Here is a 72,089-nt window from a genome sequence, read left to right as displayed (position 1 = left end):
GTACGTTCCTCTGTACGCTCTGTACGTTCCTCTGTACGTTCCTCTGTACGTTCCTCTGTACGTTCCTCTGTACATTCCTCTGTACGCTCTGTACGTTCCTCTGTACGTTCCTCTGTACGTTCCTCTGTACGTTCCTCTGTACGTTCCTCTGTACGTTCCTCCGTACATTCCTCCGTACTGGCCTCCGTACTTTCCTCTGTACGCTCTGTACGTTCCTCTGTACGCTCTGTACGTTCCTCTGTACGTTTCTCTGTACGCTCTGTACGTTCCTCTGTACGTTCCTCTGTACGTTCCTCTGTACGCTCTGTACGTTCCTCTGTACGCTCTGTACGTTCCTCTGTACGCTCTGTACGTTCCTCTGTACGTTCCTCTGTACGTTCCTCTGTACGCTCTGTACGTTCCTCTGTACGTTCCTCTGTACGTTCCACCGTACATACCTCCGTACTGGCCTCCGTACTTTCCTCTGTACGCTCTGTACGTTCCTCTGTACGCTCTGTACGTTCCTCTGTACGTTCCTCTGTACGCTCTGTACGTTCCTCTGTACGTTCCTCTGTACGTTCCTCTGTACGCTCTGTACGTTCCTCTGTACGCTCTGTACGTTCCTCTGTACGTTCCTCTGTACGTTCCTCTGTACATTCCTCTGTACGCTCTGTACGTTCCTCTGTACGTTCCTCTGTACGTTCCTCTGTACGTTCCTCTGTACGTTCCTCCGTACATTCCTCCGTACTCGCCTCCGTACTTTCCTCTGTACGCTCTGTACGTTCCTCTGTACGCTCTGTACGTTCCTCTGTACGTTCCTCTGTACGCTCTGTACGTTCCTCTGTACGTTCCTCTGTACGTTCCTCTGTACGCTCTGTACGTTCCTCTGTACGCTCTGTACGTTCCTCTGTACGCTCTGTACGTTCCTCTGTACGTTCCTCTGTACGTTCCTCTGTACGCTCTGTACGTTCCTCTGTACGTTCCTCTGTACGTTCCACCGTACATACCTCCGTACTGGCCTCCGTACTTTCCTCTGTACGCTCTGTACGTTCCTCTGTACGCTCTGTACGTTCCTCTGTACGTTCCTCTGTACGTTCCTCTGTACGTTCCTCTGTACGTTCCTCTGTACGTTCCTCTGTACGTTCCTCTGTACGCTCTGTACGTTCCTCTGTACGCTCTGTACGTTCCTCTGTACGTTCCTCTGTACGTTCCTCTGTACGCTCTGTACGTTCCTCTGTACGTTCCTCTGTACGTTCCACCGTACATTCCTCCGTACTGGCCTCCGTACTTTTCTCCGTACTTTCCTCTGTACTCCTTATATCTCTCCGCATGTAACTCCGTATGTCATTCTGTACGTTACTCCATATGTTACTCCGTATGTTACTTTGTACGTCACTCTGTATGTTACTTTTGTGTAATCAAAATGATTGATAACAGAGTAATTTACAGAACAGGAGATTGTTTAGGAGCTTCCAATAATTTGCCAGGTGTTGAATTAGCATCAACGAAAGGTGATACCTAGTGGGAATGAGCGCATGTTGTATCGTTTCTACACAAAAAAGAGACTCTCTCTGTCTCTAGATTTGCATCACTTTACTGGCATCAAAGTGTCATTATCTCAGCAGCGTGGCTGGCATGTTTTAGTAGCTTTTAGTGTTAATGGCTCTCAGTATCTCATGTGCATTCTGTTGTCACTATACCACAGGTTCTAAAACACACAGCGTGTTGAAATACGATGATAACTATATTTATGAGGATCAAAAAAGTGGAGAAAATGCTTCGCAATCAATATTCACAGACTGCACATTATGAGTTGGTCCTCTTCACTTTTACAAAATCATCCTGGAACATTTTTGAAATGCTCTTTGGAATAATCAAGAAACCTGCATGCTGCTGTACTTTACTGCAGACCTCAGTGTTTAAACAAGCTTCTGCTCAAAAGGCTCTTCAAACATGTTTAAACAGACACAGGGGCCATTTGCTTAATCTAAATGGTACTTTTGTTAATGTGCAAAGTCAACCCAGACGACTGGCACAGATTTAAATGCAGCCTGCACATACTGTCGCTCAAAATTAATATGCATTACCAGTCATTTAAAAGTTAAATGTGACATTAGAAATTCAGAGGTGCCCTGAAATACTGTAGGGAGGAGAATTGCAAGCTGTCAAGAACTGGGGTCCAGAGAAACACTTTGACAATCCAGCAGCTAATCCCTGAGATTAGTGAAGGTATTCATATTCATATTCATCCACGCAGAAACCTTCAAGACATCTGAGGGTTTTTAATTCTGAAACCCAAAGTGGGGCTGCAAATCTGGGCCGGGGGCCTTCAGCAGGCAGGAGCGGGCCCCCGTGTCTGAAGGCGCTGGGAGACGAGAACCCTTTGTCTCAGCGTGGTGCATTCAGTCAACATCTAGCTCATGCTTCCAACGCACCAAATGCATGAGGAGAATGTAATTACAGAGTATAGACTCTCGGAGCACACACACACACACACACACAGTAAGCAATGGCATTCCTGCACTCGATGACCTCTCCTCGGCTGACTGAAGTTGGGTGGCGTAAAAGGGGGGAGGCATGGAGGGGTGGTGGGGGGGGGGTGAAAGAGTCCACAGAGCAATGGTAGCCTTCCTGCCCAGTGTCCATACTGTGGACAGACACTGTATTCTTATGTCAGGAAGTCTAATTAGATTGAATAAAAGCAGCATGTGAAACGTCCGCCGTTCCTCCATGACAGAAAGAGGAAGCTCCATTTAGAGGGGGGCTGGACTATGTATTCTGAGACCCTCACCTTAAAGACAAGGTGATGCTGGTGAGTGTGCAGGAGGTGAGGAATGTCCTTGTGTGGTTGGAAGTTGTCAGCAGAAAATGAGTCCAGTCATGCATGCGTTATTGAGAAACAACTGTCACTTAGTTCAGCGTTCAGCATGGTGAAGAGCTGAGAGGAGACACATTGAGGTCGTCTGTCTTCAAATATTCCAAATCTAATGGCTTGATTATGAAGTGACACATCTCATCTCTTACTGTGTGATGATGCCCTCCATACAGTGCATACAGTTGATTTATTTATACTCTATATTGCTTTGAAATAAATGTACCTCTATGAAGGTTTTTCTTTTCTCTCTGTAACTTGAAACATGATTACTGGTACGCTGCGATTTTATCCACATGTCAAATGTTTTCATTGTTTTATGTTTACATAGTTTATTTATTTTATTTTATGCTAATATGTATGTATGATTTATTTCACCTTTATCTAGGCAAATATCAACCCTATACCAGAGAGATATTACCGTAGTGCATAACTACAGTAATATTCAGTCTAAATCTCCATATGGTCATTTTAATATAACAGTATTACATTAGTATATAGTATTACTGTCTTCTTTGTGTATTCAAAATCCACATCTGTTCATCTTTTCATTTCCGTTTGTATTCTCCACTTTTCAAATCAAAGGGTCCAAAGAAGGTTTATCTCCCAAAAGTAAGTACATGAAGGACACATTATTTTCAACATAGGCACTGATTTGATCATTTGAAATAAAGTCTGAGATGTGGACTTTTCAATATGGACGGAATTGGTAGAAAATAGACTAAACCAAAAAAACACTATGTAGGGGAGAGTGGGGTAAGATGAGCCCATTTGTACTTATGTTGTCTTCTAGGGTAGTAAAGTAAAAAGACAAGAACAACCTTGACTTCAGGATGTCTTTTGTCAAAATATGACTTCTAAAAAAGAAGTGGTCTTGTGGCTTAACTGGCCCCATCTAAGGGGGAAGTTGATCCGCGTCTAGGGGTAGATTGAATCATCTTTTTTCAAGTTTAAAACCGAGCAAAAGAAGAAAAAGACTTCACTGATTCAAACAGGCTATCTAGTCATTGATAATATTCAAGTTATCATTCATGGTTATTCTTTTATCCATCTATCACTGTAGTTCTATTGAAAGCTGCAGCCCTTCCTAAAGAGGTTTCTTCAGGCATACGTCTGGAAAGATGGTGGCGTGCCTTAAAACGATTGAACCAATCTAGATCTAAAGTAATATAATGAATTCTATCGAGATACTGTATTTAGCTACAAAAGACCAGGTCATCTTATCTGAGCTACAGGATCATGTGATCTCAGACCCTACCTGCTAAACCCTTCTCTATCCAGCCGTTTGGTACAGGAATGTTGTTGTTTGTACAATGTTTAAAACATAAAAACAAATCAGCTGTGTAAAGCTACATTGAAATACCGTTTTATACTACAGAGACTTAACTGTACTTCAGTGCCAAAAAACTGTCTAGCTTAGTCATTCATAATCATATTTGGCTGAATGATTGACATGGTTTTATAACTTGCTAAATACCATTTGATACATATTTTCAGACCTGTTTTGACATAACAGTAATTGTACCTGACATGTTGAAACGTTACTTTGACAAGCAGAACAGGGTTTATTATAACAAATACACACGTTCTACTTTACCTTGTGCTTCTCTCCATCACAGCCAGATATACATGATGGGTGCTTCCAGAATGTATGGTCACATGACAACAAATGTGCACAGTTAGATAAAGAGGGTGGGTCAACTTACCCACTGGCTCATCTTACCCCTCTCTCCCCTACCCCAGGTGAGAACAACAGCAGATGAATCATTCTAGAGTTGAGATGAAACATGATCTCTATAACATCAGTTTCTGTACTTATTTGTACACAAACAAACACATAAACCGCAGTTGTATTTAGCTTATGCGCAGAGAAGGTTCATGATTGAAGCCATTTGCTACCCATTGTGAAACTACAAAGAATGAAAAGCTTTTTTTCAGCAACTTGGCACTTTTGCAAGGATTTCCATTGAACAACAGCAGCATAGTTTGTATCCAGAGGAGATCAGTTAGTGTGTACTTTGAGAGAAACAGGCACATGTATAGTCCTGCAACTTCTCAGAGCAATGACTCATCGGAAAAGTGTTCAAAGCAAATCCACAAGCATGAAAAAAAAGCTCTGCTCAGAGCGAGAGAAACGTCGGTCAAAAAGTCATCGCTTGGAGAGCGAGGATGAGTCATTTCCAAGGGAGTCGCTGGGATTTGTGGCTACAGATAAACACAGCAGCCAAGAAGAACTTCCACAAATGTGCTGGCTCAGAGGGGGGGGGGGGGCAGCGGTGCTGACGTGGAGCAACGGTGTTGTCAGCATGTGAAAATGCCTTTGATTACATCAATTACTGCGAGCCTCAGGGAGATCCCCCCCCCCCGCTCAGGTTACCTCCATACAACACACACACACACACACACACACACACACACACACACACACACACACACACACACACACACACACACACACACACACACACACACACACACACACACACACACACACACACACACACACACACACACACACACACACACACACACACACACACACACACACACACACACACACAGTTCTGCTCTCCAGATTGATTGGCTTCCCTTTTATTCTGTGTTGTGATTAGATGTTAACGTGGCATTGGAAAAGAGTCAATGAAAAACAATTCAGCTTTTCCAGAGAAAGGGAAATGTGAACATATTTTTATTGCAATGTACTAAACGCAAACATAAATAGCACATACATATACCAACATGTACAGTACATGATTTCACTTAATTTATTTGCTTAGTTGCTTTTTATTGAGGCATTTTAAATCTTCCATACACTTATTCTAACTTGAAATCGACTCAAACACAGAATTCCCTGTATGGCTGCATCTTTCCATTTTCCACACAGTTCTTCCCAACTATTGGTCAAATAACCCTAAATGTAAGTCCTTTTAAATCGGCATAAAGTGTTTGAATGCAATATTTATTGTCTCATGTGTTGGTCAGTGACACTAAAGAAAAGAACCTGCGACCCTTAAGTATTTGAGTTTTCTTTCAGTTGGAATCAGAGATTTCATTACACACTGCAGCTCATATTTGACAAAAACTATTATTCTAATTCCAAAATGTTATGCATTATTCCAGTGTTTTGGTAACTTGACTTTGCAAACTTGAGTGGATTTTGAAATAAAGTTCTGAACAATGCTTGAGTGCACAGCATACTGTACATTGTAATAATGAACTGGGTTGGGTCAGAGAGAGGTTAACAGACAGAACATATTGGAATGCTGCAGACAAACTCAGGTGCATGACCCCCCCCCCCCCCCCCCCAGTGTGTGTTCTCTGATGAACTTCTGTCTGTCAGAGTGAAGGATCCTCCGGGTCACCCTGCCTCCGGCTCACTGCAGCGAGTTTGCAGCTCTTTGCTTTGCTCAGAGATGAAAAAGTAAAAGCCTGAACCTCCACACATGACAGGTCTTCACTGTGTGTATGAGTGTGGTAGTGTGTGTACGAGTGTGCGTGGCATGCATGTGTGTGGGCGTTGAGTTGGAGAGTTGCAAAGTTCAGATGGGCGGAAAGCCAGTTTCCTGGCTCACAAACAAGATCATCATAGTTTGGGTTTACAAACCAGAAGTACAACTGCCCAGAGAGAGGGGATTTACACTTTGAATCTGAGCTCGCAAAATGTAAATGCATACTGAAGAGGTGCAGATTGTGTCATTACGTTCAAGCAAGTTTTCAACATGAGGTTTTACAGTTTGTAAACTGAACATTGACAGCCAGTATCTGTGTTTAGACCACCCTGCACCAAATATCACAAAGTTTTGTATCACAACCAACAAAATAATATATATTCATTCACTTAAGTTACGGAAGTGATATCTGTTGATTAGTCTCCCAAAGGAACGCTGTTTCTGGATGGACATGTTGCTGTGTATATCTTTTTTACACATCATTTGTTTGAATGCTGTGAGCTCCATAAACACAATTATATGTTTCCTTCATTGTATTGGGCTAAAGGCAGACATCTTGCCCCGATAAAAACCTGGTTCTATATTTACAGAGCTAAGTGACAAAATATTTAGTTTTTGTAATTTGGGGAAACTAACCCTTAAGGTCTTTAAACACTACTTTGCATTTTTAATTCTTGATTTTGAAACGTTACATTTGATTGAATTGATTTTTACTTATATTGCTTTGTTTTAATTTAATGTTGATAATTGTTGCCATTCAACATAGATATATTTATTTGCAACTGTAATACTTTGCTTTGCTACCTGACACTATGTCTTTTTCTCCAAATCGTTCAATGTGTTGCTCTGTGTTATGTATAAACAGCATTTTGCAACTTGAAAAGTGCACTGAAAAAGATGCAACAATATTACGTATAAATAAAAAATATTATGTTCAACTTTTGCTTTCAGGTAAACTAATGATCGTTAAAGTCAGTTTTTTTCAGTGTGATTAACATTTTTCTTTTGTTTTCTTTGCAACCACATCATTCTAGCAAGCACATGCAATGTTTGAATAAAACTCACACATTTGGAATGAATACATTCAGTAATGGCATAATGTCTAGCAGTGTAATCCCAACCACTGAAGAGTAAACGTAGCCCTGTCTGCCTCTCTGCAGTAAACAGCAGCTTACAGTCTGCAGATCAGGCTGTTTACATGGAAGTGGATCTGGATCTCACTAAGCCGCTTGTCCTGAAGTCTAAACAGGTGAAATCCTCCAAAAGACGGCCGATCATTGGGTGACAGTTCCCTGTCTGTCACCACTCAGGCTGAGCAGAGTAAACAAACAGGAGTGTGTGTGTGTGTGTGTGTGTGTGTGTGTGTGTGTGTGTGTGAGAGAGATGACTCATCAGTTCTGGGCTCTGTGGCTCTGCGTGCCTCCGTCTGCTGAACATCCGCTCCCCTGAAGGCCCTCAGCACCGCAGGCATACTTCAGCAATTACCTCCTCCCACACACTGTCAGTCACATGGGCCGTAATAACAGGCTGTCGCACTGTCCCACTGCACGCACACACACACACACACACACACACACACACACACACACACACACACACACACACACACACACACACACACACACACACACACACACACACACACACACACACACACACACACACACACACACACACACACACACACACACACCTCCTGAATCTGATTAAAGGGGTTGCACACAGTGATGTTTTTTTATGAAACCCACTATAGAATTACGTATACCCACCCAAAAAGATAAACAATTATCATAACTGCAAAGTAGAAAGGTTGAACTGTTTTGGACTCAAACAAAATTACTTGGTTATGTTTATGTTCTATTTTTATTTTTATTTTGAATTCTGGTGCAATGCCTTGTTAACGTGCAGCTCTAACCAAACAGTATCCCAATTTGGGATCAATCTAAACCAACCCCAATGCAGACTTTGATTAGAAATGTAAGTTGGTGTATACAACTGAGAATTGTTGTATAGGGAAATCATTTTTAGGGGGCCAGGTTGAAATGATTCTGTGGTAGTGACCAACCAACAGAGCAACCCAGTCTCACGGCATTTCGTGTTATAGTCACAACATGTAATCTATTGATTCGTGTTCACCAACACGATTTCCCCCTTTTTGTCGTGTCACACAGAACGATTTTAAAAGCAATGTATTTCTATTGGTAGTATGCTTCGTGCCTGCACCACGTCTTTTTGTCCGGTCGGGTCTTGGAAGACCGGAAGCTGTGTGGTTCATAAAAACATCTTCTTACTCAATATCAAGCCACGATTATTGTTTTTATTTTAAATCGTATAATGTCGGACTTTTTTTGCCGTACGTGAGGAAAAGAAATGGGGCTCAGGGCCTCAGAATACTGAAATCTGTATTTTTTAAATATTTTTTTCCTTCTAATTTGTTATTCTTTTCAAAATAACACACTGTTATTTACTCAACAATAACACACAATTATCCTTGTTTTTATTTATTTGTTGAATTCTATCATCTCTGGCTTTTTTGGCGTCCGTCAGGAACTGAATTTCAAAATAAAATAACTGGAAACAGATACACACCCACTGAACTGATTACCCAAGATCCTCAGCTATGGTTTAAGCTCGGTGATTGGATTGTCTAGCCGCAATGCACGTTGGGATATGGTGTTAATGCAATATGAAATCCGAAAAACATTTAAAAAAAAAGAAGAAAATAATACTTTAATCCGAGTGTACTTGCTTTTCTCTTTGGAGGTTATCACATAACGGCATTGTAATACACGGTTCGGCTGCATTAAATATTACACATCTGCCGTAGTTCTTTATTTATAGAGCCCTGATGAGAAGACTTCTAGACAAACAGGAATAACTGCCACCGAAACTGAATACGTGACGTGGATCATAAATATATCAGCAATTAAACAACATCTTAGATTTCTCTTCACACAATACGTCTCCTTGCAGTATCAACACTAATTCGGCTGACTTTTATATTTGATCCAATTGGTAGATATATTTACACAATAACGGTGCACAGCTGATAGAAAGGGACTTGTAGTTTTAAAAGATATTACTGATTTTCTTTGAATTAAAGAATGTAAATAAAATAATATAGCAATATCCTGTACAATTATGTGAAAACTACACATCTTCAGATGTTATACATAGTGTCCTACACTAATAATACAAAGTTATTATGGAATTCTATGCTGTGTGTGCCTTGTGTGCACCGCCTAGTGGTTAAAGCACGTTATTGAATTATTCTTTTATGTTATATTTGATGAAAAAAATATTAAAGGGCCCATGTCATGGCCATTTCCACTGATCATAATTCCATTGTTGAGGTCTACTAAAATAGATTTATACTGTGCATTTGTCCAAACTCACATTGGTTTCTCATACAGCATCTCTGTAAACTACGTGTATTCACTGAATTTCACTCTCTGCCTTTAACGGCTCGTTGTAGCTCCAATAGCTCCAGCCCCCACCCTCCCTGTGAGCACAGTGTGCTCTGATTGGTCGGGACGTTGTGAATCGCGCTGAGCTCCGTGGAGGTGTTGTTTCCTTGTTTAGGATACATAGCGAAACACAGCCAAACTCATCCTGAGCACACACAAAGTCACAGCCGAAGTAAAAACAATAAGTGTGGCTTGATATTGAGTAAGAAAAAGGTTGATAAACGCTGTGAGAATGGGTCTGCAGAGAGAATCCCAACTGTCTGTTATCAGCCTGCAGCCAGGGAGGAGAAATCAGCTGAGCTGCCTGTGTGTGAGGAAGTCCGTGGATTAGTCAATTTGGACCAATCAGCGGGGGCTTAACGTAACGGCTCCGCAGACGTAACGTAACGGCTCCACGGATTGGTCCATTTCGTTCCGGGTACGGCTTGACATCATGCCGTACCTGGAACGAAATGGAAGAATCAAATGGACAATGACGTATCTCCAACGAGGCGTTTTGGGGAGGTATTTTCTGTGTTAGAGTTTTACTCGCTACAGGGTGTACTTTGAGGGTTTGTGACTCTGCACACGGTTTACATGCATAAAAACCTTCATAACACACAAGGGGACGGGTAATAACCGGAAAAGCATGACATGGGCCCTTTAAGAGTTAATACAAAATAGGGAAAGTAGAAGGTCAATGATAGAAATATAGAATATAAAAAATCAAGAAGATACTGTAAATGGTATCTAGAATAAAACAGTTTAGTGCCGGATGTACAAAGATATTAATATGAGGATGTGCAAAACAGACAAACTAATTAACCTTTATTCAAACATTAAAGAATACTTTAGGTTAAGTTCTTCTTTTAAATAAGAAAAAAGCTTTGGGGGTATCTACAGATAAATATTAAGCCTGACAAAGTACTTAACGTCTAATATATTGCTTTCCCTCAATGTTAACTATGTTGAAGCACTTATTTTAACTGATATTATACATATTAATTATACTCTTATGTATGTAGATAGTATAAGAAATGTACAGAATATGACAGTTTAATGGTGGAGGTACACACATATTGATAGATGTCTTGTAATGCACTGTTGAGGAACCTGTGACCCAAGTTTTTCATTCATTGCATAACTTCAACGTTTGTGTATGATATGTCAATAAACCTTTGAAAATCTTGAAATCTTGAAAGGGATGTGCAAAATAGCCATTATATACAGTTTTTAATTAACTATTAGTAGAGAATAACGAGTAATGAATATACTTTATAGGGATCTGCAGATAAATGTTTAGTCTTCTCAAGCAGCAACTATCAAATATCTCTCCTGATTGTTGGCACTTGACAATCACCTTCCCTGAATTTTACTCAGGTGTAACTAAAGTCTGATTTAAGGGTTGTTTATATTTCACATCATTAATCAGAATCTGCAAAGTAACTAAAATAATGGTCCCGTTCGAGTCCAGTTTTGGATAATCTGCCGTGGTTTCGTTCGATTTCAAATGCTGTTTGACGCTCGGCGTAACCTTGGCGAACTGCCACTCCAACATCCAATCCCAGAGCTTGAAGATTAATCACAGGGTTTTCAAGCAAAGGGACTGTAGTCCCAAACGATAGCTGAGGTTTATGGGTAGTGTAGTGTCTTTGGCCATCCTAAACTCCGAAATGTTTCTCGGATTTCATATCGCATTAACACCATATCCCAACGTGCATTGCGGCTAAAACACCCAATCACCGAGCTTAAAGCTGAGGATCTTGGGTAATCAGTTCAGTGGGGTTGCGGTCGAAAAGTCCAAAAATCAGCTCCTAACGTCTATCCCTATCGTCTATCCCTTGACCTCTGTGTGAAACGTCACAGGGTTAAGGGATAGTGGATAGGAGAATTCAAAAGGACTTGAGAAGAGACTGCGGTACTTTAGAGCAGTGCTTCTCAAACTTTTTTCAGTAATGTACCCCCTTTGAAACATTTTCTCAGCCAAGTACCCCCTGACCGACCCCGAACATTTTTGATAGAAAAAGCCTATATAAATCATTACAATATAGTTGCGTGAAGTGCGCTGCTCGGCTGCGCACCGCGTCTCAGTTGCTCCGTCCGTCTTGTGTTTTGGTTTTTGTTTGTTTTGTGCTAATTCTTGTCTAAACGTTGTTTGTCTGTATGAAACATCCTTTTTGAGAGACCATGCTTTTGATCCTGTGGATTACTTTTGCCTTCTGCGGACCATATCTGGCCATACAACTTTTCAAAACACACCTGAGCCACAACACGAACAGGTATGGCGAGGAGCCCCGGTCTCTACGCTGCTACAGCCGCGAGGCTATGCTGGAGCTACAATGCGATCGGCCTCCTACGAATACACCAAGCCACCTGTGCTCTTCGTTATTGGATGACATCCCTCGGGAGCTGCTTAGAAACATCAGGAAAAAGAGACGAGGAAGGATGGGAGGCGTTCGGAATCGCCTACGGCGGAGATTCAGCCGGCCACCACTTCCATCCATCATTCTGACAAATCTGCGCTCATTGAGCAACAAAGTGCACACACTAAGGATATACACAAGGTACTGTCATGAATTTCGTGAGGCCTCTTTACTATGTTTCACGGAAAGTTGGCTACAATCTACAATGCCTGAATCTCTCTTTGAAGTACCCGGATTCATCCTTGTTCGAGCAGACAGGGATGCAAACTCGGGGAAAACCAGAGGAGGCGGTATTTGTGTGTATATTAATGATCTGTGGTGCCGATCATACTCAGTAAAATGTAAAACCTGTGATCCCAACGTAGAAATTCTCGGCATGACGTTAAGACCCTTCTATCTGCCTAGAGAATTCGGGTGTATTTTACTGTTTGTTGTTTACGTGCCTCCCAGCGGCAGAGCGGCACTGGCGGCCGGCTCCATCGCTGACTGTGTTCACGAGCTGCAACTCAGCCACCCCGATGCACCGGCAATAGTGCTCGGGGACATGAAGCAATGTCGCCTGGAGACTGTGTTACCTGGGTTCCAACAGTATGTTAAGGATCACACCAGAAAACACAATATCCTGGACAAATGCTTCGTAAATGTTAAAGGAGCCTATGTGACTAAATGGAGACCACCAATACTGAACTCTGATCATAATGTTGTGAATATCATACCAGTGTATAAGACCAAACTGAAGAGAAGTAAACCGGAAAAGAAAGTAATAAGGACATGGACAAATGAAAGTAGGGAACAGTTGAAAGCCTGTTTGGATTGGACAGATTGGGACATTTTTCAGGAAGGTTCACTAGATGAAATAACTACTGTTACCAATGACTATATCAACTTCTGTGTAGAACTAGTTGTTCCCACTAAAGAAATACAAATCTATCCAAATAATAAATCATATGTGACTAAGGACATTAAAACCGTTATAAATACCAGGAAAATAGCTTTCAAAAACAAAGACTATGGAGCACTTAAACAGACAGAGAAAGAACTGAAAGTCAAATTGAGGGAATCAAAACTGGCACACAGAGAGCTTTTGGAAAATGCTTTAAAAGCCAAAACCCCCCAAAAGGTATGGGACACCATGAAAACCATGACAGGAATGTCATCCTCAGCTAAACCTATTGTGATGAACAATGAATTTTGTTTTGCTAACGAACTAAACACGTTCTTTACCCGTTTCGAGTCACTGGATAATTCTGCAAGTGCACTGAAATGCTCGAAACCATAATACCTGCTTCCTCTGACAAAATTACCATCAGTGTTGAAGAGGTCAGAAAAACATTTCAGTACACCAACACCAAGAAAGCGGCTGGGCCAGATGGGTCCCAGCGGTTTCTGCTGAAAAACGTTGCTACTGAGCTGGCTCCAGTGTGGCAACCCATCTTTCAGGCTTCTATTGACACGCACACTAGAAAGATTTCTGCTCTGATTTCTTATCAGTACAACACAAGACAAACTTGATCCATACCAATTTGCCTATAAACAAGGGTGTGGTACGGAAGATGCTGTGGCCACTTTGGTTCACATCATCACTAAACATTTAGATAAACGTAACACCTATGCAAGAGCCCTCTTCCTAGACTTCTCATCAGCATTCAACACAATACAAACCGACATCTTGGTGTCAAAAATGGCCAAAATGGAAGTAAATCCATACCTGATTTACTGGTATGCTGCTTTCCTCACTAGTAGAGAGCAACTTGTGAAGGTTAACAAAACCCTGTCATCTGCCATCACAACCAATGTAGGTGCCCCCCAGGGCTGCGTGAGTTCAGCTGTGCTCTTTACTCTCTACACTGATGATTGTCGTACCAACACACCAAATCAAGTCATCATTAAGTACTCTGATGATACTGCAATAATATCTCTGCTCAGTAACACAGACGACCCTGCGCTGCACCAACAGGCTGTAAATCAGGTGGTCGAGCGGACTGATAGCAATGCTCTTGAGATCAACACCAAGAAAACTGAGGAAATCATTTTTGGCTCACCATCTGACTCCCATAAAGTCCCCATTGTCATCCATACAGATGAAATCAAGCAGGGAGTTTCATACAAATACTTGGGTGTAATGATTGACCATCTGCTGTCATGGAAGGATCACATTGAATATCTGTGCAAAAGGACAAAACAAAGAATTTATTAGGTCTTTTGGGGCGAGCAGAGACATTCTTCTGTTGTTCTTTACATCTGTGATCATGTCCATTCTACAGTACTGCACTACTACCTGGTACAAATGTGTGTCAGCAGCTTTCAAATCAAAACTGCTCCATCTGTTAAAAATCTGCTCAAAGATTGTTGGTCAACCCTGTCAGAGACTCTATGACTCAGCCTAGTGAGGCTGTCCAACAACATCATCTCTGACCCAAAGCATGTTCTGAACAGTGAATATGAACTGCTACCATCTAATCGGAGATACAGGGTCCCACGATTCAATAAGGTCAGACTGAAGCACTCCTTTGTGCATCAGTCAATCCTCTCAGTAAATACAGAGCTGATCCCAGATCAAATGCACACTGAAGGGTCTTTGAGCATGTTTTCTCTCACTGATTGTGCTGTTATGTTAAATGTTTGTTGTTTGTGTTTCATGTATTTTTGTCTGGATATTTGTCTGTTGATGTTGGACATGGAGCTGCTGTGTTGTGGAGGCTTTTCGCATCATCTCTTGTGAGGATCTGTACTCAGCAAGTTTTCTCTTGAAAAACTCCGGTGGCTTACCAACATGACACACGTGTTTGGTGTTGAGATGTCTCTGGAGGTGCGCTGGTTTCATTGAGCTGTTGGCTAGTTTCTCCCCACATAAAAAACACAATGCCTGCCTGCGGGTTGCCGTTTGTTGACGTTAATCCCATCAAAGCATACGCCTCCTGATATTGACGGCATTTTGTTGGCTCAATTTTGGCTTTCTTTTTTTCTCCGTTGTCCACGTTCCCTGCTGTAGTGTTGCTACGTTTTAACCATTTCAATGTCTAATTGTTATAATCTAATATTGCAACTGGCTTTCCGCTCAGCGTGGTTCCGGGCTAGAGCCTGATTTAGCTCTGGTTCTTCCTGTTTCCACCGCAGCGGAGCCGGCTCTCAGTACCGAAACCCGGTTCTTAGCTAGCCCCAATCGGCTGACCGGCAAGAACCAATACTTCACGCTTACGTCGGAGGGGGGTGAGATTAACCTGAGCAATAACAGTTAATGGCGAGTACGGCAAGTTGTAACAAGCAGCAGCGCTGAGCAAAGTGACTAGAACGCAACCACACACTTGTAAAAACAGAAAAAACAGTTAAGCACCAGAAAAGCACCAGAACGGATCTTGAACCCTTGGTGGTTCTAGGAATATTTTATATACAATTGTGTTTTCTATTTAACTTATTGTACTATGATTATTTTTGTAATCATGCATGGTATTTTTTTAATTAACCTTTTTTTTTCTCACGTACCCCCTGCAGTACCCCAACGTACCCCCATTTTAGAATCACTGCTTTAGAGAATCCGACTGCACTTTCATTATCCGACGTGTTTATGATGCGCCAGCGGACGTCATAAATGTGCGTACAGTACAGTTTTCTATACAGCGGACAACATGGATGTTAATAAGAACGAGGGACTACTGTAACTCATCTAGAGACTCTGCAGCGTGCTCTGATGCTGTTGTTTTATGCTTTATGAACGGGGACAACAGAGAAACATATTCTTCATGACCAAAGTTGGAATTGAAATAAAAAAGGAAAGGAAACTTATGCTCGTCACCTCGGTCCACATTAATACAAATGATCCCAATACGTATGATTGTATGAAAAGATCTTAAAATCAATACAAATGTATTTATTATAAACGTTAGTCCTTAACATCTATCACTGTGTATATCACCATTCAAACATATTTTAAAAGTTGAACAAACCCCACACAGCTCAGTAAAGACTGTGAAATGTTGACTTTATTTGATCATTTCAGTCAAAACTAACGTTCATATTTCTCTTTTTTGATTATAATACTGATGAACGTTCAAAACAAAGCACTTTGGCAACTTACCACATACGTTTTAAAAAAGCTAATAAGCACCGTAACTTTCATGATATCATTTCTCGGTCATAATCGGTTGTTTCCGTGAACGGCCGAATGTTGTGTGACGGCAAATGCTGCGGCTGCAAGGCATTGTGGGGCAGCATTTTCTCCTCTCCCTTCATAAAGGGAGGTCCAGTGGTTCCTAAGCTAAAGGAGGTTATAAAGGAAGTTTGAAACCTCCTTTCCTATCATCTATTCTAGACTCAGAGAATTCGAACGGCACTTATCATGGCTGCCACTGAGGGACTTCCGGGTCATTTCACTCCGTTAGGAAGGTTCCTAAGCTAAATGGACTATTCGACCGCAACCTGGGTGTGTATCGCAATGATGCTCGAAATGTCCCTTATAGGCCTACGTCTGTTTCCTGTTACTTTATTTTGAAATTCAGTTCCTGACGGATGCCAAAACAGCCTGAGATTATAGAATTAATCAAATACATAAAAACAAGGATAAATGTGTGTTATTGTTGAGTAAATAACAGTGTGTTATTTAGAAAAGAATAACAAATTAGAAGGAAAAAAAGATTTAAAAAATACAGATTTCAGTATTCTGAGGCCCTGAGCCATTTCTTTTCCTCGCGGACGGCAAAAAGTCAGACATTATACGATTTAAAATAAAAACAATAATCGTGGCTTGATATTGAGTAAGAAAATGTTTTTATGAACCACACAGCTTCCGGTCTTCCAAGACCCGACCGGACAAAAAGACGTGGTGCAGGCACGAAACATACTACCAATAGAAATACAATGCTTTAAAATCGTTCTGTGTGACACGAAAAAAAGGGGGAAATCGTGTTGGTGAACACGAATCAATAGATTAAATGTCGTGACTATAACACGAAATGCCGTGATATTTACAACTCTGCAGTTTCCACAGCTCCACGGAGCTTTTAGCTTCTTGAAACTCATTATTGTTGATGTATTTCTGGGCCAGACAACTCTGCTTTCGACAATTTTGTTCCAAGTTTAAAACAGAGTAAATATTAGACATTGATCAGGTGGACACACATGCTAATGCTAATGCTGCTCTGTGTCTGCTGGACGTGTAAATAACAGTAGCGGCCGTGCATTTCACACCTAGGCCTTCAGTAGTTTCCCAACTGAATAAATCCAACTCTTGTCAATGTCAGGTATAATTACTGTTATGTCAAAGCAAAATGTATCCACGTCTGAAATATGTATCATATAGGGCCGTCAGCGGGCCGTTGACGGCCGGCCGGCACCGCCCTTAATTTTTTTAAACGGCATCATGTAAGTTGCGCTGACAGGCGACAGAGGTCCACAGTTGCCCCGCAGCGAGGCTCCCCCCCGCCCTCCCGTAGACAGTTCACGAGCTCAGTCACTTCATAACACCAAAGATGGATCGCGGTAAACGCTCTAAAGTGAGGCTCCACTACACATTACATTATTACATTGCATTTAGCTGACGCTTTTATCCAAAGCGACTTACAATAAGTGCATTCGACCAGGAAGATACAAACTTGAAGAAAACAGAATCATATAAGTACATCAGGTTTCATAGAGCTAAAACATTTCAAGTGCTACTCAACTGGCTTTAGATAAGCCAGTCCTTTATTAGTATATAAGTGCTTTGTTAGTAATTCTTTGTTAGTAATTCTATTGCTCGAAGTGGAGTCGAAAGAGATGTGTTTTCAGTCTGCGCCGGAATATGTGTAAGCTTTCTGCTGTCCTGATGTCAATGGGGAGCTCATTCCACCATTTTGGAGCCAGGATAGCAAACCCACGTGTTTTTGCTGATGGGAACTTGGGTCCCCCTCGCAGTGCTGGTGCAGCGAGCCGTTTGGCTGATGCCGAGCGGAGTGCACGTGCTGGGGTGTACAGTTTAACCATGTCCTGGATGTAGGAAGGGCCAGATCCATTCACAGCATGGTACGCAAGTACCAGTGTCTTGAAGTGGATTCTAGCAGTTACTGGAAGCCAGTGAAGGGAGCGGAGGAGCGGCGTGGTGTGGGAACATTTAGGAAGGACGAGCCGCTGCATTCTGGATGAGCTGCAGAGGTCGGATGGCACATGCAGGTAGACCAGCCAGGAGGGAGTTTGCAGTAGTCTAGGCGTGAGATGACGAGAGCCTGGGCCAGAATTTGCGTCGTTTCTGGGTCAGGAGGGGACGTATCTGTCAGGGTGAGTGAAGCAGGCAGGACCCAAATGCAGATTTCACAGAAAATACCTTTATTTAAAGGTTAAATAGTACAAACAGAACACTTCCCTGTGAACACAGTCAAAGACAAACAAGGATCTAACAATGACAGACAGAAAAACCAGAACTTAAATACACACAAGACTAATCAAAGAAACAAGAGACAGGTGAGGAGGGAGGAGAAAACACAGGGGCACCAGGTGAACACAATCGGGTAATCAGGCAGGAGGGAACACAGAGGGTGTTTCTCAATCGCGAGTAAAGCTGCTGCAGAGCCACTATTTCAAGCATACTACGTCATCGAGTGCCGCCGAAGTACTGTTCCAATCTCCAGCATACTTGGAAATCTACCGAGCCCGGCGTACTCCGTTTGGAGAAATTTCGAGGCTGCACATGAGTAGACTTCGCGGCCTTAAAATCCCCACAATGCTTTGCGCACGGACCAATTTCCCCAAATCTGTGGCGGAAGATGTAAGGCGGGGCCTCTCATATGACGCACACCTGCACACTTGCTAGCCTGTTCCACTCTTTGTTTTCCGAATGCCAGGAAGTATTCTTGACTCGCTTCTGAAGCAAGATGCTCGGCAGACATGTGCTACCAAGCAAGCGTACTCGAGATTGAGAAACACCCACAGGCTGCGTCTCAGGTCGACTATTTTCATTTCCTCGGTCCTCGGTCCTCGGTCCTCGGTATCACCGGAAGTTGATTTGTCTGCGCCATCTTGAGTAGCGTCCCATGGCTCTTATTTCTGCCGGAGGACCGAGGATCGAGGAGCGAGGAGCGATAATGGAGGAGCGATAACCGAGGAACCACCAGACCATCCTCCGATGAAATCCTCAGATACTCGCTCCGCCCCCTTACTGTGTATCGCTCACTGATTGGACGATGCAGCGCATGCACTGATCTGATGCTTCTTTGACATGAGAGCAGAGTTTTCCCAGCGGAGTAGTGAAGAAAACACATGAAACTCACGGGAGCTCACTCCTCAGTTTTATACCGTGTTTTGTTTCAATGAATGCATCATTCAGTTACAAATATGTGATATATCTGAACAACAAAGTGGTCAAAAATTATTTTATTCATTTATTGGAAACATTTTCATAATCGCTTTTTTCGTTTTACATTTTCATTTATTGTCATTTCCATTCAGTCAGTCATTAAGTGCTATTTAAAATGTTAATTTGCTACATATCCACACAAACAAACAAAGTGTGCAATCCAATGAATGTTAATCTAACTGGGTTTTGATAGATAACATATCTCTTTTTCTATTGTGCACTCTAATCAATATTAATCTACCTATTGTTCGTTTATACATTTTAGAAGAAGAAGAAGAAGAATAGGGAGGGATGAAACCCTCTTTAATGGTCACACATGCAGAGCACACAGCACACACACAGTGAAATTTGGCCTCTGCTTTTAACCCATCCTAGTACAAGGAGTCTAGTACTAGGAGCAGTGGGCAGCTATTGTACAGCGCCCGGGGAGCAATGGGAAGTGGGGGGGAAGGGGGGTGTCCGGTGCCTTGCTCAAGGGCACCACGGCAGGGCAGGAGGTGAACTGGGACCTCTCCAAGTAGAAGTCCACACTCCATATTTAGGTCTGGTCGGGGACTTGAACCAGCGACCCTACGGCTCCCAGTCCAAGCCCCTACTGACTGAGCCACTGCCGGAATGTGTATCTATTTTTGAGAATGAGTTCTTATTTTATTTAATGTATTTGGGTCTACAACAGATGATACAATGTTTGTGTCAGTAAAGTGTACTAACAGAGGCGGGGGTGTTTGTGAAAAATAACGGGGACAGAGCTGGCTGCTGTCAGACGAACAGCTGTTGCGGCGTCATCACAAACGGACGTCGCTTCACGTGACGCTCCGGAGGAAAGGACGTCCCATTGCTCTTAAAACTCATTTCCCTGCTTCTCGTGGTTTCCTTGCGTCTCTCCATGCTTCCCTGGTGGGAGGGACTCTAAACGCAGGGAAACGACGCAAGTGAGGGACGCAAGGATTCCATTATCGACCTGAGACGCAGCCAGAGACAGAAAGCACAGGCAAGATGGGGGTGAACACTTTTCAAAATAAAACAGGAAACCAAAGACAGATCAAGACAAAACACAACACAGACAGATCGTGACAGTATCCTTCTGATGTTGTAAAGCGTGTATCTGCAGCAGCGGGTTGTAGCAGCGATGTTGCAGTGAAGGACAGGTTGTTATCTAGGGTCACACCCAGATTCCTTGCAGTCTGAGTCGGGGAAACAACAGAGGTGCCGATGTTGATTGTTAGGTCAAGAGTGGGAGTACACTAAAAGAAAAAGACAAGGCACAGTGTAATGCCTGTTAAAGAGCCTGTGACAGCCTCCCAACAACTGTTGTGAAATGAAATATTGGGCTACTAGTAATCTCAAACCGTCAGCATAAAAATGAAGGTGCGATACCGTTCCGATAAATATCAATAATTTTGAACATCGCGGGGAAATTCCTTCGACTCATTTTGAAGTTTTGGGGGAAGCCGGAAGTGACGTCAATGCGGGAATGCTTCACTGTGCGGCGAGAGCCAAACACGGACAAAGTGTGTTGTCATGCGTATGCTTAGAAATGGTGAATTACTGAGTTTAGGCACGTTAATAACGTTTTAATGAAGTTGACTACAGTATATTCATATTTGTTAGTGCTTTTCATGTCAATTCGGCGAACATAAACATAAATGATCGTGGTGAAGATGATGATTAAATTAGGATTACATTTCCTCCCGTCGGATGTGATATAAAAACAAACCGATTATTTTTGTAGTTGTAAACTCAAGTGGATTAAACTACATTTATTAGTGCTTTCATGTCAATTCGGCGAACATATGATACATTAAATGATCGTGAGGATGATGATTAAAAATCGTTTGTTTGAGCCGGTCTGCATTTCCTGATGAAAAAACAAACCGATGCTTTTTGTAGTTGTAGTACACCAACGTGGATTAAACGTGTGGTTTTTTACCACAATGTTGGGGAAATGAATGGATAAAATGCACGGATTATGATTTATGATCATGATTATTATTATTATTCCCACTCCGATCGGGACACTAGGTCCACCGTTTCCCCGCAGCGAGGGTCCCCCCGTTGACAGTTTACGTGGGCTGGGCTGGGTGCAGTGGCGGACTGGCCATCGGGACGAATCCCGATGGGCCGGTACCGAAGTGGGCCGGTCGGATAAGTCACTAGCACATCCCCACTCCCCCCGTTGACAATTTACTAGCGGTACCGAAGTGGGCCGGTCGAGAGTCCCGGGCTGATTTTAAGTCCCAGTCCGCCACTGGCTACATGACCGTATTATCGCCCATATTGACGGACCTAATTCCTAAACTTCTAACAGATAAAACATAAACTGATTAGTGTCCACTGCCATTATTTTAAAACAGAATCGTTATTTAGTCAAACTCCGTAAATAAAATAGTTTACAAACCATTCCACATTGTTCAAGCGTTGTAGATCGAGAGGTATCTCACAATCGTCGGGCGGGTTGTCGTCTCCACTGTCCGACTCGGAGTTCATTTAATCCGATTCAGACTCAGAGGCATTTGAAGAATCCCCGAGAAGATCCAGAATATGGTCAACATTGAAGGGGAGATTAATGGTTATCAAAGTACAAATATCCCAAATCAGTTCAGTAACGGTTTCAAGGGGGCAATATTTACTAAAATTGATGGGTTTGGATGATGGGGGAAACCCGTGTCACAGGCTCTTTAATAGCTTGCCACAGGCATAGCTCAGTCAAATAAAGCACAGCTATTGTGCAATACATTTGTATTGCATGTATATTTTTTATTTGTAAAAATGTCAGTTAAAGCTTAAAAGAATAAAGATATTTTTGTTATCTAAACGTTTGACCTCTTTATGTTACAATTTTGGAATCGAAACGGGGAATCGATAAGAACCGGAATCGATAAGCAGAACCGGAATCGGAATCGATACATTTCAAAACAATACCCATAGTATCATACCACTAGCAGCACCCCCCCGGGGCCCAGAGCCGGCCAGGGGCACATGCAAAAAAAAAGATGACTTTGCTCCATTTCATGTCATGTGATACCTTGCGTGACGAGCGAACCGTTTAATCAACCTCAAAAGTTATAGGTACTGTAGCTAGCAGCAGCAATTTCGGCAGGATTATAAAAAATGGAATAGCTTGCATTTATAATGTACAGCAAACCAAAGCACAAGAGTGGCGCTCAAAAGAGAAAGGACAAGAGAGAACAAGGAGATGTAACGGCTAAACTGACGAAATTAGAAAAAAACAATATTTGCACTGGGGCCAATCACAACCTTGTTACGCCACTGAGAGGGCCTCATCATATAACTTTGCGTGGGGCCTCAAGTTGGCCAGGTACGGCCCTGTACATGTTGGTCATTTAGCAAGGTGTAATGTGAATCAGCTCAATTTAGCTAGCTAAAGAGTAGCATGAAGGACTAAGCTAGAGAGTTTTTTTTTCAAAAAGTGGCTGTGGGACAAAGTGAGCCAGAGGTTCAACTTAACTTAATGAGGCACTGAAGTTAGGTTAAGCCTTTACACTACATGTAAATAAAATGGTCTTTCAATGTTGTTACACAACTGATTAGTTTTGATGTTTTAAACATTGTAGAAAAACCATGATGCCAAGAAAATAGGTACGGAGGAACAGCAGAGGGTCTTCACACAGGAGAGAGAAGGGGCTTCAGACCAGATCAATGGCCTTACTCCAAATAAATGCTGTGAACTGGCCTTTGAATTACAGACAGGAACAACATTCCTGTACCAAACAACTCAGGTCTAAACTTGAAAAAATCAATTGGTTAATTCACCCCCAGATGGCTAAATGTACCCCTTAACTTGGATAAATGTACCCCTTAGATGGGGCAAGTTGAGCCACAAGACAATTGTCTCTAGAAGTCATATTTTCATGGCCCTTTGTTATAGATGAATTATTTTCATTTTGATTGACAGAAAACATCCTGAAGTAAAGGTTGTTGTTGTCATTTGAAGACAACATAAGTAAACATTTGCTCATCTTACCCCACTCTCCTACTATTAATATATTCATCACAGAGAGAAGCATTAGATTCTCTGAAAAATAAATGATTCGATGGATTGAATCCTCAGACTTTTCTGTGCATCTGGAGCAGAGAAGAATCATCCTGCTGCACAATGACAACGTGTTACCTGTTCCCAAATGACACATCCTGCCCTGTCAAATCAGATAGGGAAGTTGGTATTTGTCTCCATGTTACTTTAGGTTCTTTAACCGGTTCATACACATGAATGCTTTTGTATGTAACATGACTGTGTGTGAAGTGAAATACATGCACAGTCATGGGTTCACGTTCTCACTGCAGGGGAGTCTTAGCAATTCACTTGTTATCTTAATCGCAAAAAAAAGAGAAACAAAGTCACACTGACAAACATGTTCAGCTCTAATTTGGGCCACTTTGTTTTTATTATACTGAATTGTTTGTATTCATCGTTAACACTGTTTGTTAGCATCTGCTTTTTCAGTTAATTCAATCCTGCAGTTTGAACGGCTGTTTTCTACAAATATAATGCACAAATGACGCCTTCAGACCTGCAAACCTCAAGCTGACATGTATTTGTGTTCTCCCAGAGCTTTGCTTGTGGAAACTGTGCGGGTTGAAGACGTTGTGTTGAAACGGCAAGAGAGCGTCTTGTTGTTGGTTTGAACTGCACAGCCTCCCACTGTTCCTGCTGCTGACAGATCTGAACCATACAATGTTATAATGTTAATACAGCATCATACGGAGGCCATTCTGGACCAACATGTATATGACACCACTGTTGTGCAACAACAATGTGCAATATGTTCTGCAAACATTATTATTACAACTGGCTGCTATTTTTTAGGTTATCCAATCCAACAAGAATCGGTTTGTTATTATGTATAATATAATTGTATTATTATAATTGTATTTGTATTTACCAATCAACTCGCTACCACACAGTATTCTACAACTTTACACTTATTTTATAAATACTGCTTACTTACTAATTTTCCCTGAATGTGTACTTTTGTACATTTATTTATTTATTTGTATTTTATTTTAAATAATATGTGCATGCCTTTTTATCTAATAGTGTGTTATTTTTATTTTTCATATATCTATACTGATGTTACAATGTCAATTTCCCCTCTTTGGGACGACTAAAGGAATTCTGATTTGACGCGCATGATGCAGACATAACTGCACTGAAAAAACTTTAATTAAATGTAACACATTTCACACAACTGTATTAGGTTTAATAATATCAAGTTTAAATAAAGAAATATATATGAGATTCAACTTAAAGGTGGGGTATGTAAGTTTGAGATACACTGGCTCGAGATACACTTTTTGTTATATTCCATGGAATGCTCTTAACATCCCGATAGCAATGAATATCTGAAGTGCTTTGACAAAAAATCCATTAAAAAATATCATCTGTGGAAGCCGTAGTACTGTAAAAAGTACGACCAATCATTTTAGCCGGCCCGGCTAAAATAACTGGATGGCCTACCTGCCTGTCAGCCTTCCCATCTGTGCACAAACTTATCTCGTGCCCTCATTGGTCATGTGCGCGTTCGTGTGTGTTGGAGGAGGGGCTCTGTAAGGAAGTGGCAGATTTTTTCCGGTTGTGTATTTTCAAATTCTAGCGCACGCGAGCCGGTTTCTCAAAAATTACCTACCCACCTTTAATATTATTGCTTTCAATTAACATAATACTTGAAAATACTTTTTATTCAAGTCAGTGTTTCAGAGTGTGCTGCTGGTGTAGTGGTATCATGCAAGGTTCCCATTCTTGAAACCCTGGTTCGATTCCCGGGCAGTGCAGGGTTTTTGGGGCAACAGTACCTCGGTCTGTGAGACTTGGGAACCAAAGGGTCGTCGGTTCGAGTCCTGATTGGAACATGAGCGGAGCGTGAATTAGCTGGAGAGCGTCAGAATTTCCAGGCCGATGTGTGGGATGTAATGTTTATAACAGAGTGAACATTGAATTTGCCCCGGGTTAATAAAGTGTGTCTGTATCTCAGTCGGACGTGCCTGCAGGAGGTGTGAGGAACTTGCTGATGCAGCTACAATGGCCATTTTATTTTCATTTATAGCGGCTCTCATCAATTCCCACTCATTCAATCCTGAACCTGAGGGCATCTGGGAGGAGAAGATCATCTCACCGTGACTCAGAGAGAAGTCTCACCTCCGAGCCACGGCTCTGCAGCATCAGATCCACATAAACAAATATACAATAATACTCATCTGTTGTGATAATCAAGCTGTCTTTATTCAACTCTTAGACTCTTAATTAGATTCTTTTTTTAATGTATTCTTCCTCTAGATGTTTTTTTGCAGTTCAACTAGTTCAGAAGATAAAGGTTTATTTATTTATTGTCCAGCTACCATGAGATGCGTTTCCTTTAATGTTTTTTTTCATTCAAAGTCCATTATCCAAGTCTGGAAAGCCATACATGTCATACTTTGCATGGGGCACCAAAAAAAGGAATGGATTTCCATTAAGTAATATGTTTTTGCCATTTATTTTTTGGAAATGTTTCAAATATATAATAGGTATGTATTGTCCCGATCAGTCTTGATATTGTAACGTTCGACAAAGGGAGTCGGAAACAGGCTTCATGTTATTGGGGTTTAATAACTCCTTTGTTCGCATACGGTCACAGGTTACAGGTTACAGGTTACAACCGTTACAGGGTGCAGGTTCATCCTCACTCTCAACTCCACTCCCTAACTCCCACACACAAGCAGGCTCCACGTCACAACTTCCCAGCCCTCCCCCCTCTGCTCCCCCAACCACAGGCCCGCACACCGACCAGCATCACTGTGCAGCTCTGTGATTGGCAGAGAGATGGGGGATGCTTGAGTGACACACTCAGCACCCTATACAGGGTCGCTACAATATTCTTTCACCTTTTCATTGTAATTCTGCAGCATGTATAGAACTGTACCTTGTTTTATTACCCAGTTACCTTTAACCCTGCAGAAGTCTGGACTCAACCACAACTGTCTCTGGACTCTGAGCAAATTATACTTTTCATATGTATTATCTGTATTATCTGTGTTATCTGTGAGACATCGCCACAACGCAACGAGTCAAAATTCTCCGCTATGTCCACTGCATACAGCGCTCTGCATGTCCGACTGTTCCACTGTCTGTGTCACTGTGTGTGTCATTTATGAGAGAAAGTCTCTAATGTCCGAGTGCAAGTGAATGCAGCACAAGACGCACGTCCCTGGCGCGAGCGTGGAAATATGATTGGCGGCGATTTCATTTGAACGGGACGGCGCAAAACGAGAAGCATTCGGACCCAAGTACTGAAGGAATGAGGTATTTGCGGTCTACAATGACAGAGAAGAGACTGTTAAGTTTGGCTGTACTCAGCATTGAATCAAAACGCACTAAACTTTGGATCTTACTAATTTTGTGAGGCGTTTTGCTGAACAAGATGGTAATCGCCGCATTCAGCTGTAACGGCCCGTCCACACAGCAGCGTTAACAAATCTTGGAACGCTTCTGCCCATTCACTTTGAATGGGGTGACGTCACTTTGCCTCACTTTTCGCCGAACTGCATTGTGGGCAGCAGAGCGGAGATTTTCAGGATTTTCAGGATTCAAAGTTGAGCAATGTTCAACTTTTGAAGCTGAGGTGGAAGCGTCAGTCAATCAAATCCCGTTTATGCAAATCTGACAGTTCAAGCACTAGCCAATCAAACGGCGTGTATGCTGGGAGAGACATACCGCAGGTCATTTCCTCATATTCCAAAAAATTGAGGAGAAATTAGCGGTAGGGAATCACCCGGTGCTTTATGACCAGTCCCTATTTACCTACCGGGATACAAACCGGAGGAGCCAGGCATGGAGGGAGGTGGCAGAGACAGTGGTAGGTTTTCGCCTGTTTGGGGAGTTTATATCCAGTTTACTTCGGGCTTTTTTGCTTCGTATGTCGGGGGCGGGAGATTCATGTGATTGGTTGTTGGTGCCTTGCTCGCAAAAAATCCCCAAGCTTCAGATACGCCCACCTCCAAGATTTTTTTAACGCTGCTGTGTGGACGGGCCGTAATAGACATGTCAACTTGATGCTCTGCTCACGGATGAGCATACAACACTGTTAAGATGATGACCTTACGTGTGTATAACATTTTTCTTCTTTGTGGGGGTCTGCCCCCAAAAAACAGTTTTAAGTCCTGAGAAAGTCAAATAAGACGGTGTGTAAAACTACACTGCCCAGCCAAAAGAAAGTAACCACTTTGATTTAACTAGGCCAGTAGGTAAGGACATTCCACTGGATAATAACTGAAGTATAAAAGAATGCATGACTGAAGTGATGAGACCATGTTTGAAGGCAAACAAAAAGAGGAAATAACAGGTCAAATCAAGCAAATCCCCCTCTCAGATTCCACAGCAACCAGAAGAACATAAATACTGGCTGGTGATTTGATTAATCAGCTTTGTGATGGAATAGAAAATGCACAGTGCATTTCCTTAGCTGTGGATGAGTCCACTGACACCACTGACAATGCTCAGTTGCTGGTGTTTGTGAGTTTTTATGATGAGGCAAAGGGGGAGTTTGTTGAAGATGTGTTGGGCCTGACGAACCTCAGTGGACACACAAGGGGGCAAGACATTTATAAAGCAATAATGGGAATGCTGAATGAAAGAGGGTGCAGCTGCCTTTATTCATAACTGTGCAGCTCACACTGCGACTCTGAGGGATCAAGCACAGACACAATAACAATGAAAACTGCTGCATACAGATTATTTTTGTTTTTGCAACCTCGTGTTAAGAATCTTGTTGCAATTGTTTAAAAGTTTGAATGACCGTAATAAACGGACCTTTGTCTTATTGAAATATTTTTTTGGACCTTTAAGATTTGTATTTGAGTACCCCTGATCTATGTGTTTGCATAAGTTATTTTAGCAATTGACTTTTACACTAGTGACAGTCAAATAATAAACTGACACTTCGACTCACTACAGACCTAAAACCTCCAATAAGAGAGGGGAGTGAAGCTTTAAAGATTCAAAGGTTTTGTTTGGGTCATATGCTCAATAGCTACAGCGTATTTGTTGACGATGAACGAACAGTGCACCATACAATAAAACGTAAAAAACAAGAGACATCAAATATACTGAAAATGGTTCAAGTGCACAAATAAGAAAAAGATGCACTTGTAAAAATAGAATACGATGAAACAAAATATACAATTAAACACTGAAGAGTGGAAAACATACAGTTTACTGTAATAATATATAAGTATTGGGATATGAGGACTATAAAGAGATGTACTTCTGAACAGTATGTGATGAACACACAGAATGGGAGTGGTGACGCTTCAGAGCTCAGCAGTTCAACAGTCTAATAGCTTATAGTCTCACAGCTGTATCTCTACTCATGTCCGTTCCTCTGATCCAGCTTCTTAAGACACTTGAAAAGAATCATGAAACATTGTCAGATAGCACATGTCACTTAAGGTTTGAAACGGCTCCCCATGTCATTTTAAAGACTGTTCATATTGTTTTTAAATCTGTCCCTCAGTGTGTGTTTGGTGCCCCCTGCCCTCAGTGTGTGGAGTGGAGATGTAATCGCTGAGTCATACCCCCCCCCCCCCCCCCCCGGTTTGACCTTTCTCCCCTATCAAATCACAGGAGGTTAATCTTCTCTTCACAAGTCCATTCAAATGAATAATTTACTTTAGAAAAGGACATTTCTAGAAGCGTTTGCTACTAGTTTTTGCATCAGAGAAGCAGCAGCTGCTCACTTCCCCCCCCCCCCCCCAGCCTCATTAGTGCCCCTCTAAATATACCCGTGGTGAAATTATGAATGAGGAATGACGGAGTTCAGCGCTGTTCCAAATAACAAATTAATTATTGATCCCAATTAGCATACTTACACTGTTACTGTATCTAAAATGCAGTGTGTAATTACATAATGCATGAAGTGTGGTAAACAAAGAATTGGAAGTGAGAGTGGGGGGGCTCTGGGCTCCTAACATCTCGGACTCTTTGAACACCAACAGGGACTGCTGCAGATTAATGGGATCCTAACTGGCACACGACACAATTTATAGACCAACATGCAAGATTTTATGACCCAAATTCTGTCCATTATTAAAAACTGCAACATCTCTCTCTGCCACTGCTAGCCTATTTATGTCACCCAGTTTCCATGGCTACCATGCTATGGATAAAATCTAAAGCACTCACAGGTTTCCAAGTGCAACAACTTTCCCTCGCTATGGGAAGGGGGATGACATTACAGCCCAACAATCACTAATGCACTTGAATGAAGATGTATTGAAATATTAGAAAGGGAGTTAAACAGAACACCATCTACATAAACCCAGAGAATCTAAAACTGTTAAAAATTACACTGAACAAAGAGAAACGTTGACTGTATAAGGTTATCTGAAAGCAATAATATCAAGTTCAAATCAAAGAATATTGGGTTCAACTTAATATTATTGCTTTCAACTAACCTACTCCAGTTATGTTCAATCTATTGACATAATACATTTGATTAAAGTCAAAGATTCCGTTTTTTTCAGTGTTATCTTTAACAGTTTTTGATTCTCTGGGTGATTTTTAGTCATACAATTATAGATTGAACCTTGACTACTAGTACCAAATCCAGCTCTGCACAGGAGTTACAAGACGACATTGTGGTTTCATCAGTGCTTGTGGAAATGAAAGCTGACACAGTAAAATGGACATGTTCCTTCCTTCCTCACACACAAACACAAACACACCGTCGCCCTTCCCTCGCAGCCCGCGGCAGGCCACACACTGCAGGTCCTCCTGAGAACAAAAGGGCTCAGGACAAAGCTGGCAACAATCCGCTGTCTTCCTTATTTCCACAGTTCAGGGAGGGCAGGCCGCACCACACACAATACCTGCTGCAGAGGGAAGATGACATCATTCCTCCACCATCAAGTGACTCATTGTTCCCCATTTAGCTATCGACTTCAAACACACAGGAAGAAACAGAAGCCTTTGTCAGCAGAAAGCTAAGATCATTGTAAACCTGAGATGTAAACCAGAAGGAGCCGGAGCTCTTTTTACAGCCAAAAGTCGAACAGGTCGTCCTCCTGGAGGCCAGACGGCTGATGTAACTGATCTGTTTCTGCATTAGAGACATCAGCAGTGTTCACACATCAGTAAAGTAGGTCGTGCTGGTCGGCAGGACATCATAAGGATTCACTTTGATCCCAGCCATTGATATACTGAGGATGTATGCTTCTTTGTCTGAGAGAGAAACTGCTCCTCTGCTGGAGGCTCAGCGCCACCTGCTGGCTGAGGGGGGCACTGCTGTCTGGGGGAGCAGCACACAGCAGTGTTTGCAAACATACATCAAATACATTACTAAGATGAATAAAATAACACTCATTTGATGCCTTGATTGAACAAGAAATTACATTTTTTCTTTTTAGGGAAATGTAATATTTTATTAAAACCTATTTCTGCAATGAATCAGCATTTGAACCCATCTGTAGCTTTAATTAAGGAGTACTTTCTCAACAAAATGAGCATTTATCCATCATCTACTCACCTCATGTCCACTTCATTTGTTTTTTGTAAGGCTTCACGTGAATAACACATCTGCTCCTTTGCAATTGGACAATTGGTTAAAAAGAGACTACATTTCCCTGTGTGACTATTTCAACTTCAAATCATCCTTTTCCATATCAACACATTTACTTTTTTAGGAATTCTGCACAAACAGTACCAGCAGACAAGTAGTGCAAGACCTTTCTGCATTTTTGGATTCTCAGTTCATCATAGACACATGCAAGGAAAATAAAACATCTTCACAAGTTCACATGCGGCGGGTAATTGATATATGATCATTTTGTGAGGACGTTTTTCTTCAAGCACCTGAAAACCTTTCTCTGATCATCACACGCAGTTCTTACTAGGCTCTCCATAAATGACCTGGCCTTACAGAAAATGGAGACGCTGATAAGTGAAGCAGAAAGACACAAGGAAAAGTGAGTCTTTTCACCATTCAGTTTATTTCATAATGCCTTCATCACTGCCATATACTGTGGTGTGTGCTAAATCCATGATCAGAAAACTGAAGAAGAGACCCGATGAAGATTACTCCTGCACAGATACACATTTAAAAGTAAGACTCGTCAAGTCTTGCCATTTTAAAATGAGTTTAAATGAGAAATAAAATGTGTACATGACCAGACAAAGCTAAATTGATTGTGCAAAAGTATTCGTGGGATATGAGACCAAGAAAAGAAAACGCATTCTTTTAGTAAATCATAGACGCTTCTCACTCCCAAGAAGTTCATTCAAAGTCCATTACATTAAAAAATACCCTCTTCTTTTATCCCCACGACATGTCAAATAAAACAAGCACTTAAAATGCAGGCAACTTCTAAGGCAACATGTGAACTAAAAACAAACTAGATACTGTACGGAGGTATACGCTCCTCTATTTGTCCGCAAGGGCATTCCCCACCAGATAAAATATTTCCTAGCGCAAAAATGACACAAGAGCTATCATACAAAGTGAACTACTGGATAGAAAAGACGAAAACATCTACACGCACAAACAATACAGAAGTGGAAAGGGGAAGGTTAGCTCGGAGCCAGAAGTAGTTTGAACAGCATGAGGAGCTTTTCAGGTCTACACAAACCCCAGCTTTCCTTTATCAGAGACAGGAAGTACATGCCTCTCTGACCTCAAAACCTGAGGGGCACACGCCAGGTGGCTCATGCTCACAATTAGAAAAAAGTTGGAGATAAATGTGTTGATTTAAGGGGTGGGGGGTTTGCATATGAGGGAATCCACGCCTCCAAACATCCTCAGGGATCCTGCACATTGTTCACTGACCAGCCTTCGTCTTGGTTTTCACATCGTGGAGGACTGAGTGGCTGTCCAGAGCAAACATGTAGACACACTCATCAGAGGGAGGGGGGGGCAGTGATTGTTTGGTCTGCGCTCACCGAACACACTGTGAGGATGTGCAAATGTTCAGAGGACGTCACTTCCTGCCCCACCGGAGCGAGGGTCTTCAACATGCAGGACACAGTGCAAGTCTCCGACAGAACAGTGTGTGTGTGTGTGTGTGTGTGGTGTGTGTGTGTGTGTGTGTGTGTGTGTGTGTGTGTGTGTGTGAGAGAGGGTGGGTAGTGTTCTGTTGCTGGGGTGAGGAGGGGGAGGGCAGAGGAGGGGGGGTAGCAGTTCATTTGTCTCCGCCTCATCAGGACGTGCCCTGTCTCTTCTGTTGCTGCACCCGGATCAGATCCAGCTGTTTCTTGCACTTCTGGTAGTAGGTGGACAGGCTCTTGTTCTCCTCCAGCAGCTTCTTGTGCTCCTGCACCAGACGGGACGTGTTCTGCTGGTCCTTCTCGTCCTGGTCCAGTTCAGCAATGAGCTCCTTCCTGCGCAGGGGACAGATGTAGAAACATGACCTCTCCTGCGTACACCTGACTTACAGACGCTGCTGTTGTCACTACATCAGGATATCAATTATTTATCTTCTCAATTTGAAACAATACCCACATTCCGGCAATAGACAGACTTTCTTCCACTTTCATATTACATTTTTCCTATTTTATTTGACCGCACTCAGTTTCTTACATATTTTGTGTACATATTGTCTTTATTTTTTATTTGTTACAATAGTCTTTCAAATTGTTTTTATAATAGCATAAGTTTCTCCTCTTTTGATTTGAAAAGGTATTCTTCTTCTGTGTCTTTGTGTGCACCATTTACACCAAGCTAATTCATCGTTTGTGTAAACCTACTTGTAATAAAAACCATTCTGAATCTTCAAATGCTCCGTGGCATTTATCCACTTCTACGTTTTAAAAGATACAAAAAGAAAACATTGAGGATTTGATTCAACCCTCTTTAATCCTCACTCATGTACACATGTGTCATCCAGTCATTGCAGGGGTTTTTACAGCTAGAATATATATGTTTGAAAAGTATCAGTCTAACTGTTACAATTCAATAACTAATCGATAAACCACTCAATAGTACAAGTACATCTATACAAAACAGCAGGTATTTTATGGAAATATGAATTTAAACTTGTTTTCCTTGGTCAAAATAACAAAAAAGATGCAGTGGTTTTACACCACAAACAATGCAGTTTTTTGGCAAATAACTATATAAAATAAATTAAATTTATTTTGAATAAATGTTAGTGGTTTAAAGAATAAAACAAAAAAGTTAATTTTATTTAAAAACATACAGCTATTAAATGTAAAACCAGAGAAACAAATCATTTTTAGATTTCCTGGAGCCTGTGAATAGTTTGCTTTGATCTGTACACTTCTCTGGGTAGGGGGCCGGTTATTGTGCTGACTGTGCTGGCAGCCTGTGTGTGAAATATTCCCCCGGTGCAGTGTGCTTAGAGGTCAACACTGAACACTGCGTGGATCAGAAGGAGTTTAGATACTACGAGCTGCTGGACCTACTTCCTCTGGATGAGCAGGGCGATCTCAGTCTGCACCTTCAGGTATTCCTGCGCCATCTTGCAGTGCTGCTCAAACACAGCCATGGACTCTGTGGAGTTGGGACAGGGAGCAAGAGGCTGCACACACACACACACACACACACACACACACACACACACACACACACACACACACACACACACACACACACACACACACACACACACACACACACACACACACACACACCACACACACACACACCACACACACACACACACACACACACACACACACACACACACACACACACACACACACACACACAATTTATATCAGCTATGTATAGTCTGGGCAGATAATAACACATCAGATAGCTCAGTGATGCTGCCAATGTGTATTAATATTCACACTCTATTTCCAGGGTAATCCCTTCATAATGAAGTCATTTACAATGTCCTTCAATTCATCGCCGGGAGTGAGGAGGGAACGCCACAGTGAAAGCTGATGCAATGCTGACAATATTTCAGTTATTAAATATCAAATGAGTTTCAGGTGGTGCTGGAGGCTGGAGGGGGGGGGTGTACCTGCAGCTGGTGATCCAGGGTCAGATAGGCCATGGGAATGGAGTTGTCTGAGCCGTTTGTGTCTGAGGACAGAGAATCAGAGGGGGGGTATCTTCAAGACACGAGTGCTGGCAGTCCACACATTTCTCCTCAGGAATAATCTCCTGGGTGACTAACAGGAGTGGCCCCTTTCAATCAGTCAACTTAGGAATTCAACATTTTCATAAAAAACTGTTAACAAAATACCATCATGGCCCCTGGTAGACCCGCACGAATAAAGGTATTCTGATTCAAAAAGCTTTCTGGGGGGGGGTCTTTCACACCCAATCCGTTAGAGTGGAAAATAAAAGGTGCTTGTGTACTACTCCACGCACAGGTTTCAGCTGTTTCCATGATAAAGTGACTCCTATGGTTTTTAGTGTAGCATATATTTTGTTCCATAAAGAACTTTTTGCCAAGGCACTGGGGACTGCTTGTTTTGTTACTTACATAACTATAAAATACTATATTGTTGGATCAAGTCGGACATTTTCCTTTCATCATATAGCTCTATTTGGAACTTCAACATGGACAAATATTTAGGACAAGAAACAAGGGAACAGACATCCATCCTTATATTACAATCACTAAACATTTGATCTGGGATTTAACGGTATTTCATTTAAGTATTGCTTTTATAATCTATACGGGCTTTTAACTATTTGTTTCAAATAATTGTTTTACAATGAGAACCAAGCAGTGGATTGCCTGAAAGAGCCACAGTACGAACACTCAAGCATTAGACATCAAGTCAGATATCTTCATCCTTTTATGTGTACAATGATTACAAAGTAGGCTGTGAGTAGAGTTTTGTCTTGTTAGTTAACTTATGAGGAGAAAGCGGAAAACACTTACTCTAAACACATTTAAGCTTTGGGAAAAACATGGTGAAATTGTGATGTTTAATCATTGACTCGACTGATCACCTGTAGGGTCATCGGGGGAGAAGTACCCTCTGCTGCTGGTCTTATCGGGGGGCATCATCCTCACACTGGGACTGGAGGAGCGGCTGCTGTTCCTGCTCCCCTGCAGGAGAACACACAAACATTCAAACATGAAGCAAAGCAGTCTTCTTGTCACGCACACTTGGAGGCCAAACAAAGCTTACAGAAGAAAATGAACCGTGTTTGTGACTGTTAGCTGAGGAGGTGAATGTCTCTATGACAGACTTCATGCCATCAAAGTGATGTTGTTGGAGACTGACAGCTCACAATGTCACAGTAGGAAACAGGACTGACGTTTAAAGGTTGGTCCTGAACATTTCAATGATTTTTGTAACAGCTGAAGTTCCTCTTTTGAAATCAAACACCAGCTGACCGTAACATATCTGCCGCTAATTGCACATCTCTCCAAAAGAAACACTGCCAGAGCTTTTTGTTAATGTTTTTATCTCAAGGATATCTTGACACTGGATCAGCAATTTTGTAAGACAGACTATCTTCTCCCTTCTTCTCTTTTTCCATTTGGGCTTCTGTATATTTGTTTGACAATGTTTTTCACCAACTGCAAGATATCTGCTCTCAGACTTTGCTTGAATGAGCTTCACTGCTCAGTCTGAGAGCCGCAAAGAGAGGAGAGCGCCCCTCGGCCGTTGATACAAGTACCACATGAAATGGCAGCAACATCAGCCAATCTGCTCAAACCAATCGGCTTCTGGATGTTTGTTATGACAGTGTTGGTCTGAGAGGGCCGCACAAAAAGGGCTCAGGAAAAAGGAGGCTGGGTGCAGGCGGGGGCATGACATGGCATGGGGTCACAATTGAAGAAAGATGCTGGCTCTCAGAAGCAGGCATGTCAAGCTCAGAGCCTGCAGGTGGCAAACCACATCGGCAACACTCAATTGTGGAATGTACACCATGTTGGATATAGTCCACACACAACACAAAATAAGTCAATTTTCCAAATACAATGCATCCAAAAAAAAGATGATTGAAGAAACATGTCTGGTATAATAAAGACAAACCAAACTATGAACATTCTAAAGTCTAAAATGCAACAGGATTTTAGACTTTTTGTATACAGAGAAACTACAAAAGCATTATTCAGTCTGAGGTGAATCTGTCACACAGTGATTCAGAGTAACTCTCCATATGGGAAGAAAACATGATAACAAAGCAAATTCACACCAACACAACTCCATGATCAATGGTGCTGTCAGAGCAATGGGAACCCCACAGGCAGAACAGCACTATCCATCTTCTTTAGAAACAGGATCTCTGTACAAAGTCGTTATGGTGAACTCTTAATGAACCTTTGAATGCACAGGGGTGTGAGTTTCCTCCTAAACAAAATGGAGACTAATGTTTGGGAAAGCAGGAGGACTCCTCGGAAGCAGGGATCGTATTCGAGGCTGTGTGTTTGAGGAGAGCGCACTGATGTCTTCATCTTCTTGGAGCTGACATATCAAACAAATGTCTTACTGTGGAACTCTTTCTCCCACAGGACTTCTCCATCTTGACAAAGAATGCATCACATATTTGAAAAGATGGCATCAGTCAAGAACCCACAAGACAGGAGGAGAGTTATGATACAATAAACTCCTTTGACTGGGTGCTCGCAGAGTTCAGCTATTTATGTATAATTACACAAAGAACATTGGTATTAGTTATGATCAAATTTGATTCAAGTCCAACTGAAATCACCACCAATCCTTTTTAGAATTTAAAATAAAAGGTAAGTGTTATTTAAAATGATTGGAAAAAGCTCTCTATGCCTCATGGTGACCTTTGATTGACAGATGAGATGAGAGACAGCAACTCATTTCTGCTGTTAACTGTACAGTAGTCTACAAGCAATGACAGATCACGCTGTTTCTGCACATTGAGCATCTAAACCGACCCATGTTGATATGTTGTCTGTCTTTGAACTGCTCAATGAGCTAAAGCTAACTAGCCAATAAGATATCTAGTTTTGCAAAATGACGTTAGCAGTGCACTCTTCCCATGCTGGATGTTTGTTTGTTACCCTCACAAAGTGCAGCAAGACATTGTCCTTCTAGAACAGCAGTGCAATAGATACCTACTCTGTTGTTTTTTTATTACGTTAAGCGAGGGATTTAACACATTGATCAAATAACGCAACACTAGACAGATGTATTGTAATTCACTCTTGTGGTTAGCTATCTTTCCCACGGTGACAGTTTTCATTATTTTACTTCATTTGTGATAGAACGAAGGAGGACTCCACCCCTACAACTACTGTCAAACATTCAATGTGTTTTCATTCATTGTAAAGGAAGCAATTGGATTTATGAAAAGCTTTTTTCCATATGTTTTTTTAAAGTATTAAAACAAATGATATTTGTTTTACAAAAAAGTAAAGAACGCACATTAAGACGGTGGTGCCGTGCAGCTACGCAGACGTCTTGCAATTTAAGGCAATAGTTTCAACCACTGGACAATTTATCTTCAAGGAAACGATAGAGAGATCCAGTCAGACATGTTTCATATAGATGACTCTTCTGTTGTGCAAAGCAAAACAACAAATAGCAGAGTTCTAAGTGTAGTCAGCATCTTTCAGCGTTCACTTCCCACTCACTGACACACAGGTGCATTGTGCAACATACAATTATCTACCATGTTTGACTTTCACTATACTAATGCTAACTTTCCTGTCTTTATGTCTGTAACCAGTGGTGTAAAGTAACTAAGTACATTTACTCAAGTACTGTATTTAACCTGTTTAACCTGAGCCTGTTTTTCAGGTCTCAGGCTCGAAAATGACATTCCCAGAACAAATGACCATATCTTCCCTTCTAAAAGGGTTAAATTAATAATCTTTTTTCTCAAAGTAATGATAAACCTGTGAGTTGGATGTAGAAAAGTCAGAATCAATATAGATGTTTTTTATTTTAATGAAAATTCAGATTGAACATAGTAAAAAACTGTAAATGATAGTGTCCGTCCAAAAATTCTTTTTTACTTATAGTGAAAACTACCCTTGGATGATGGTAAGGTAGACTAAAAGCTTTAGGAATCCAAAGTACAACATATAAGTACCCTGTATCAAGATTGATGCAAAACAAGTGAGATTTGACCTTTTTAGAGAGATTTAGCAAAAAAAACTCCACCTCTGAGGTGATTTGGGTGGAAATGGGGGTTTTACCGTTTCTCTGGAACCCATTGGTCGATTTTGGTGATTGACATCTCTTTCTGACCGTTAGAGCCAATAGAATCAAAGGGGAATCTCCCCACTCACTAACATTGTACAACAAAAAGGTGGAGGCTTCGCGCATTCAGAATTGCATCAGAGCGAGCCTACACTCTAGCTCTGACATCTAGAAACGGAAAAGCAGTCTCAATGCTCATGGATTATCAGAAATAATTTCAAAGGGACACAGACACATTGGATTAACCTATGGATTAACTTCAGCAGCGTTTTTATCGTTTTAATGCCATTGAAGACCACGTTTGACAAGACTACGACACAAGGTAAACCATGTTAGCATTTTTAGCTACCTAGCGCCACATGTTTTGATGTCTGTTTTTGTTTATAAAGTCGCGAGTTCGTATAATTGAGTGATAATGAGGGTACCCTTCGATTCTGTGTCACCTCACGATGTGAAACGATGTCATGGATGTGCAGAAAAGATAAATAATAAGGTTTTGTGAGTGATTTTCGGTGCAGTAATCTGTTAGCATTTTTCGCTCGTTGCTAATTCAGAGGCTCAGTGTTAGCATTGTGGGTTTTATTTAGAAAAATAAATCAAAATGATCAGTTAGATGAGTTTCTTCCCGTTACATGGATATAAAACATTCATAGTTTATTAAATGAACATGCCCTCAGACACTGTTTCCTGCAAGATGTTGCGGCAGTGCCCCGGTACCGGGGTCTCTCGGGCTTAACAGGTTAAGTACAATTTTTGCACATCATATATATTATTCTGAAATAATAACCCTTGGACCGATCTGCACAATGACTACTTTTACTTTTGGAACTTTATGTATATTTTGATGCTAATACTTTTGTACTTTTTCTTGAGGAATATTTTGAATTCAGGACTTTTACTTTTAACAGAGTATTAATACACTCTGGTACTTTTACTTAATAAGTACAAGATCTGAGTACTTTTTCCACCTCTGTCCGTAACTGAATGGAAATTGACTTTCAAACTAATTGAAATCTAGCCTGGCTGGGTACGTACACGTTAGATTTTCGAGAAGTGCCCCCTTTTCAGTAGAACAATGTCAAAACGCCTCTCTAGAGAGAAACTCTGCACTACATAAGTAAAGTATAGTCAAGGACATAAACATCAATACACACAGACCGAGTGACCCTCGCTGTCTTAGCGCACCCCTCCGCAGCGGGCCTGGTCTTACCTGGCTGGACTCTGAGCAGATGCCGGGCAGGTCCTGCACTGAGCGCCGTCTCTGAGGCTCGCATGTGGCTGTGGACAGGATGAACAGAGGACAGAGGGTGAGAGCAGTGGAGATGGCAGATAGTGATGGTGGGAGATTGGTGCCCATGTTTGCTCAACAGATATCCAGGCTCACCGAGCGTCACAGGGACAGCTGCACTGATTTAACCCTGTAGGTCCTGGTCTGTCAACATGTGCTGTGGCATGGCTACAACATGACCACAGCGCTAAAAGCATCCCGCCACACTGACAGTGAACTGCAAACATACACACATCACCATACCACACATGTTAAACTCCAAATCTGGCTTCTTGATTCATTTGGTCTGAAGTTTTGGCCTGACTAGATGTAGCAGAACTTGCATCAAAGAGAATATGTCATGACATCACATGAAATGTATCATTATTCATTATTTCTTTATGTCTGGTCGCTAGAAATATAAGTCTATGTTACTTAATATCATTATATTTAAGTCGGGTAAATATATATAATATTTGATTGAAGTCTTTTTTTTGTGCAATTGTTTGTTTTTTATGTGCATGACACACAACCATTGAGTTTTGTGAGTTGGGTGTATGTAAACCAATTTGTAAAAACGTTATCTGGAAGCAATTATCTATCTGTTTTTAAAGTACTTTAACAGTCTTTAAATGTTTTCATTCCCAAATGCATGCCATGATAGTAGGACTGTTGACTAGTGTATTACTATAAATGCAACTAAATAAATAAATCATAAATCTAAGTGCTTTTGAGTTCGATGGTGCTTATATTTCTCAATCTACAGTATAATATGTTCTACTGAAGCCGAAACACAAATAAGTAAGGCATACATAGTTCCTACATTATAGCAATATTCAACATCAAGTCATGTGGATTGCACTTTTGTTCCTATTCCCCAACCTCTACACGACCTAGAATACATCAGGTGGATTCCACTAACACTAGGCTTACTATAGGCTCTGTCTAAAAGAACATATACCAACACACAAACAAACACAAAGGACTGAGCAGAACTGTCTATTGGAATTCATTTTTCATGAAACAATATTGAATTTGTATATTCTCTAATTTAGTTTTTTTATTCAGATAAATGCATTAAACATTTTTTTAGCCTGCTTTAAAAACTAAGTGAAAAATTCTAACCTCACAGCCACATGTTTCCAGTTGTTGCTCAATGGCAGGGGGGTAACGGTACATGCATTAGTCCAGCATCAGTTCCAGATGTTTCTTTCAATATGTGACTTTCTTCAGTTTGTGTATCATTAATATATTGTACCTTAGCCTGGGCCTAATGTATGAGGAACACATTTTTAAGAGAGAATTCTTCTTGGAAGCTTTGGCAGAAGGACAGGATATATGTGTCTTGTTTTCATCACTCTTGCCACGTCTCTCAGGTGTGTGGTGTCACACAGGCAGCGCTGCTTTACTGCCAGCTCTTTCTTTACTGCCAGCTCTTTCTTTACCTAATAAGCTTGCTTTTCATAATGCTGGCTATATATTCATTAATAGAACTGTGCAAGTAACCTCACTTTCACAACACTGTCCTGCAAACATTTTGACAAAAGTTTTGTGTTAAAGTTATTAATTACAAAGAAAAACCCTGGAAGGCTTTTATGTTGAAATGGAAACAGGAAGTGCAGATTAAAAATGCAATAATAAAAAGTATTTCACGGCTTTGACATATAGACATGTCACTGCAGTATTGTTGCAGTAAGATCTCAAAATACTGTGGAAAGTTCCTCTTCAATGTTTACTTTTGCTTTAAACAAGATGACAAGCGGTGAGTCTTTGAAACTGTAAAGGAGACGCAGGCAATGTGGCAGAGGTGAAATAAATAACCAATTATCTATCATCACAAAATATTTTATCTTCTGCATTGTTTTGTTTATACCTTAGAACTGTGCATTTTACATACCGTTACACCCCTGCTTTATGACCACCAATGATGTATTTGCTTGGTAAAAGACCAGGTGTACACGTGCGATGATGTTCCCTACCGTTAACAACATGCATCATTTGACTTCCTTATCAGTGGATAAAACTGGCCACAGATAATGTGTCTCACCCAGCTCCAAATAAGACGCTTTGTTTCAGGACATCCAGAGCTGTCCCCATTCCTCTCATCCGTATCTGCTTGTAATAATAGCTTTGACCCTCATGTGAAAGAAATGAATCAAAAATGACTTTGTCAAAGTTAATGGATGTAAAAAGAGCAAGAGGGGGAGAAAAATAGCCAAGCTTTCTCAAAGTCCTTTATGCATGAAAGGCAAGGACAAGCGGAAATTCAGAGAACTGGTGCACTGCAAAGCCAGAGAGGGAGGAGAAGACAGAGCCATGAGTTAGAGGGTCATCTCATCTGTGTCACCTGATCCGATGCTATACACTGATTGACAGGTGACACAGATGATGGGAAGACATCGTCACTTGAGAAAACGTTGTTCTTTTCTCACCAGATGTGAATATTAACTCATGTTCTGCTTCTGCCTTCTATAAACACAGACACAGAGACATAGAGCATGTGTGTTACTCCAGGACCAGCTCAACTATATTCAGGTTTGGGGGGGTACCGGATTACATGTAACGAGATTACGTAATCAGGAAACCAAAAAGGTAACTGTTTCTGATTACAATTACGCAAAGAAAAAAAATAATGCAGTAGGTGGACACCTGATTTATTAAAAACAAAATCAGTCTATGCTTTTGATTAATGTAGTAATTAGTTTGTAAACTATTACTTTGACTACATTTTTATATATTATCTTAAATATCTTGGTTTCTTCTTTTCTAAAAGTTACATTGTTATTTACACTTAAAAAAGCAAGTAAAAAAACATGTTATTGTTATTTAATGTCTCCTGTTTTATTTGCATTGCATTTGATATTGAGGTAATCCAAAAGTAACAGAAAGTAATCAGGTTACATTACTTCTATTTTGATACTCAGATTAGGTTAATGATAAATGTTTTTGAAGTGTAACTAATTATTGTAACTCAAGGTTCAAGGTTCTTTATTTGTCAAACGAACATAGCTACAGTGTAGTTATGTCGATGAAAATCTCGTGTCACAGGCAACTGATTACATTTTTAAACTAACCCTCCCAACCCTGATTAATGTTTGTAGAATATAAAATGTTGTGTTGGCATCGTATGGAGTGACACACAGGAGAGCTCCATGTCAGAGCACAGCAGCCCAAACCAGCAAAGCAGAGCCAGCTGCACCCGGTCACCATGGAAACCCGGGGGTCCAGTGATACCTGTGATGACGATCTTGGGGACATCCAGAATGGTGCCGTATGATGCCGTTTTACGATGGCCTCGTTTAAACTGCGGACGTGCTGCGGAAAACACACATACACACATACAGCTGCGAACACAACGAGCATGCGGACTGACACAGACTCGGGGCCACAGCTGGACCGGACATGTGGGCCCCTCTCATGCAGAGCATACATTGTACGTGCAAGGGCAGCATGCTCTCCGTCCCTTCCCGGCGCCGTGGAGTGTTACTGCTTGCACCACATTACCTTCTGAGCACAATCAGCAGCAGGCATAAAGCTCTGCTGCTGATTGGGTTCAAAGTTCCACACATCAATCTAAAGACTGCAGGTGTTGATGGTGGAAATACAGTAACGTTATTCATTTATAGCCTAGTTGTCAGCTCATAGAGTCTTATTGTGAACCCGGATATGTTGAGTACACCAAAGTCTTGTGATATAAATATATAGTGAGGGTCCCCAGCACATGGAAACTACAGGATGCTAACTTGCATATGTTGGGCAATTTGCACAATTAGCATAAGTTGTGTTCATTAGCATATGCAGACAATAGTTACAAAATGGCTTGGCTGATTTGGACCATTTTGGTGTAGTTATTGAGGAAGTTGAATCAATTTCTGAAAATGTCAGGATCAAGAATGGCAGTTATGAGTCCCCTAGAACTTCAGAACAATTTGTTTGCTATTGTCTGCATATGTGAATTAATGCTAATTAACGCAACTTATAATAATTGTGCAAATTGCCCAACATATGCAATTTAGCATCCGGCAGTTTCTATGTGCTGAGGGCACATACTACACATTTCTAACTTTGGTGTACACAATAGGAATCTATGAGCTGGCAACTAGACCATTAAGTTACAGAACAGCAGAAAAATAAAAAAGGCAACAAACAAAAAGACCTGACATGGAGTGCCATTGTAGCAGAGTGGTTACAGCGCATGCCACATAACCGCATGTCCCTGTTCTAGACTTGGGACCTTTCCTTTCTATTTTGTCCCTACACTGGCCAAAAAATTGTAAAAGAATAACATTAAAATAGACAAAAAGGAACCTGACATTTTTGTATGCTTAAATCAAATCAAACTACATGCTTAGAGCTCCTGAGGTTTAACTTCAGTGGCACTATTGAGCTTGCTGTTTCTGTCAGAACATTGCAATACATGGAGATGGTTGACAGAAGGGTCTGATGGGCCTTAGTGGAGAAGGTCAAATCTGTGTTTCTGTGAGGAATCCATTTCCACCTCTAAGTGATGAACGCACATAAGAGTCAAACTAACGGGGAAGGAGCTTCTGGTGGACTTGGAGGCCTCATTCCAATAAGACTTGCACTGACAATACTGCAGCATGCCTTTCCTGAACAATTTGCTTCTTTCAAAATCTGGTAGGAGCTTGCTAATTTGCTTTGATGCGCTCTTGTTCCTGTTGTCTTGTGCTGTGTGACGTCAGGCATTACCTGCAGGTGCAAATGGCAGCTTGGGCTCCAGCTCCGACAGGTCAGCGCTCATTCTCTTGCTGTCAGATGATGTCAGGCACTGTGTCCGTGCAGGCAGACTCTCCACACTGCCCCCCCTCGACAGAGGCAGAGACCTCAACGGGTCTGCCTAACAGAACAAGAGGAAAATCTCACTACAGAAGCTTGGTTTGACAATATTTGCTTCTCGTGCAGCTAAATTACAAATAACTGTCAAACTGAAATGAATAATAAAGTTATTATTTGTAGTATTGGTTTACCTTTGGCTTGAAGTAAGGAGCAAACTGAGGCATGATCTTGATAGTATCGTTACTCCCTTGGGAATCACTGTGCTCCATGTTTGCGTCACTTTTGTTGCTGGTGCCAGTGTTGCCCACATATGAACCTGTTGTTCCCCAGGAAACAGGACGTGTCTTTCATCAAAGATTTACAATGCATTTTCTTTGATGGTTCACAACACTGTAAACATTCGATAAACTCAGATAGTTCAAACCAACGATACAGCACTAAAGGCAAGATTCTCTTTACGTGGTTTCATATCAGTTTGAAATCCTTCTACTAAGTTATATAGACAGGTGCAAAGTTGTAAATATGAGATCAAAGCTAACCAAAGTCCTCAACATAAAATCATAGACATGGCTGTTTCAGACATGATACAATTATTGGGTGCTGGCAGGAAATAAAAAACCGATTTCAACATTTTTATAATAATGATGCTTTCCAGGAGACTAGCACCAGTAAATCTATCTAAAGATAAATCAGTGAAATATAATGCATTGTCCTTCTATATCCTTCTGTGCTGATAAATGCTGGCTTTAAGTGGTTTGAGGATGACTCTTGTACCTGTACTGGTAGCAGAGTTGCTCTGTCCGTCATCTGAATACTGATATGGATACTGCAGCGGTTCGTCATATCCAGGGAAGTACTGCCAAGAAAAAATAATTTGAAGAAAGAGTGAGCTTGGTTGGATTGAACATCTTTCTACCCAAGCTGTGCATGAAAGAGTGAAGTTAAGTCAAACATAATCCATAATAACTTCAGTTCCCAGCATAGTAGGTACATCAAGCTAAAATGACTGCCATATGATAGAGCTGTGCAGTGATGATGTATTTTGTAGACCCAACAAGACGTTAGCATCGTAAGGGTTCAGAAAATAGGAAGTTAATGATACTTAAACATTTCAGTCAGCATGATAATCTCCACATATCAACACCACTTTTATGTTTCTTGAAATGTAAATGTAATAACAGAAGTAATAAAAAGCTAACGTTAGGCTATAAACAAACTATAGCACGGTCACATGGCTGCACAACACCACCGCTAAGCTAACGGTGGCTTATGTTCAGTGTGATGGATGATGTTTAGTAGTCTCATATAGTCACTTATCAGCAAGTGGTCAAATGCAAACTCATGTGTTTACCCCTGCATCATTACATCTAACAGTCCTGCAATAAGACGTCCTTTCATGCATGTAGCTTCTAATGTTTAGTATTGTTGAAACTGAGATGGGTTGATTTGAATGTATGGTCTTTTAAGAGGAGCGGTTTGTAGTGCTTTGGAATTGCATTTTCAATGTTTCTATTGCTCTGTCCATCCTAATTATATATTCGTTTCCTTCTTTTTTGGGGATGGGGGGGTTTGTACAAAATCTTTGCAATTTTTTTAATGTATTTAGTGATATAACAATTACAGGAAAAGTGCATTCAAGTACAGTGTCATAAATACACACAAGAGAGTAACGAGTATTCAAAGGAAAGACAAATAACAAAATACACATGGAGACCAGAAACAAAACAGAGAAAGGAAATCTGTGTATAATAACAAAATAATATAGTTTGGTTATAAATAATAAATAGTCAATTATTGTAAATATAGATGTAAAACATGTAATCCTGTAAATACAAAAATATACCATAATAGTCATAATAAAGATAATGATAATAATAATAATAATAATAATAATAACAGAAACCCATGGATGGAAGTGGATGGTAGTTGGGTGTGCTCACTGGTTTGTGCATTGACTGTATGTAGAAGGTCAGGGGGGAGGGGAAATTCCTGATGATATCTTGATTGTAACCTAAATATCATAACACTTCTATTTGAAAGGCAATACATTAAAACGTTTCCCGTCATGTTACATTCTGCTCTCTGAGATGTAAGTATTTGTTCAGGGTTATTGAATCATTCACTCCAGTTTAATGAAAGCCTTGTAGAGAGGGACAGCGTGTGTGAGGACAGATTACCTTCATTAGATGAGTCATGATCTTCACTATTTCCTCCATGGAAGGCCGCTGAGAGGGGTCTTTAGACCAGCAGCGAGTCATCAGACTCTCAAGGGTCTTGGGCAAATTTTTGATTAAAGGAGGTCTTGTGCCTGAATGTTAAAAATAAAGGTAAAGGAACTGCACAGGCATGGTCACAGGAACAGATTACGTTTGGCATCACAGCAGCCAAGCAGAGAAATGTTGCAAATGTTTGCTAAATCCCCTGTTTCCTCCTGTTAAAACTATGATGACTCAGGCAGGCAGATTCAGAGGTGAAAATATTAAACTTGTCCCCAGGTATTATTAGTGTCCCATTAGTATTCTCCTTCATCCATCTCTGAACTAGAATCATTTGCAGGGTGTGCTACACAGGTGAACGTGCCTCTTGCACCATTCATGTTCAGTCTCCCAGCAGGCCTAGTGGTCTGACAAGGGTCGTTAAGATTTTAACTTGATTTTATCAGTTATTTTTTGGTTTATTCAGGGGAAAACTAAACAAGTGGAAACAACAATTGACATGGCTTTTATTTTATGTAAAATAAATAACATGTATTTTTGTAACAAATCATTATAGACTAATGTGATGATGGAAATGCAAAACAAATAAAATGGTTATCTTTAATAATTAGCCCCGGGGTCGTTTACTACTGGGGTTTGGTACCCATCCCTTTTGCCGACAGCTGGATATGACCTTTGCATCCTCCAGCTACCCCAAAAACACACACACACACACACACCCAGTTGGTCACTCACCATTGTGCACGGCCCACATAATGCGAAAAGCTGGTCCTCCAATTTCATCGAAGGGCTTCCTGCGAGTGATCACTTCCCAGAGAATGATCCCCCAGCTGAACACATCACACTTCTCGCTGTAATTGCTGCCTGCAAGTAGAGAAGAACCCACAGCAACACTTAGGTCCATTTCAAACAGGGAGAACACGCTGTTTGACATCGCTGACTGACTGATAAAGGCAATTCTCTGTGGCACAATTGAGATGAGAGCGAGGATGCGTCTAGGAGGGGATGAGGATGGAAATAGGGGAGCAATTTTACCAAGGAACAGCTCCTGTGTTGCGTAATTACTGGGCCTATTATGGCCAAATTAAAGTGCACATCACACACACCTCTCTTAAAGTAGCTGCGCTGCACACACTGATGCAAATTAGTTGTTAAGAGTTCACGGTAAGGGCATACGCGAGGTGTTTAATTGCTTGTCTTGTACCTTGCCTCCAAAAAACAAGATAATGCTAAGGGCTAAATTCATCTTTCCTCCATGCCCCCTCGCCAAGAACATGTCTCATCATGTAGAAATACGCTAGGCTCTTGGCTGAATGAGAACACAATTTGTACACGTCCTATCCCGAGGGAAATAAAGCCACCGGCATCTCGCCATTCATCTCCTCACTGTGCTTAGGAGACCACCATCAATAAAACAGTAAAGTGAGATGCAGATGATGGATCAAGAATATATTCCTCCATTCTGGGAGCACTGAGCTGACATTAAGGTGAAAAGTAGCTAAATAAAGGTGTGTGTAAGAAAAAGCACTAAGAACAGAGGTGGAAGAAGTATTCAGATGCTTTACTTAAAGGTGGGGTAGGTAAGTTTGAGAAACCGGCTCGAGATACACTTTTTGTTATATTCCATGGAATGCTCTTAACATCCCGATAGCAATGAATATCTTAAGTGCTTTGACAAAAAAATCCATAAAAAAATGTCATCTGTGGAAGCCGTGGTACTGTAAAAAGTACGACCAATCATTTTAGCCGGCCCGGCTAAAACAACTGGATGGCCTACCTGCCTGTCAGCCTTCCATCTGTGCACAAACTTATCTCGTGCCCTCATTGGTCATGTGCGCGTTCGTGTGTGTTGGAGGAGGGGCTCTGTAAGGAAGTGGCAGATTTTTTCCGGTTGTGTATTTTCAAATTCTAGCGCACTCGAGCTGGTTTCTCCAAAATGACCTACCCCACCTTTAAGTAAAAGTCCTGCATTCAAAATCTTACTTAAGTGAAAGTACAAACTATTATCAGCGAAATGTGTTTAAAATAGAAAAAGTAAAAGTACTCATTGTGCAGAAAAATGACCTTTTAGCGTGTATATAATTATATTTATAAATGTGACATCATTTCTTCATAATATTTTTGCATCAAGTAGCATTTTACTGTTGTAGACAAACAAAGCTCTGATTGACTTTTTGTAAAGAATTTAAATAATTTGACTCTTTTGTGACTTAAAGAGTTAGTCCACTAGTTACATTTTTAGAGAAGCATTTAGTTAAAAGTCCTGTTTGTTAAAGTATATGTTTAATAAATGTAGTGGAGTCAAATTACATTATTTCCCTTTTAAATGTAGTGGAGTAGAAGTATAAAGTAGCATTAAATGGAAATACTCAAGTAAAGTACAAGTACCTCAAAATGTTACTTAAATATAGTACTTGAGTAAATGTACTTAGTTCATTTTCACCTCTGACAAAGAAATATGCAAGATGGTTATTTGGCCTAAAAGGATTCAGTGAGCGTTTATAGAAAGCAACTGGATACTTATGAACACTTTTCAGTTAAAAACAAATAACGGGGCAGGTATCCAAAGAACTACTTGGACTGCCTCTTATACTTGCCTTCAAATACCTCTGGGGCCATCCATGCTGCACTTCCTTTGTTGTTGGTCATGTGGGTCTGAATGTCGCATGCTGTTCCAAAGTCACATATCTTCAACACAGTGCCGCCTGCCACCAGAAGCAGACTGAAAAAAAAACAAGAAATACACCTTATTAGACACTGAAAATGGCAAAAACTTGAAATGATTAATAATAAAAGTAACACTTTCTGAATTGTAAGAGTTAAAACAGTTTCATAACCAGCTACAGGTGCAACATACTGGTTATAATGGTGGTTTTAGTTGCTAAACCTTTTCGCTTGATACATTTTTTTGTCCTTTAGGGACCTCTTGGAGAAGGGTTTATGACACAGTTGGTAAGATAAGATAACAATGACTCTGCTGTGATTACACATCATTGATAGCTTAATGGTGCCATCCATGTACTTTAAATTGCACAATTTATCAGCTTGTTGACACAATCTCATCACAGGACATGGGAATGCAAGTGTAGGACAGGTAGTAAATCTGTGGCGATCATTAAAAGGAGCATATAAATAAAGGATTGGACGATAAACCCTTGTTGACAATTTGTCACAATGTGAGACCTTGTAATTCCTAGAAACTCTGCAGCACTTCTCTAGGAAACAGAACAGCTGGTTGTTCCCAGAGAGTCCGGCCAAGAGCCTTCTCTCCACTAGTCTCTTCTGGGATCCAACCTTTCTTCAGTACCAGCCTGACACCGAGTTTCAAACCAAGCAGCAAACTGCAGGGCAGATCAGTGAAGCCCATAGGGTGGTACCGTTCCTTAGATCGCCGTTAAAAATCAAACCCCTTGGATGAGCACAGGACTTTGAAGCCAATTTTCAGAGGTGTTAACTGCATGAAAACAAAAAAATGGCAGTTTTGGCTCAGTGAACTTTGGTAACTAAGAACAGTTTTTAGGCTAAGCTATTGGGCTCTTGTTCCCAGTACAAATATCTGAAAAGCCCTTTTCTAAATCATTACATTCTGTGAAAAGTGAAAACAGCTAATAGCCGTAGAGTTCATTTTCCTCCTCTGTTCACATGACTGAACGGAGCACGGCTAAGAAGCAGGGCCAAATGACCATGAGCCAGAAGATCTCCCTATCATCCAGGTAATTATATCAATCTGTAGTCGAGACATTTTGGCTTCATGCGCCACTAAGCAACTTTCATGGGAAAAATAATGGGGCTCATTTCCAACGCTGTGTGCAGTTCATTTTCTAAAACAAATGCCCAACTTTACTGCAGAAATAAACATGTTTTAGCCTGGTAATAACATTTGTTTTTGTGTCTATACACTGAGTTCACAATTATTAGGAAAGTGAGTATTTTGACCATATCATCAATTTTATGCATATTTTCCAACTCCAAGCTGTATAAACTTGAATGCGTATTGGATTTAAGAATATTAGGTGATGTGTTTTTGTGTAATGAGGGAGGGTGTGGCCTAAGGAGATCAACACCCTACACATGAAGGTGTGCATAATTATTAGGCGGCTCCTTTGTCTCATGCAAAATGGGCCCAAGAAATAGGTTTAACTGACACTGAAAAATCAAAAGGTCTTTCAGAGGGATGCGGCCATCCCATTCAAAGAACAATCAAAGGTTTTGTTGCAAATTACATTACATTACATTGCATTTAGCTGACGCTTTTATCCAAAGCGACTTACAATAAGTGCATTCGACCAAGAAGATAAAAACTTGAAGAAAACAGAATCATATAAGTACATCAGGTTTCATAGAGCCAAAATATTTCAAGTGCTACTCAACTAGCTTTAGATAAGCCAGTCCTTTATTAGTATACAAGTGCTTTGTTAGTAATTGTATTGCTCGAAGTGGAGTCGAAAGAGATGAGTTTTCAGTCCGCCCTGGAAGATGTGTAAGCTTTCTGCTGTCCTGATGTCAATGGGGAGCTCATTCCACCATTTTGGAGCCAGGATAGCAAACCCACGTGTTTTTGCTGATGGGAACTTGGGTCCCCCTCGTAGTGCGGGTGCAGCGAGCCGTTTGGCCGATGCAGAGCGGAGTGCACGTGCTGGGGTGTATGGTTTAACCATGTCCTGGATGTAGGAAGGGCCAGATCCATTCACAGCATGGTACGCAAGTACCAGTGTCTTCAAGTGGATTCTAGCAGTTACTGGAAGCCAGTGAAGGGAGCGGAGGAGCGGTGTGGTGTGGGAACATTTAGGAAGGTTGAAGAGCGAGTGAGACAGAGAGAGAGAGAGAGAGCTAGAGAGCACACCTTTATCTATTTAATATAGCCTAGTTGTACAAAATAAACTAAGAAGTCATTCTAATGTGTACTATAGGACAGTAAAAAAAAAAAAAAAAAGTTTAAAAGGGGAGTGATTAGTCAAATATGCATAAATGAAAAGAAAGAATGCTAACTAGGTAACATAAGATAAGAATAAACCAGTTTAAATGATTTGTTATTGGTTGTGATCATATTCTAAAGATGTTTGGATTATTGAAAAGTCTACAGCTCCCTTTCATCTGAGTGTTGAGAGCTGTATCCATCAATTCATGTTGTGCTCAAAGTGCTCCAGATTGATGCATTTCACTTCAACATTTAAAAATAATCTTCCAACAGCACACAAAGGTTAAAGGTAAGCATATAATAATGTTAAAATGTGCTACATTTATACACTGCAAAAAAATAAAAAAATAGGAGTAAAAGTAGCTCACGACTTGTTTTATTTTTTTAAAGTAGCCCTCATCCTAAAAAAGGTTGGAGACCCCTGGTATAGAACGATACATTTGACAATTGTAAGCTTGGCCTACCATTTGATTGGAGCGATGAGGAACAGGTGGGGCTTGAAAAGGCCCACCTGTTCAAAGTGGGGCATGACAGAAAAGGTTTGAGAACCACTGGGTTACAGTAACGGCATGGAATTCAAAGGTGGAAGGAGTGAAGTTAGGTAGTTGGTAGAGGGAAAAGCTCAATTTGGGAGAGAGCAAGAGACCAGTGCCACCTCCTCTGCCAGTGGGTCTGGGTGTATGGGTGAAGGAATATGCTGTGGAGAGAGCTGCTGGGGTGGCTGTGTTGGATGGAGTAATCCAGGTCTCAGTGAGAGCAAGGAAATCCAGAGACTGCAGGGAAGCGTAGCCAGAAATGAAGTCAGCCTTAGGAACAGCTGACTGGCAGTTCCACAGGCCACCTGTAACTAGATGTTGGATCTCAGTGGAGCATGTGGGATAGACGAGAGCAGGCCGGTTACAACAATTAGGAGATGCACGGAGCCAGTAATAATTGCGAAAGGACACATGAACAGGAATGGAGAATATACACATGTTTTAGCATGAGGGGCTAAAAAACACCAGCGATACTTAGCTCAATCAAAGTAGGATTTGCCTCCTCGTGACTCCCGCAGGACTCTATTGTCTTCGTCTGTCTGACGCTGAAGCTGACGCTCAAGGAAAGTGCTGCCTATGGACACCAGTCCTGATTGCTGGTTTGTCACAGCTATGGGCCCACGCCCCTTTAATTAGTTAACTCTCTGCAGCTGATGCGCACCAGTAGAAACGGTGTAGTGATGGCGAGATGAAGCCTTATGAGGCTTTGAAGCTTTCCAGCTAATTGGTTCGCAAAAGGGTTCATCTCATGAGGCTTCATCATGGGCTTCATTTGAACACAAACCCCCCTGTTGGTCAAAGTGTGTAAAACAGGCAGACATCTCAACAGTGTGCCCGATCTCATACCGAGTTCCCAATGAGTAAAGCCTTAGAATAACTCTAAACAACGAACATTAAATCATATGTTCATGTTAACAATATTGTTTTTATTCCAGTTGAATGATTGTGATTGAAAAGCCTAAGGAGGCTGGTAAACATTGCAAAGAGGGATTTGTATTCCTTAATAATATTCATAAACGTAACCATGTTGTAGCGTGAGAAAGGCTAAACCATATCAAAGACTACATTAACTACATTATCTCATTTAGCTGTAGCTTTTATAAACAACAAAAAAGACTTATTGACGAGTCATTGAACCAGGGACCCTGCGGTCGTGAGTCAATTGCTTTCCAGCTGAGCCACAGCCCGCACACTGAATCTCCCTGAAAACACTCCATCGTATTTATTCCTGTATTTATTCATGTTCCTACATTTATTTATGCTTGTATCTATTTATACTTATGACATGTTCCGACCTCTATATAAGTGAGGGTCTGAGCTCTTTTAATTCCATCGTGTCACCGGGCCCGGGTACAGGAGGGGTAATATGGTTCTTATTATACATCCATGGGTATTATGAGCGTTGTGGTTCAACGGTTCAACCGATCTGAATCACTTTCTGAAGCAGTCACGTGGTATCGACAGGCAGCGAGGCTTCGTTTGTCATCGATGACGTCACTGGCCCAAAACAATACAAGCCTCGATACATGCTTCACAAAAAGCTTCGGGGATTACTCGACACACGCTCCCAAGCCTCGGCGCAATACGTAACATCACTAAAACTGTGTGACTTCACACAATCAGATTGAGCCTTCAGAGTAGAATGAATGAAACAGAGAGGTCTAGAAACAAAAATAGAACTTACACAGGTTTCTGAATCAGCAGTGAGTCCTATCTGGTTGAGATCCCACACTGCAAATAGTGAACAGGTTCTCAAAAAACATATTGAGAAAAAAAAGGGGCCAAAAATTTGCCAAAGATTTGAGAAGTATCAAATGTGAAGCCACCAGGAAGCCATTATCTTCCAGTGCTGTCATATTCCAGAACTGCATTCTACCTGGAGGCCCAGAAGTCTCAGGTGTTCAGAGACATGGCCAAGGTAAGGAAGGCTGAAACCACCACTGAACAAGACACATGAGTTAAAACGTCAAGACTGGGCCAAGAAATATCTGAAGAAAGATTTTTCAAAGGTTTTATGGACTGATGAGATGAGGGTGACTCAAAATCAACTCCCACATCTACTGCTGGTTTTTAGAAGACACTTTCTTCCATCAGTGGAACAGGAAAAAGTCTGCATCTTTCAAGAAGACCATGATTTTATGCAGGACAATGCTCACACATGCATCGAAGCCCTTAAAGATGAAAGAATAAAGACATGGCCCCCTTCCTCACCTGACCTAAACTCTATTGAGAAAGTGCGGGCCCTTCTTAAATGGGAGATTTACAGTGAAAGGAAACAGTCAACATCTCTGAACAGAGTAGATGAGATGGGACAGTGACATGGGAACATTTTCGTTTTTCCTTTAGTTGCATAATTATTCTGCACACTAATAGTTGCCTAATAATTGTGCACACGTAGATATTCTCTCCTAAGAAAGCCAAAACCTCACTTTTACTTCCTTAAATATTCAGGTTTGAGGTTTATTAACATTTTGGATTGACCAAGACCACTGTAGTTGTTTAATACTTAAAATAATCCTCAAAATTGCTTCAGACCCTGTCTACTTGGAACCCTCAGCACACCTGTCCACACCTGTTTAGACACAATAATCCTATATGTCCAGATATAAAGATCTTGCAAGACAACATCTGAGGAACTACACATTATTTTAGTGATTTGCATTACTGTGTAGCTCTATAAAAACACATATACTTTAGGCACGCAACATAAAGACAGTCGGACCATTTGAAAGTACAGTATTTGTTGAACATCTGTAACTAAAGCAAACACATTTGAAAGGAAACCACCAGGCACTGTGTTGGCACAGTGAAAGAGGAGACAAGAGTGTGTGAGGTGAGGAGGAGCATACTTGGGTGGCTTGAGGTCCCTGTGAATGAGAGCCTTTGGTTTCATGCCATGGAGGTAGGCCACGCCCTGGGAACACTGAAAACACCAGCTCATGGCATGGGAAGCAGTGTAATAGGGGAGGGGTTCAGCACCATGCAGCACTGTGGACAAGAGAGCACAGTCACAACCACCACCACACACAATGAACCTGAAGGGAAACAACAGAACATCATGACGCTGTCAGACACACATACATACATAAAAAGGGCTGGCTACCTTTTTGCTAAGTATTTCAACAAGGTAATTCCAGATGGAAATATTTAGCTAACATTGTTCAAAAACTGTTTTTACAACTCAACTGAATGTCATCAAAGTTATGGTGCCATAGGAATAACTTTGATAAAGATTCAGTGAGTGAGGAAAAGAGGTGATGGTAAGGTGTAAAGCACAGCAGACTTTCATATTGTTGGTTTCACAAATAAAGAAATTAGCAATCTGAACCTCTTGGGATTCAAATATGTTCCAAACATTGATGTCTGCGAAAGGAGATAATAGCCTATAAACAGTATGAAACACTCTTGCACACATCAATAACTTCCAGGTTATTAACACATCGTTTTTAGTTTTGTTTCTTTTAGTTTTGGCCATCAATTAAAAACTGCTGCATCAAAGTCCAATGTGGCAAACACTTGTAAATGATCAGACGGGTTGTAAATAAACATGGGTTTATGCAGATTTCCAATATATCACTTTACAGAAAGTAAACCATCCAATATGTTGGTAATAAGCCTTCAGAGGAAAACAGCGTTCATGCATTTCTGGTCAAAGTTAAAGAAGTTGGCTGCGGTGTGTGTTCATTTAACCATTCGCCTACATAAAAAAAAAGGTTAAACAAACCTGTCCATCGTCTGATTACTCATAATTCTTGACCCTGTGGGACTTTTTTAGCAATTCTAATATTGCAACAATACATTTTGGAATTGCAATGTTATTATAATGATAGCAATAATGGTCAAAACTAACTAATCATGACCCAAACGGCAATAACAATAGGTAACATTTAACTGGAACCAGTGAAGGGCGTACTATTTAAGAAACTGTTAGCAATTAAGTCAGGTCAGCTTTAGTGGTCCATATGCCCTATTCAGACTAATGTATGTCCTACTTATTAAACACAAGGTAAATGTTTGAGTTCATATCTGCACAAGTTTTAAGACACAAATTGTAAAGACATTGTTGTTTGCGTATTGCTATTTCCTAGGTCCATGTGGATATTTTCTACAGGGACTAACAAGGATGTGCTGCATGTCACTGTGCAAAGAGATTGGACAGGTGACTGAACATGCAAACAGTGGGGGGGTCAACTGAACAGGACTGCTTCTTACTGTATGTGTGTGCCAAGCTGTGTTCACTTCACTAATAGTAAGGCAAAACAAATGCTGACATGTGTAATATAAAAGTATTGTTCAGTTGTCCACACTCACCATTGTACAATGAGCCGCCTTCAGCATATTCCATCACAAGGCAGACCTGAGCAGGAGAGAATAGAATCAGAAACATCAGAGACACAATACAGACACTAGACTGTATTTTGACTCAGCATTACCGGTGTGAAGTTTAGAGATCAGATAACACATAATAACATTCCAGTAAACTTACTGGATTATTGCATGAGCCATACAACTTCACAATGTTGGGATGATTCACACGTGAAAGCTGCCGGAGCTGGAGACAAAGAGGATACGTTTTACACAATCCCATCTGTATGTGTGCTATTCAATACTTTAAGTACACAAATATGTATCACCAAGTGTGTCATTACAAGTATTCTGCCACGTGACTACTGATAGCACTGTCATGAAGTGAAGCAATTTAACTGTAATTGGATACAGAGGGAGGCATGTGGCGTAGTGGGTTAGTGTGTTGTGCGTTGGTGTTCGGATCAGGGGGTCACAGGTTCAAACCCCACTGCAGTCAGCATGTCGTTGTGTCCCTGGGCAAGACATTTCACCCCAAATTGCTCTTGTGGGGATTGTCCACAGTATTGAGTATGTAAGTCGCTTTGGATAAAAGCGTCTAACATGTAATGTAATGTAATATGGACAGTGTTTGTCAACTAAACATGTTGCAGTAATGAGACAAACTCAAGTATCAGCAATTACAACAATACCTCAACAATGAAGGCCTTCCTCTCTGATTCACTCTCAATGGTCTTGATGGCCACATCTTTGCCTTTCCATTTGGCTTTGCAAACAACTCCAAAAGCTCCTCTTCCCACCACCTGGAAATGGACAATTACGGTAACAGTTACTTGCTAGTCTGCAACTCATTCATCTAGAGTGCAAATAAACACAACCTACCTCCTCAACTTCAATATCCTCATGGTTGATTTCTTCAAACGGATATCCAGGAGGTGTTTCAAGTATATCGGCAGATGGTAACGTTAGAGACATTACTAGCTAACGACAGCTAGTAACTTACTGCAAAGAGAGCAAAATGCAGACAACACAAAATGTTAGCGTCTATTTTGATAAAGGATGTCCAGACTTGATTCAAGATAGCACACAACGATACAACTGGATGACTAACGTCTAGTTAGCCAGGGACATGCTAAGTAACATAATGACAAACGTTATCTAGCTCAACTTAAAAAGGATAGCACTATTCATAACAAGATCTCCTCGGCTTTAGCCTCCTGTCAGTTCACTCAGTGTGATGCAGCCAGCCAACTGCTCACAGCCTAGCTTCTTTAGCAGGGCTGCAATAGCAAAACTGTCACTGAGAGTTATCAAAGTTAGCTTTTGACTCACTTAACACAAGCCTAAAACATCATTATATCATGACTATGCCAGAAGCGCAAGTAAAAACAAGCTACTCAAGGCCTAGAGTGTATTAGCTAACCAGCTTGCTAACGCTGGCTGGCCTTGCTAACGCTAGCTACCGGGACATATTAGCTTAACAATCTGACCATTCGCAGTTGACTTGTCACCAGTGCCGGCTCTCTGGACATGGGGGTGGTTTCTGCTGTTAATGTACGGAGAAGCGAGGAGTAACGTCCATGTTCAAAATCAGTCTATCTCTATCCACTTGACAGCCAGACATAACTTTTTCACAACTCGTCTAGCTGGCTTGCTAGGAGTGTATTTTTATTCTCCGCAGGAACAGCTCCAGCAGGAAGTGAGTGTGCACTGCAAATGTGTCCTCCCCCCATCCCAGCCTTGGGTCACCAGTATTTATTGATTTGACATGATATTTTTACAAATAATTTGTTAAATTGTAAGTAAAAAAGTTCCTTCATTCCTGAGTGACCACTTGTGTTTTGTTTTTTTCTGTTTTCTGTCCATAATGCCCTCAGTTTTGAATTAATGTTATGAATAGTAATGTGCCTTTTTCTGATGTATTGAAATACTCATTCCAGCCTTTGCAAAGGAAAGATGTTCTTGAACATTATAATATAAGGTATTATGAGGTGAAACAAAAAAATAAGTGATCTTCGGCAGAACAAATAATGTTTATAGGCAGTGACTTAATATATAGAGAACATATTGAAAGAGTTGAGGTTTTAACGTTTTTAAGTGTTTGGTTGAAAGGCTTGATGTTGAGAAAATGGTAAGGAGTTGTGAAAAGGTGATAAATATTAGCAAAAAAACAGAGCTAGACCTGACATTGTTGGGGAGGTATTAATGATGGTGTTTGAACGGCAGAGGCAAGGATGTTGTGAGGGTATCTTATAGGTGGACGCACATTTAGGGGGGAAGGGCAATAAGTTGTCTGATTGAAGTACAAGTACTGTATATGCCTACTTTAAAGTGGTGATTAAGTAGCTTACAGTATTTGAAAAATAATTAGTTATATTCCACCACTCTAATTCAACAACATTTAAATCCATTATTTTACATCCATTCAGAATGCATTCATGTTTGAATGCTGATTGTAAGTTGCTTTGGATAAAAGCAGGAGCTAAATCAAATTTAGTGCAATGCTACATGTTAATAAGTACATATTTAATATGATAATACATCAGAATGTAACATTGGCAAGGGCCTTTCTAATGCTTAATGAATACTTATTTGCAAATGTTTTATTGTATTCCAGTTATTTTGTGGGAATGCTGATACAGCATTCCAACTATATGTTATGCTACGGACAAACGAGTTATTATTATTCCATCCAATTATTTTGTCCGTCTTCTCCTCCCACATTCAACATCGCAGAAACTCCGTTCAAACATCAAAACGTTCAGCTCGGTCGGGAATCGACTGCTATTACTTTTATTATTCATAACTTTCATAATTCCAGAGATACATCCCATAATTCATCAAATGTTTAACATTGAAGTCAATGGAGATATTCTTCAGACTTCAACAAATCTTCATGCGACTTCAACTGCTAACTGTTCATTCATACTTTCACTCAGAAACCTCATTCGAACTTTAAAATGTTACACATCTTTCTGACATTATTCGTGTAACACAACTTTTAAATCTGATTCTTACTTTTAGAGATATTAAACATTGTTCAGACCTTGTTAAAGAGGTTTTCTTCAGATTTTAACATTAACTAGAGTGCGTGATGTCACAGCTAGAGGGTAAGAAATCTTGAAATTTGCCTTCATATATTTTTTTAAAACTGCCATAATTCCCAAACCCTACATTCTTGAGACATCATTTTTCATGACAAACGTAGGAAAACATCTCGTAGCTTGAAAAATGACAAATAATTCAGCAAAAATAATTAAACAAAATGCCTCTTGAGGGCATGAAGTGACAAAAACGTTCAACATGTCTCCATTAAAGCCCATTGTAATTTCAGGCAGATATTTCCTCACAGCAGCAGCCGCACACCTTTAGTTAAACTGCCAAAAAGGCCACATTATTAACCCGAAAGTACACAAAAATTACACTTCAGATACTCAACTTCCTTGACATGCTTCACGTTTTGAAATTTCACAGATATCTGTTATCGTTCTTCCACAAAATCTGAGATCTCACCATATGCCGTTTCCATGGAAACGCATCCCTCACCATAAAACATGATGTCGCTATAACTCCTATGAAAATGTTCAAAAAGTGCTCAAAATTCACATGTGTGCTAACAGTCCAGGGACATGCCGTTGCCATGGCAACACAATGCCCGCCATGAAACACGGTTTTCTCATAACTTCAGTGAAAATGCTCCAAATGGCCCAAAACTTCACAGGTTTGGTAACACAGCCATCAACGCATCTAAGCGTATTATGGGATGTCATCAAATGCCGTTGGCATGGCGACAGATCATTCGCCATCAAGTTAGTTCAAAAGTTTGCATTTCAAATATTCTGCTGCTTTTCCAAGCCTTTTTACTTTCTTTTCTTCTCTCATCACACATTCAAGCCCCCAGTGTTCATGTATCATTTCAATCTAAATTCTTCACTTTCTTCTTACACATTACATTTCAGCATAGCAGTTTAGCGTCAGCTTTTCAGTATAAAGCATTCCCACTAGCAATTTCTTCAGGAATTGCATTCTCTAGTTGCATTTGGTGTTCCTACTAATTTCCATGGTGCTACTGCCCTGCTCCTGACCCTCGTGGGAAAGCCCTCCCATTGAATTCCCTTCCCCCATTTGTTTCCTTATGTGCTAATATTCTGATTACTGTAGATCTCTCAGGCTAGTTTCATTTTAGAATTGTTGCATGTCTTAGTGGGCCTGTAAATATGTTATAAATGCTAATTAAACTAACTTGACTATTGACTTGACAATTGACTTTGTGAGAAATACAACTTGTAGGAGCATCTCACTCTTGCCTTTCTTTACACACTTTGAGTTCTGCTGAAGTTTTATGTAACAATTTAGCCTTGCAAGCAAGACCCTTCTTGATCAGGCACGAAACCCTTATGTAAAGTCAAAATTACATTTGTGAGGAGGGATATAATATGAATACAACACTTGATGAATGCTAATTACATGCTCCACTCACAGGGAGTAATAAAACAAGCTCCCTATGGTGGCTTTCCAAACCACTAGGCAAGCACAACTCATACTAATGAGCGCCAACTCATTTGTTGTGATATTGAACAGAGAGTTGTTAATAGCAGGAGCCATCCTCTCCCCTCAAAATAATTATTCTAATCGCTCATTTCAACGGTGATTAAAAGGCTCTCACCTGGCAGTTTTTATGGGACCTCAGTACCAAAGCATATGGTTTGGGACCTGCGGCCAACAGGAAGTTGTTTGTTTACCCTCTGCTATCTAAAATCTTTGAAGAGACACTTCTCTCCTTCTGGACAGGTTACTTTCACTGCTAGCAAAGGATCATCATGTGACAAAATAGTCTAGTTGAGTACCCCAAAGTTTTATGTTGTGTATGTAGTACAGGTCCCCAGCACATAGTAACTGCCGGATGCTAACTTGCATATCTTGGGCAATTTGCACAATTAAGTTCTGTTAACCCTTATGCAAGTGGGTATTTTTTGACCCGGTGAGGTGGTTTTCTTGAAGCATCTTTGTAATCACATTTTTTTATCATTTCATATTCCAGCTATTCCTCAAGCAACATGTTTTGGATATCATGCCATTCACATTTTTTATTTACATTTTAAGAAATTGTAGTTTTTGTATTACTACCCCAAGCTTCCATAAGTGGGTCAAAGATGACCCGCATGCATTTTCTATGGAATCCTATGGGAACCTTTGATTCTTATCACCTGTGTGGCTGTCAGGACTAAATTCACAGTAGACCACACAGACTACATCAGAAGTGACACCTCTCAGGAAGATTATTGTACACAGCAAGATCTGATACCTGTCAGTATAATAATAATAATAATAATACATTGTATTTTTATAGGGATTTTCAAGGACTCAAAATCGCTTTACACAGGGGTGGGGTACCTCCGGCCCCCGGGCCGTATACGGTCCGCGAGACCATTTGATACGGCCCTTGAGGTAATTTATAAACACACGCAAACAAAATAAAATAAAGAAATCTAGACTGCAAAAGAATTAAACAAGCGAGTGCCTGTTTTTCCTGGCCAAGGTCAGGGTCCTTGAACACAACACCTAACGTGTTATCACGTGGTATATGTCTCGTTTGACAGGGGTGTAGTTCTGCCGGAGAGCACCAGAACGCCGCAGTTTTTGCGTGGCTGTGTTTTTAGTTGTAATCCCAGTGGCGATCTGTTCATCTGACATACTGATCATACAGTCAATAACGTTGTTGTTATTAGCATCTGGTTAGCTAGCTATGCTAACGAATATAAGAAGCTTTTTCTACAACCAGTGAGGTAAAGGCACATCTTTATATGATCATTATAGTTATAAAATAATAAGAGAATAAAGGAAAAACAGGTATAAAATACTATATGACAGTAAAAAAAAGTTGTTATTAATAAACAAGAATACAGTTTGAAAGGGGAGTGATTTGTAAAATATCCATAAAGAAAAAGAAAATCTGGATGTTGAGAGATGTATCCATAGATCTCTTAATTTTGCTCTTAAAGGCCCTGACACACCAAGCAGTCACCAGAGAACTTGCCGACGCCGACTGTTGCTTCGCCGTGTTCTCCTGCGTCTTGGCCATGTGTCGCACTGGAACACACCGCAAAGACTTCAGCCGAGCACGTACGAACTGCGCATGCGTGAGTGGCAATAACTCTCCTTACCAGCAGGCGGCGGTAGTGTGTATTCGTCATTCAAAAGAGGCAACAACCGGAAGACAGAGAAGAAGAACAGACTGCGTGATCTAAACAAACAACAAATAGCATGCGCGTTCCATGTTCACTCTCGTCCATCGAAAACATGTTTTGTGCGGTACTGGAGCTATCAGCCATTGGAGTGTTGCTTGTGGAAGACATTCTCAAGCAACCGTTTCGCTTCTCATGCACTGATTCGCTAGCTGAACAGCCAATCAGAGTGATGTCTTTGTCCGACTGCCTGTGGCCGACGCACGGCCGATTCAACATGTTGAATCGGCTGTGCGCCATGAAAGGCCAAATAAGGCGTGTCACGGCCGACGGTGCGGGACACACCAAATTGAGTTTGGGCGACAGGGCACGCTTCGTCGTCCGACTAACGAAAACGGCCGATTTCGGCCTAGTGTGTCAGGGCCTTAAAGTGCACCAGATTGATGCTTTTAACTTTAAAAAATCTTCCCTAGAGGAGGTTCACCCCCTATTAAAATCATGTTCACATGGATAGGATACTAAATACCAGAGGTGTGGACTCGAGTCACATGACTTGGACTCGATTCAGACTCGAGTCACCAATTTGATGACTTTGGACTCGACTTGACAAAATCACAAAACACTTGCGACTCGACTTGGACTTGAACACCAATGACTCAGGACTTGACTTGGACTTGAGCCCTCTGACTTGAGGTGACTTGATAATTTAATTCAGAGGTCTCCAACACGCCGATCGCGAGATGCCGCTAGAAGAGCAGACTCCCGTCGGGGAGAGCAGAATCTCCAGCCGCTGCAACTCTTGCTGAGAATCCTTGCAGGCAGGTCTTTATTTAGCTGGGCCACCATGCGGCCAATCATATGTGAGGACACACTAGGATCATACCATTATGTGAAAGAAGGGTGGGGGGCATACGCTCCAAAGACAGCAAGTGTAGTGGTACAGGCCAGCTACACAGAGCGACGGGGAGACAGATTTAAATGCAAGCGCGTCGGAAAAAGTCAAGAAATTAGCGAAAACCGAAAAAAGGAGCAGCTTCTGGCTGCATGGCAATGATATTGGAGAAAGCAAAGCTGAGTGCAGGATTTGTAAAATGAAAATAACCTTCAGAGCAGGGTTTTTTTTTGGTAACCACTCAGGATTTATTGTCAGAGGTGGAAGAAGTTCAGATCTTGTACTTGAGTAAAAGTACCAGAGTGTAGGAATACTCGGTTACAATAAAAAGTCCTGCATTCAAAATGTTACAAGTAAAAGTACAAAAGTATTAGCATCAAAATACAGTTAAAGTACCACCTGCAGAGGGATCTAGATTCAGGTGTTCTTTTCCCCATAGAGACGCCTCGCTGCACATTATCCCTTGCATAAAGATAGGTTGTGGGTCCCTTATAACATGTTGTACACAGTGGAAATAAACATTCTGGATACATCAACATCAGGGATCTTATCAATTAAACTCCTTCTGAATCAAACCGTCACGGTAGCATAACCTTACTGATCCCTCTTACAATAGAAGAAAACACGTTACTTTACCAGCAGAGAGAAAATAGATTATTACAGTATTAATGTGATTAATAAAGAGCAGTTTAATTATTAAGTATGATTCTGTTGATGGGTGTCATTACATTTGGTGAAAAGCACATAATGACTTGTTTAAGACTCGTTTTGTCAAAGTTTAGGACTTGGACTTGACTTGAACTTTCCCATCCTGACTTGAGACTTGACTTGGACTTGAGCACAAAGACTTGAGACTTGACTCGGACTTGAGCGCAAAGACTTGAGACTTGACTCGGACTTGCAAAACAATGACTTGGTCCCACCTCTGCTAAATACATTTGCACACATCTTGTGTCCATACTGTATATTTCTGTTTTGGTGGTCATGCCACAACCGTGCACGTGAATGCATGGGCGAGTCAAATACATCTGGATTAAGAGGTTGCTTTTTTTCTTTGCACAACATGAAAGAAAGGCGAAATGAATGGGCTGTGATTTTAGTTTTTTTAAGCAGAGGTTGAGTTCAATAATTTGTACGGCCCTCAGAGGATGTTGTAAAAATAGAAATGGCCCTTGAGAGGAAAAAGGTTCCCCACCCCTGCTTTAAAATATAAGGGAAGGTTAGGGTGGGGGGTATAGGACTATCAAACTTGATCAACCGGCATGGATTGATGGGGGGGGGGGGCTATGAGTAGACAGAGGAGAAGAGATGAGTTTTGAAAAGGGACTGGAATACTGTGAGGGACTAGCGGAGATCCTGGGGGAGAGAATTCCAGATCCTGGGAGCTGCCACTGAAAAGGCTCTGTCCCCAATGCTGCCTAGTTTGGACTTGGGGGGGACAGGAGTCCCCGGCTGCGGTGGATCTGAGGGACCGTGGGGGTAAGGGGTGAGAAGATCAGTGAGATAGGGGGGGGGGGGGGGTCAGATGGTGGAGGGCTTTGTGAGGGCCAGTATTTTGTAGTTGATGCGTTGGGAGACGGGAAGCCAATGAAGGTCTTTGAGGACTAGTGTGATGTGGTGCCATGATCTGGAGTGTGTGAGGAGTCGGGCGGCTACATTTGTTACAAGGCTGTGGCAGAGGAGTGTTTGTGGAGGGAGATGAAGTGAGATCGGTCTTATCGGTCTGATTATCTTCATTTTTTACCTCAGAAAATATTTGATGTCATAAAATTGATACTGTATGTGTGTTCAAGGTTCAAGGCTTTTATTGGTCATGCGAACATAGCTACAGTGTAGTTATGATGATGAAAATCTTCGGTGTGTGTGTGTGTGTATGTGTGTGCGTGTGTGTGTGTGTGTGTGTGTCTGCACATGGTAATTTTCTGGTTTTCAATTATCAATATGTTTAAAAGTGATTTTTCTTAACCAAAATGACAAAAAGGGCATAAAAATACATATTGTCCTAATATGGGTCATTTTTGACCCACTTATAGAAGAGTGTAGGGTCCAGTCACTCGTGCATCTCAGGGTTAATTAGCATTATAGCCTATGTGGAAAATAGTAAAAAAATTGCTTGGCCGATTTGGACAGTTTTGGGGGTTGTTGAGGATGTTGGAGAAAATGCCAAGACTCTCTATCGGCTGATTTTGATATATTTTGTGTCGATTTGGAAGATTTAGGGGACTCTTATTTGGACTCTTTTTTTAAAAACAATTGTAGAGAAAAGCATTTTCATCTTGTGCTTTCTATATCCAATGGATACTACTCATTGTAGTCAAAATCAGCCCAACAAGAGTACAAATATTGGCACTTCAAAATGGTCCAAATCGGACAAGTAATTTTTGAACTGTTGTCTACATAGTCTATAATTCCATTAATGCTAAATAATGCAAAATATGCAAATTGCCCAACATATGCAAGTTAGCATCCTGCAGTTTCTATTTTCTGGGGACCTGTACTATACATTTCTAACATAACATTTTGAGGTACTCAACATTTTTGGGTTCACTATGCTGGCAACTAGACTTAAATGAGCATATCCTGCAGTAACAACTGGCTGGGGATGGAGTTTAATGTGACCTCAAAGAGGAAGAAATACATCTGTCATCATAATGCATTCAGAAGATATCGACTGATGCAAATGATTTCCTTTACAGCCTTTCCAAGATGCTTTTCATCGTGAAAGTGGTTGTAAGGAAGCCTACAGTTGCCTTAGATAAGCACAATACTTTTGATTCAGTTTCACTCTGGGCCATTGTATTCTGAAAAAGATATGCTTGAAGTTCATATTGTAGCCCAATTGATACTGGGTAATTGAGGGTGATACAGATCAAGGGCGCCGGAAGCGGGGGGGCCAGGGGGCCATTGGCCCCCCCCACTTTTCAGCCCTGCCCCACATTTTCGCAGCGGCGGATGCCGCGGAACACTGTACAAATCCCGTTTCAATAATTCCCCTCTACTCTAAAGTCGCATCTAAAACGCGATCTGATCTAGCTGTGTATATTTTGTTATTTTTGATTGTTATATTCAATCTCATTAGCTACAGGCATTTTTGAAGCTTGTAAAGGGAAGATGACAGCTCGCCTCTCATTCGCCACTCTGCTCTTCCACAGCGCCGCTTCCCCTCCCTCCGCTGAAATTATGAATGTAAGGCTTATAGTAATCATAGATAACACGGCAGGGTCCGTTACAGTTTGTTTTTATCTGATTTTAAATAAACAAAGTCTTGGCTTTCAGAATATTAAACTTCTTTCGGCAAATTCAGATGATGTCAGAAATACAACTTTGAAGCTTGTAAAGGCATAATTACAAGCGGAGAACGGAGTAACTTTACGCATGCAGGCATAACAACAACCGGTGTTTCTCGTGAGTGTTTTCCCCGGGAAACAAACACAATACACACAAACGCAAAAATACACAAACACACACACCTGGACCTTCATCAATCATAGAAACAGCGAAGCCAGATGAACCCAAAAGCAGCAGCTCTGCGGCCGCAGAGACTGTCATAACCGCCGCCACCGCCGTCGAACCGAAACAGGCTGGTTCCGACTGCATGGAGGTTTGTTGTCGGGACATTGAGGCGGGTAAAGCTGTACAGCTAAACTGTCGAAAAAAAGGAGACCGCTAGATTATTTGGGCAAAGAGAAAGGTACTTCAACGCAGAATGGTACAAAAACAGAGAGTGGTTAATTCTTTGCAAAACCACGAAACGGGCCTTCTGTGAAATATGCAGATTTGCTGCTGTCAAACGGCTTGTAACTTTCTCAAAATGTGGAGATGATAGCTTTGTTAATACCGGAGTTAATAACTGGAAAAAGTGCCCAAGCCTCGTGGACAGCCACGAAAAGTCTCATTTCCACAGAGAGTGTATTAAAAAAAAGTGCGCTTTCTTCAGTCAAACACCAGTCAACATACAGCTTGTCAAACAACAGCGTATTGAGCAGGAAAAAAGAAGAGATGGAATGATGGAGCAACTGCGCTGTCTGCAGTTTCTAACCCGACAGGGCCTAGCAATCAGGGGGCATGCGGATAAGGAGAGCAATTTCCAAAAGCTAGTTGAACTCGTAGCTGAGAAAAACCCCACTCAAAGCTTCATGCTCACCGGGAAATATGCATCACATGAGACAATTAATGAACTTATAAATCTAATGTATCGGGAGTCTCTCACCACTATATTAACTGAAATTAAAAGCAATGCAAAACACTATGCAGTTATTGTGCTTTCAGCAAACATCCACTGATAAATTGCGATGTTAACAACCTCATGATAACCTCATATTGTTTTTACTTCGGATCATACCTGTGTTTAGTCTAGAAAAAGGTAAATGTGTGCATTTTATTATAAAGTTGTGTATATTTACAGACTGTTGCAAAAACTAAGAAGCTTATAAACATCAGGTTTAAAACTAAAAGAGCTTTACAAAAAAGTAACACAATGAAAGATGTTTGGAGTTTTATTTGAGTTATTAATTTACATTTTTTGTCAAAGAGATGCTGATTTGAAACCATTGTTACATACAGTTACGGCATTTCCTGTTTCTGCCGGAGAGAGGGGAGTTTGTCCCAAAGCTTGCCGCTGTATTTACTCCCTCCATCTGACAGGAGGGAGCCTCATGTGTCACTCCACGGAGTTCACTCCGTCACGGAGGGGGAGTGTGTAGGGGTAGGGTGTAGGGCGTGGTTTGGGATTGGGCCATACACACGCACTTTTTTGCCTCCCCCCCACTTCTAAAATGAATCCGGCGCGCCTGATACAGATATCGATATACTTCTTTGGCAGGGGGCAGGGTTATTACTGTAAACTAAAGCTGAATCAAAATGAAATAAGCAGTAAAAAATGTGATCATAAACTGACACAATATTACATGATTTAAATAAAAAAGGTGCAAAACAATACAAGCATTTTTACAAGAATAACAACTGAAAAATGGACACATCATTCATTTCCATCCTTCTTGGTGACATTCACCCACAGAAAATAAAAGGACTTGACATTCTATGGCGCTTTGTCAAAATGACTTCACCTGATTAAATATTTAGTATAAGATTAAACGTCATCTAACCAAACTCTTCGACTCAGGTCTAATGGTAATATCAATATATATGTATATCAATTTTGCGTGCATGAAACCAGTTTTCCAGTGTGATAGTGACTAGTACACCTGAACTAAGAGTTAAAATGTTGAACATTTTAAACCGCAGTACATTGGTCAGACGTTTTTTTTAAATGTATTTATTCACACTGTATAACAATGCTTCCTCATGTCAAATTCAGAAGCAGGTTTAGGTACCTTGGATTTAGAAAGTGGCTTAAGATCTACATTTTTACTCTTGCCTTTGCATTATCTTTTTGTTATTTCAATCAATATTTCTGCACGAGTAAGGTGTTATATAATCTGCTTTCTACTCAGAGGTGAAAAAAGTAGTCAGATATTTTATTTTGGCTGCTGGTGAGTGCTAAGTTTGATGACTTTTTATAATGCCAGGTATATTAAGCCGTGCAGTGGTGGAAGAGGTGGAGGTAAAAGTGAAGTAACAGTCCTGCATTGAAAATATCACTTAAGTACTGGATTATTAAATGTTAAGGTACCAAATGCAGGACAATCTTAGCAACACCCAATAAGAACAATCATGAATAGATTATTAAACAATTTAAATGTTAGTAGATGCCATTCATTCACCTACAATATTTCTCATTAAATTGCAGTAGGAGTATAAGTATACATTGTCATGAAAAGTAAAGGTACCTCCATTTGGCACTTAAGTACTTTTATAAATGTCCTGCACATTCCACCACTTGCACTTAGTTACTTTCCACCACTGCTGTAATCTCCTAATTTCACACCCAAACTCACACAGACTGAAAAAACTGAAACGTTCACTTTGATCAAATGTATTATGTCAATAGATTTCACATAACTGTAGGCTATATGTTTAGGTGGGTTGAAAGCAATAATATTAAGTTGAGCTTAATATTATTTATTTAAACGTAATATTATGGCGTGGAACTAACCTAATACAGTAATGTAAAATATGTCGACATTTAATTAAAGTCAACCTTCCAGTGCAGCAGGAATCGGTGTGTTGAGTGTCCTGGCCACAGGGTGCTGCTGTTGTTCTTCCAACAGCTGGCCTCCTCTTCAGAATCTGATACTGATCAATCACAGCTCCCTCTTTTTCTCTCCTTACATAAGAGCAGTATTTCTCATCTGTTAGGGTAGCGTTATACACAGAATCTCTCACATTTAGAATGCATTCATTTATATTCCTATGTCAGCATCAGCACTCCCCTTCCCAGGAAATAATCTGTTTCCTCCGCTAAATCCTATGATTGATTATGGTTCACTAGTGCAGCTGATGAACATTTGTCTTGTGTTTATGGCTTTTAAGTGGCACAAGCGCTCCAGGTTGGCATTATGGATATCCCTGTCCCGATAAGACTTACATTGTTTAATTAGAGTGGGGGAAAAAAAGACCACTGTTTGCAAATATTCACCCAAATCATTTTCTATAAGTGGAGCAACTCCCACCACTGCACCCCACCGACAAGTAAACACCGCAGACACTCTGGGGACCTCTGCAAAGTCATTTTGCAAAATCATTTTTACTTTATCTAAATGCCCCGTTCACTTACACTGAATTTATTGGACAGAGGAAATACATCACCTGAAAAATAATCCCATAGGCTAATTAGTATTAGTCTGAGGAAGCGTTTCTGCAGCGTGCACACGGCTGAATACCCAATAGAGTCACAGCGGGAATCAAAGAGCTGCACCTGAAAGAGTGGCTTAAATCCTACAGAAGGCTCTGCAGCGCTGGGACTATTACAGCCGAGCCAGGTTCAAAGCCCAGGTAGAAATGAAGCCATTATTTGCCTCTCTGTTCTCACTTGAAGAGCTGATTTGAATCAGATTGCCCCCCTAACCTTCCTCTCCTCCTGCCCACCAAGTGACAGAGCAGCTCCAGTCCATCACAGCTGGGGGTTGCTGTACCGCTGTACGGCTGAATGCTCGGCAGGGGGGGGCGGGGGGGTGTACCGACCGAGAGTGACCTTTCTGTATTGTTCCACCAAGACTGGAATGCATCAGCATGTTGATACGTGTGGAAGGTGCAGGGGGGTGGGGGGGGGGGGGTCCACGCTGCTGTTAGCTTTCCTCCCCTACAATCCTATGTGAAGAACCCCTCCCTTGTTTCTCATGTGGGTTTATTTATCCACTGAGGGGTGACTGACCTCTTCATTTTCAACACTAATGCTACCTTTAGGATGATTTTTGAGCATTGTTGTTGGACAAAACACCTGCCAGGTGGCTAAGCTTCTGACAGCTTCTGTGACCCTCATTTGTGAGGTATATAAGGTTTAAATAACAATGAAACAACTGTTTGTCACAAAGCTAACATGAGGAATTAAAATGAAGTGGACAGATCTGAATTCTAATTCCGCCTAAAACCCCCCTACCAGCAGCCCCTTTACTCCAGCTGTGGACTAGATAAGGTAACCTGCTGCACACAAAGTGAAGCCTCAGTGACATCCCCCCCACCATGAATGATGTCCTGCAGGCCCTGGACACACTACATGACAATCTGCACAGTGACATCACTCTCAACTGTCAATCATAGCGTCAGTGGTAACACACAGTCTTGACTTTTTTCATTCTGATGGAGAACCGACCAAATTTGATTATAGGGAAATAATATCAGTGGTGAAGTAAAGTCATGACAGGTTTTCTATTTACATTTGATTTCATTGTGTTGCACATGTGTCTGAAGGGTTTTCCATGTTCAACCTTCATGCAGGGGACTAGAGATGCATTCAAGACCTTTATTTAACGACTTCCTCAAACTTTCTCTAACCTTACACACCTTAGCAGTGGTGGAAAGTAACTGAGTAAATGTACTCAAGTATACCACTTAAGTTGTTTTGAGTGACTAAGTCTTTGGATGTAATTTATTTTTGAATATTGTTTCAGACATTAAAACTATGTACAATTTAGTAGCTGTAAAAACAAAAACAGTTAACTTCCTCGATCAATTATATTGACTTTCTCATGGACTTTTATGCTCTTTCCACCCAGACTGCTATAAAACAAACATCTTAAATAAGCTTTCTTAATGTCTAGCATTCAGTTTATATGTGTCTGACGCTGAAAAATGTGCGCACATTGTGCCATCAGCCAATTCCTCCTTAAAAGGTTTTGTTTGTTTTTTACATTTAGCTCAGTGCACCACTATATATTTTCCAAGGGAATCAATCATATTTAAACAAATTGCAAAACTGTTGGATGGTATCAAGAGTTGTAGATTAGTTCTGCAAAGAGCTCCCATGAGACCCATCTCGG

At 41.0% G+C, this 72,089-nt stretch overlaps 1 protein-coding gene and 1 non-coding gene across 5 annotated transcripts; one reads left to right on the top strand and one right to left on the bottom strand.

Annotated features, from left to right (window-relative positions):
* Positions 1-25,215: 25,215 nt before the first annotated feature.
* Positions 25,216-25,286, top strand: trnag-ccc. Its single transcript has one exon. It is a non-coding gene; the product is annotated as a tRNA-Gly (tRNA).
* A 6,169-nt stretch (positions 25,287-31,455) lies between these two features.
* map3k7 (mitogen-activated protein kinase kinase kinase 7) lies at positions 31,456-58,343 on the bottom strand. 4 transcript variants are annotated; one of them, XM_034150427.1, is made up of 18 exons: positions 58,125-58,343; positions 57,517-57,636; positions 57,327-57,437; positions 56,816-56,881; positions 56,641-56,686; positions 55,179-55,317; positions 49,473-49,597; positions 47,611-47,739; positions 46,837-46,967; positions 45,434-45,515; positions 44,851-44,975; positions 44,573-44,720; positions 43,097-43,177; positions 39,806-39,873; positions 35,414-35,513; positions 34,470-34,531; positions 33,904-33,991; positions 31,456-32,859 (listed from the first exon to the last, which is right to left on the bottom strand). In XM_034150427.1, the coding sequence occupies exons 2-17, from the start codon at positions 57,607-57,609 to the stop codon at positions 33,941-33,943; spliced, it is 1,557 nt and encodes a 518-aa protein (XP_034006318.1). In that variant the 5' UTR covers positions 57,610-57,636; positions 58,125-58,343; the 3' UTR covers positions 31,456-32,859; positions 33,904-33,940. The 4 variants fall into 4 exon arrangements, with proteins under 4 accessions (XP_034006318.1, XP_034006316.1, XP_034006317.1 ...); XM_034150425.1 differs by having other exon boundaries at positions 33,904-34,019; positions 58,125-58,341; XM_034150426.1 differs by lacking the exon at positions 43,097-43,177 and having other exon boundaries at positions 33,904-34,019; positions 58,125-58,342.
* Between the last annotated feature and the right edge of the window lie 13,746 nt (positions 58,344-72,089).

The sequence above is a fragment of the Trematomus bernacchii genome, unplaced genomic scaffold (genome assembly GCF_902827165.1).
Source record: "Trematomus bernacchii unplaced genomic scaffold, fTreBer1.1, whole genome shotgun sequence".
Taxonomy (NCBI): Eukaryota; Metazoa; Chordata; class Actinopteri; order Perciformes; family Nototheniidae; genus Trematomus; species Trematomus bernacchii.
The sequence above is the reverse complement of the archived record's forward strand: the minus strand, read 5'-3'. Positions and strand labels throughout refer to the sequence as shown.

What these genes read in the sequence shown, in the direction of transcription:
- map3k7 (XM_034150425.1), bottom strand. Translation starts at nt 57,609, where the DNA reads ATGTCTCTAACGTTACCATCTGCCGATATACTTGAAACACCTCCTGGA. An exon ending in TATGTGGGCCGTGCACAATG is followed by an intron (nt 46,968 to 47,610) that starts GTGAGTGACCAA and finishes TTTAACATTCAG; the next exon opens with GCACAAGACCTCCTTTAATC. An exon ending in GCTGCCATTTGCACCTGCAG is followed by an intron (nt 43,178 to 44,572) that starts GTAATGCCTGAC and finishes TGTTTTCCGCAG; the next exon opens with CACGTCCGCAGTTTAAACGA.